The sequence below is a fragment of the Lycium barbarum genome, chromosome 1 (assembly GCF_019175385.1).
Source record: "Lycium barbarum isolate Lr01 chromosome 1, ASM1917538v2, whole genome shotgun sequence".
In the NCBI taxonomy this organism is placed as follows: Eukaryota; Viridiplantae; Streptophyta; class Magnoliopsida; order Solanales; family Solanaceae; genus Lycium; species Lycium barbarum.
In genome coordinates this window covers 171,065,976-171,137,725 of record NC_083337.1, presented here as the reverse complement: position 1 = coordinate 171,137,725, position 71,750 = coordinate 171,065,976, and the positions used below count along the sequence as shown (strand labels likewise).

At 36.1% G+C, this 71,750-nt stretch overlaps 6 protein-coding genes and 2 pseudogenes across 6 annotated transcripts; 7 read left to right on the top strand and 1 right to left on the bottom strand.

Moving 5' to 3' along the window:
* The first annotated feature begins 306 nt into the window (after positions 1-306).
* LOC132618185 (uncharacterized) lies at positions 307-1,492 on the top strand. The gene is made up of 3 exons (XM_060333251.1): positions 307-597; positions 662-835; positions 971-1,492. Exons 1-3 carry the CDS (start codon positions 307-309, stop codon positions 1,490-1,492), a joined length of 987 nt encoding a protein of 328 aa, XP_060189234.1.
* Positions 1,493-20,490: 18,998 nt separating this feature from the next.
* On the top strand, positions 20,491-21,880 carry LOC132608247 (methyl-CpG-binding domain-containing protein 4-like). Its single transcript, XM_060322305.1, has 2 exons — positions 20,491-20,698; positions 21,170-21,880. The coding sequence occupies exons 1-2, from the start codon at positions 20,678-20,680 to the stop codon at positions 21,620-21,622; spliced, it is 474 nt and encodes a 157-aa protein (XP_060178288.1). The 5' UTR covers positions 20,491-20,677; the 3' UTR covers positions 21,623-21,880.
* LOC132618178 (probable LRR receptor-like serine/threonine-protein kinase RKF3) lies at positions 21,762-23,128 on the top strand (annotated as a pseudogene).
* Positions 23,129-35,261: 12,133 nt separating this feature from the next.
* Positions 35,262-36,996, top strand: LOC132626800 (methyl-CpG-binding domain-containing protein 4-like). The gene is made up of 2 exons (XM_060341800.1): positions 35,262-35,626; positions 36,370-36,996. Exons 1-2 carry the CDS (start codon positions 35,597-35,599, stop codon positions 36,820-36,822), a joined length of 483 nt encoding a protein of 160 aa, XP_060197783.1. The 5' UTR covers positions 35,262-35,596; the 3' UTR covers positions 36,823-36,996.
* Positions 36,831-40,213, top strand: LOC132618168 (probable LRR receptor-like serine/threonine-protein kinase RKF3; annotated as a pseudogene).
* Positions 40,214-42,995: 2,782 nt separating this feature from the next.
* On the top strand, positions 42,996-44,247 carry LOC132608237 (methyl-CpG-binding domain-containing protein 4-like). The gene is made up of 2 exons (XM_060322297.1): positions 42,996-43,155; positions 43,619-44,247. The coding sequence occupies exons 1-2, from the start codon at positions 43,126-43,128 to the stop codon at positions 44,069-44,071; spliced, it is 483 nt and encodes a 160-aa protein (XP_060178280.1). The 5' UTR covers positions 42,996-43,125; the 3' UTR covers positions 44,072-44,247.
* A 3,323-nt stretch (positions 44,248-47,570) lies between these two features.
* Positions 47,571-54,592, top strand: LOC132608228 (auxin-binding protein T92). The gene is made up of 5 exons (XM_060322289.1): positions 47,571-47,755; positions 48,310-48,416; positions 48,666-48,869; positions 53,333-53,400; positions 54,149-54,592. Exons 1-5 carry the CDS (start codon positions 47,689-47,691, stop codon positions 54,255-54,257), a joined length of 555 nt encoding a protein of 184 aa, XP_060178272.1. The 5' UTR covers positions 47,571-47,688; the 3' UTR covers positions 54,258-54,592.
* A 1,146-nt stretch (positions 54,593-55,738) lies between these two features.
* LOC132608223 (RNA demethylase ALKBH10B-like) lies at positions 55,739-60,331 on the bottom strand. Its single transcript, XM_060322286.1, has 7 exons — positions 59,647-60,331; positions 58,141-58,268; positions 57,907-58,024; positions 57,332-57,442; positions 57,079-57,194; positions 56,825-56,979; positions 55,739-56,656 (listed from the first exon to the last, which is right to left on the bottom strand). The coding sequence occupies exons 1-7, from the start codon at positions 60,014-60,016 to the stop codon at positions 56,191-56,193; spliced, it is 1,464 nt and encodes a 487-aa protein (XP_060178269.1). The 5' UTR covers positions 60,017-60,331; the 3' UTR covers positions 55,739-56,190.
* Between the last annotated feature and the right edge of the window lie 11,419 nt (positions 60,332-71,750).

Genomic DNA, 71,750 nt, shown 5'->3' with positions numbered 1-71,750 from the left:
AGTAGATATTTCTCCAACATCAAAGGGAAAATGTGGAAGGAAAGGCAAGAAACAGATAGAAGGAAAGAAACCATTAGGTGCAGAGCCACAACAACCTACCAGGGTTGTGCCAAAGAGATCTGCCAGTACTAAGTCAAAGAATTAAATGATGATTAAAACATTCATTTGGAATATTAGATCAGTGTAGACACAACAAGCTTTTCACAGACTTCAAATGTTACATAGACATCATAGGTTTATGTCAGTTGCCTTAATGGAGCCTTTTCAACATGTTAGATAGATACAAAAATTCAAAAGGAGGTTCAGATGTATCAGGTTGGTGCAAACTGTAGTGGAAAGATTTGGTTTTTTGTAGAAGAGAATGTAGATGTGGAAATTATATCTGATACTGCACAACAGATCACCTTGAAACTTTTTCTTCAGGAGCACAATAGATCTCTTATAACAACTTTGGTCTATGCTAAATGTGATGAAGTAGAAAGACTGTCTCTTTGGGATAGTATTTATCAGTTAGCTGGCTCCTATGACATGCCTTGGCTAGTAGGGGGAGATTTTAATGTAGTGATGAATGAAGAGGAGAAAATAGGTGGAGTCCCTGTAGTCCCTCGGGACTATCAGGATTTTACCTTTTGTCTCAACTCATGTGATTTATTTGAAACAGGTTTTAAAGGCAGTCCTTTTACATGGTAGAATGGCAGGGCTGGGGATGATTGTATATTTGAAAGATTGGACAGAATCTTTTTTAACTCACTGTTTCAACAATGGTTTGGTCATATTGAAGTGGAGCATTTATCCAGGACTGGATCTGATCATGCCCCATTTCTTATTACTTTGGGTGAGGAAGTTCAGACTTTCATAAAACCATTGAGGTTTTTGAAATTTTGGAATGAGCATAAAGATTTCTTGGACATAGTAAGGCTGAATTGGTCTGAGGAGAGTATTGGCAATCCTTTTTTTGGTTTTTAAACAGAAGATCAAGAAAGTAAAAGGGGCTCTATCTGCTTGGAGTAGACTGGCTTTTGGAGATATCTTCAAACAACTTATCATCAGGGAAGATATAGTGAGAATTAAGGAACAACTGTTTGAAGATGATCGTTCTGAACAGAATAGAATAATCTTGCAGCTTGCTCAGGCTGAACTGAAGAAATATTTACATTATGAGAAAGAGTTTTGGAGACAAAAAGCAGGATACACTTGGTTCTCTGAAGGTGATAGAAACACCAAGTTTTTTCACAATTTAGTAAATGGAAGGAGAAAAAGGTTACAGGTGAATAGAATTCAAATATATGATGGTGAGTGGATAGAAGATAAGGAGCAGCTTGCAGCAGAAGCAGCTAATTTCATCCAACAACAATTCTCTCAAGAGCAGGGGGCTCTAGATTTTGGCATGCTGAAGCACATTTCTCAGATGGTCTCTTCTGAAAGCAATGATTTGCTTTGTGCACTTCCATCCCAGGAAAAAGTAAAGAATGTTGTTTTTGAACTTAAATGAGAGAGTGCTTGTGGTCCTGATGGACTATCAGGAACTTTCTTTCATTCATGTTGGGACATTGTAGGAATGGATGTATTCAGAATGGTTCAGGCTTTCTGTGAAGGTCATGCTCTCCCAAAATCAGTAACTCATACTAATTTGGTGTTGATCCCAAAGAAATCAGAAGTTCACACTTTTGGGGATCTCAGACCAATAAGCTTGAGTAACTTCATAAACAAGGTCATTTCAAGAGTGGTTCATGGAAGACTGGATAAGATTCTACCAGGTTTGATCTCTAGCAACCAGTCTGGTTTTGTGAAGGGAAGAAGCATTATTGAGAATGTGTTGCTCACTCAAGAAATTATCACAGATATTAGAAAGAGAGGTAAACCTGTAAATGTGGTGATTAAGTTAGATATGGCTAAGGCATATGATAGAGTGTCCTGGTTATATCTAACTAGGGTGCTCAGAAGAATGGGATTTGCAGAAATTTTTGTGGACCAGATATGGAGGCTGTTGGCAAATAACTGGTATTCAGTTTGTTGAATGGCCAATCTTATATTTTTTTCCACTCTATAAGGGGTGTGAAGCAAGGTGATCCATTGTCACCTGCTCTATTTATACTTTCAGCAGAAGTGCTATCTACAACACTTAATTCTTTATTTGGGCATGATCAATATAAGTGCTTTGGTATGCCTAAATGGAGTGCAAACCTTAATCATCTTGCTTATGCTGATGATACCATCATCTTTGCATCAGCTGATAAACTATCATTGGATCTGACTATGAATGTTTTGAGAGATTATGAAAAGTTGTCACGTCAATTGATAAATAGAGAGAAAAGTTTCTTTTACATGCATAAGAAATCAACAGTGCAGTTATGTCAAGAAGTTGAGCAGGTAACTGGTTTTACAAGAGGCATGTTTCCCTTCAAATATCTTGGTTGTCCTATCTTCCACTCTAGAAAAAGGAAAGTTTATTATAATGATCTAATTAAGAGGGTGAAAGATAGGCTACAGAACTGGAAAGGAAGGTTGTTATCATTTAGAGGGAAGGCAGTTCTTATCAACAGTGTCTTACAAAGTATGCCAATGTACCTTCTATCTCAATGGCACCTACTAAGTACACACTAAATGAACTGCATAAAATCTTTACAAGATTTTATTGGAGTAATAAGGAAGAAGGCAAGAGTAGACACTGGTCAGCTTGGCTGAAAGTGTGTGTTCCTAAACAGGAGGGAGGATTGGGATTTAGGTCCCTTTTTTATGTATCAAAAGCTTTATTCACTAAGCTATGGTGGAGATTCAAAACTTCTGGTACCTTGTGGTCAACATTCATGTGGAATAAGTACTGTAAGAAACATATTCCAACCAGGGTTCAATGGAAAGGAGGCTCACAATTATGGAAGAAGATGCTAGAATCAAGAGATGCTATAGAAGGGGAGATCTGGTGGGAACCAAGAAATGGTTCTGCTAACTTTTGGTTTGACAACTAGACTAAACTTGGTCCTCTTGCCCAAATTATGCCAGCTAATTGCCCTATGGATGACAGTATTCAGGAGGTTGCAGATGTGATGGAGAATGGGACTTGGAATTATCAGACATTGCAACAAACTGTGCCAGAAGATATTATTGATCATATAAGAAAGGAAATGCACATTGACACTCCCTCAGAAGATATGGATAAGGCATGGTGGATGCTAACTAGTAGTGGTAAGTACACTGTTAGTAGTTCATGGGAAGTAATAAGACAAAGAGGTACCTCAAACTGGTGTTATAAGCAATTCTGGACAAAAGGTTTGCCTTTCAAGATTGCTTTCTTCTTGTGGAGAGTGTGGAAGGAGAAGTTACCTGTTGATGATGTACTTGTAAAGATGGGGATATCTATTGTGTCTATATGCAGGTGTTGTGCTCAGCCCCACCAAGAAACAATGAACCATATGTTTGTGACAGGTCAATATGCTGCAGATATATGGAAGATGTTCTCGGCAGCAGCAGGTGTGCAAGACCCTTTCATTCAAGTTAATCAAACTATCAAGAAATGGTGGGACACAAAGTGTTCTTCAAAGCTGAAACCTTTATACCAAGCAGCTCTTGTAATCATACTCTGGCAACTTTTGAAAAGAAGAAACACAGTTTTGCATGGTGGCAACATGTCTAGGCATAGGGTCATATATGAGATTAATTTTAATCTCATGCAACTGGCCAAAACTAGATATCCATGGATGACAAATCTGCCAAACTCTTGGCCTCAATTGGTACAACATTTGGAACAATATAAGCCTCACATACAGTACATACTGGTTCAATGGATTATCCCTCATGCAGGATAGTTCAAATGTAATAGTGATGGTGCCTCCAGGGGAAGTCCTGGTCCTAATGCATCTGTATTTTGTGTGAGAAATCATGAAGGAGAGTTTATTCGTGCTACTGCTAGCAGGGTTGCAGATACAACCTGTCTGTGTGCAGAAGCAAAAGCAATGCATGATGGCATTATATTTTGTGTAACACAACAGCATCTACCACTGATATTGGAGACAGATTCACTTGGTTTAATGAAAATAGTAGAAGGGGACTGGAAAGTTCCATGGAGTATTAGTATGGAGGTGCAGAATATTTGTAACACCCCGTACCTTTAACGAAAGTTTTGACCACGATCTTAGACTTAGAAAAATCAGATAAAGAATGTGGGAATTGAAATTTTCCTGTTCAGTTGTGATATGGTGGTTTACGCCCATGAACAGTGATCGTAAACTGAAACCAAGAATTTCTGAACATTCTGGAATTTGACATTTTGAGGTCATATGGTTAAATACGGACCGTATATCACTTTACGGTCCGTATTTCAAAACGTATTTGGAATTTGGGAAAACTTCCTTGATGAAAGTTGTAGAGCTTTGAAATACCTTTCTAACGGTATATTATGGCGGTCAAACGGACATCTGTGCAAAGAGTTATGACCATTTTACCGAAGAGACGCAGTGCAGTCCGTATTGCAAAATACGACCCGTAAACTCAATTTACGACCCGTAAACTCAGTTTACGACCCGTAAACTGAAAATACGACCAGCACTGTTCATAACGTAAACTACAATTTCACAGGGCAGTATATATTCATCCATATCTGTTCAAGTCATTATTTTTCATTCCCTCAAACCCTAGAACGACTTCCTACTCTCCTCCAACATCAAGAACACCAAGGTAAGTCCATTCTAATTATTCCAACTCAATTCTAACATATATCCTTGTAATCTAAACAAGAAATCATCATTCCTAATCTAGGGTTTTCAAGAAAACCCATCTCAAGATTCAAGAATCAAGATTTAGGAAGTCTTCTCCAAAATTCAAGTCTTTAATTCAAGTTTTGGAGAAATTAAGGTATGTAGAACTTCCATCCACATGAGGGAATCTCTATGTTCTTCCCCATGCTTCGTTTCCTTGATATCCATGAAGTTCAAATCTTAGGGCATTAAACCCAACATATTGGTAGCCCGTATTTAAGTATTTATGTACATGAATTTTGTATCTGTATTCGTTGTTGTATTCCTAATCTTCCATTACGGTTATTAGGAACCCTAGCTTAATCCATGAATCATGAATTCTTCCTCATGTGTTCTCATCATGTTCATATGAAACTTTATGATTTTATTTTGTAAGTTACAAGCATGTTTTAAAGTCAATTGCAAATATATGATTATGAACTATTGTATTACTCATAAATCAAGAACATGTTTACAAGCTATTTCATGAAACCATGTTTACAAGTTATTTCGTGAAATCATGATTACAAGACAAGTACAAGTTAATTCACGAAAGTCATGGGCTTCTTAGCCAACTATATTATGTTCATATTTTTGGGAGTTGCACGAATTACCGAGAAGGCTCAGATAGCCTGAAACTATGTAGCCACCATAGGACAAGGATCGCTCCGCCTAGTTAGGACGATACCTTAATTTTACACTGAATGGATCCTCGGTCTTTACATGAGTCCTCATTTCTTGGCACAAGTATACTTGTCTTTGATTTCTTTGTATTGGCGCTCATTTCGTCCATCGTTATTCTTTGTTGACTCTCCGGTGTGGATTCTTTACAAATATGATCGAGCATCGCTCCACATCGATGGTCCATATAATTTTATAGCGTACATCCTCATATTCGGTACAATTAATGGTCCATGAACTATTTTCTAGTACCCAATGAACTCTTTTTATTTCATTCACAGACACTGCGTCCTTCCTTTCCTTCAAAATTTCCAAACTACCATTCTTTTGATGCTTTCGTTATAATAGTCGCTGTCATCCGAAATATCCTTTGAGTCTTATCATTCTCTTCATTATCCTTTGTGAACTTAGCTTGTAGCCTTTTTCTGCTCTTTTATTATTCTTTAAAACATGTCGCCGCATACTTAGGTACGGCGCCAGTTTGCCCGATATGAGGGATTCAAATCACGGTATAAACATATCGTAATTCACGTTGGCAAGAAACATTCTCTCAAGGTATCTTTCATCCTTTCCCTTTATGTCGGCCTCATGGTACACTTTTCTTTTCCAAATATCGTCGTATTAGAATTCACCAATCTTAACCTATAGGGAAAATAACATCAACTTACCTTGTGACACTTGTACCATATATTTTGTTGTCACTCGAACTTCGGTACCCTTGCTCTATTGATTCCTTCTTTACCGTAGCGCCGATTGCTGGAACTCGCATGTCCATCGATACAATCGCATATGAGATATCATACGCATTCATATATATATATATATATATATATATATATATATATATATATATATATATATATATATATATATATATATATATGTAATTACTATCGACTAGCCCATAAAATACTTCCAAACGCTATTCAAGCCTATCCAAATTCCATAGTTGTGACACACTCTCTGTCTCTTCACCAGTCTAGTCTGCCTCGTCCTGTGCGACCTCTTATGGTCTCCAACCGCCCCGTATACTCTAGTTTTCCTTAGGTTACTCTAACTTCTCATTTGTCTCTTATGTCTAGATATATAGAATTCCTTGCATGCTTCCCAGGGGGTCACCCATCCTAAAATTTCTCCCACCTTAGCACGCTTAACCTCAAAACTTTGGTGGGATCCGGTGCCTTAATGCTGATATAATCGCGTCCTCTTCCTCACATGATCTTTATTACGTGATTTAGAGCAAGTCGAAGTCTTATAGATTCCGAGACATTTCGTAACACGTCCTTTCTTTTACAATTACTATTTTACCCTTTTCGATCTTCAATATTCACCTTTTACCTGTGAGTATGGTTATTTTTTATCCTAGATTTCCAGATTCCCGATGGTAGCAAATATACCTTCATCGCCGTTACTTATGAATACTTTAGGTATCAACCTATTCAGATTTCCACTCACCATTCTTACATAATAATCTACAGCAAAACTGCTTGTCAACTTTCTCTGAATCCTTCAACAGACCTGGTTCCTCTTATACCATTCTTTCCTTTCAAAATCTATACATAGCAAATATCAACAATGCCTCACAGAGCATACGACTATTTATCACATTCTAGCCATCCGGAACTGCCAATTTCAGGTAACAGATCAAATATATCAATACTTACCGCAGTGACTTTCCATATCATCACTTACCTCCTTCCGTCGTATGTAAGGCTTATATATGGAATTTCATTTTCCTATGACTTGGCTCTATCGCACGATCTATGACAGAAAGAAGGTCAACAATCCCTAGATGCCCCGTAGCCTCCTGTTTATAAATGTGGCGCGCTTCACACCATAAACAGGACTCTACTGGACACGACTTTGCAGACAATCCCTAGGACAAACCTGGCTCTAATACCACTTTTGTCACACCCTAATCTACCTAGGGTGTGATGGGCACCCGACCCTTACTTAGGGCCGAGCGAACCCTCTGACTCTTATCACATACATACTCTTTTTGTACTTTTAAATCAAATAGAATGAAATACATAGTAATACTTTCAGAATATTCCTTCCGTTATTCTCAAATCAAACCAAAATCCATAATCATATAAAATTTATATCATAACACATGATGACATATCGGCTGATGAAGCCGCTTACAAAACCGACATCCTATACCCACGACTCTGTCTGCAAAGTCTCTACATTCGAACAAAACATCATAGCATAATACTCTGACCCGGCAACACTCCAGAGGCAAATGGAGCTCGCCAACTTCGCTGGAACATCTTCTGTAATGACTTCTACTCATCTGGGAGTACCTGCGCAGCATGAAACGCAGCCCCCGAAGAAAGGGGGTCAGTACGGAATATGTACTGAGTATGTAAGGCATGAAATACAGAAGGCAGAACCATAACTGAAACAACCAGTACCAAAGTAAGTACACTTATCCAGAATACCAAAATGTTTACCTTCCAGGCACAAATCATATACGTCGATGTCGTATGTCAGAAGAAATACAGAAAATAAGTGAATCATCCAGAGTGCCAAAAGAGCTTACTTTCCAAACACGGATCATGCATGTCAGAATCATATACCACATATGCATATAACGTGCCCCGGCCCTCCAGTGAGGGACGCGGTAAATCATATATCTTGTATGCATATAACGTGCCCCGGCCCTCCAGTGAGGGACGCGGTGAATCATACATCATGTATGCCAATGTCATGTATCATATATGCATGTAACGTGCCCCGGCCCTCCAGTGAGGGACGCGGTAAATCATATATCATGTATGCATATAACGTGCCCCGGCCCTCTTTTGCGGGACGCGATGAATGGAATCATCATATGCCATCCTGGCCACCGCCCCATCATCATATCATCATGTCGTCATATCATATGTAACGTGCACCAGCCCGCAAGTGAGAGGGACGCGGTGAATAATGCAGAGAAGTACGCACGAGAACATATCCTGGTCCGGGCTCAGTGAAGGACATACTGAGGCTTGCACGAACAGAGTAGTGCGAAACCATATGCACACAAATCAAGACTCGATAGACAAGTATACTTATCGATACCTGAAGGCTCAGAACAAGTTTCGGATCAATCGGATTTAGTATAAGAAAGTTATGAGCATTTGAAGTACAGAACTTTCTACAAACGTTTCAAAGGCCATTTCTTGGAAAATCAAGTAACAATCATGTTAGGTACCTTTCGAATATCATTATGGATCAAATCAATATGCCGCCATCATATATCATATATACATATAACAGATTCATGCGTGCATACTCATCGAACATCAAACAGTGTATTGCTGCGGAACGTGCAGCCCGATCCATAAATATAATATTTTACTGCCGAGGAACGTTCGGCCCGATCCAAGACTATATGCAAAAGTTAGAAACATTAACACTTACAGAACCATTTTAAAAACATAAACTCTTCTACTTGGCTCATTATCCAATTATGCAATAATCTTAACCATAGTAAGTATACTCATATCAATAGGCCAATAAGAATCGTAGACAAACTCGGAAACTTATTAAATAGAGCTTTGGAATCATGGATACGTATCGAAACCATATGAAGTGGCTTATGGAGATAAAAAATATTAGCCATCCTAGTGGCTCTAAGATTAGGAATATCTTTGGAATCATACATATGCGTCATTTACTTGTTTCATAAAGATCATGCCAAAAGAAAGAAAATAATATATAAGAAAAGGATTAAACCTTACCTTTTCCCTTAACTTCTCACTTGGCTAAGATTTGTAACTTGTAAGAATATGTGTTTTTCTTGCTCCAATGATCACTTCACTTTGCTAAGGACCCTTCAATAGATTGTTTAGCTAGAAGAAAAAAAAATTTGATAAAAATTTTCCAAGGTCCTTGTTGGTTTGGACATGGCCAAATGGCCTTTGGTTTTTTTTTCTCCTTCTCTTTTGTTCTTTAAGGTTCTTGAAATTTCTAAAGATAAAGATGAATAAGATGACTTAGTCATCTTTTTATTTTGTCCATTAAACTTCTAGGTGGGCCTAAGCCCACTCCAATTGGACGGCCCAAATGGCCCCTTTAATTCCAAGCCCATTTTTTTTTGTTTTGTTTTTCACTTCATGAAAATTTAATTTTTTTCAAATTCCAAATTTGCCCTTAGTCTTCCTCTATATTTCCATGAGTCATATTGCGAATTTCCCTTTTTACCCTTAACCTTTCTTAATATTTCCACTTCAAAATTTTCATAAACAACTTGTGTCTTAAACAAAACCAAAATATAGCCTTGTCCTTAACTTCTTGCAATTGTCTTGAATTATCCAAAGGTACAAAATGCGGGATATAACATTTATGATTTTATTTTGCAAGTTACAAGCATGTTTTCAAGTCAATTGCAAATATATGATTATGAACTATTGTATTACTCATAAATCAAGAACATGTTTACAAGCTATTTCATGAAACCATGTTTACAAGTTATTTTGTGAAATCATGATTACAAGACAAGTACAAGTTAATTCACGAAATTCATGGGCTTCTTAGCCAACTATATTATGTTCATGTTTTTGGGAGTTGCACGAATTACCGAGAAGGCTCAGATAGCCTGAAACTATGTAGCCACCATAGGACAAGGATCGCTCCGCCCAGTTAGGACGATACCTTAATTTTACACTGAATGGATCCATCAGGCATGTTACCACCTTATACCCTGGCAAGGTATAGGGGCTCTGCTGGTCCGGCGAGGTACCAGACTCCACGTATCCACGTGGTGATATCATGTGTCGGTTTATGAAATGCTCTCCCTACTTATCATATTTTTACTTATGTTATATATATACGTATGTACACATGCTCATGTTCATGTCAAGGTTTTCAGTTTCAGTTCTTATCATGTTATTCCATGTCCCATGTTGTTTCTTTCGGTTACTTTACATACCGGTACATTCAATGTGCTGACGTCCCCTTTTATTGCCCGAGGGCCTACATTTCACGATGCAGGTACGGATTTACAGGACGACACTTCTGCTCATTAGGATTTGCACGTACCAGCTTATTGGTGAGCCCCATCTCATTCGGGGTTTAGACATTGTATTTCTTTATTTAGTTTTGCATCTAAAGGTATGCTGGGGGCCTTGTCTCAGTAAGTATGTTTTCCAGTCAGACTCATGATAGAGGTTTCATAGACTAGACAAGTCAGTTATGTCATGTTAGACATTTGGAGTCGTATAGCCAATTTGTCTCACTCATGTTTAAACAAGTATTCTATTAAGTATTATGACTTACCATGTTTTATAAAAGCTCATCATGCATTCACGTTATATTCCGCTTATGTTATGTATCATGATGATTCAACAGGCCATGTGGTTCGCTCGGTCACATGTTGTCAGGCACCGAGTGTCGTGTTACGTCCAGGCCATGGTTCGGGGCGTGACAAGATTAGAGAATGGAGGAAGAAGGGACTGATACAAGTTAAACATGTGCTGATTGAGGGCAACCAGCTTGCTGATTTTTTAACTAACTATGTTTTTTATTTTGCAGGTACTCTTAATTTTGAGATATTTACTGATTTACCAGCTGCAGCTAGGAGACTTGTAAACATGGATAAAATGCATCTGCCAAGCTTCAGATTTAAAACAGTAATTTCTAGGGAGCCAAATTAAAGCATGCAACTCAAAAGTTCAAATGCAGCAACTCTAAAAGCTGCAGATCATTATTGACAGGAATATTAAGGTGGAGGTATTTCAAGATCAAGTTTATCTGCACTTGAGTCTGTTACTAAGCAAATTCTATCCAATGTGTGGTATTAACTTCATGTTCAGCCTGTTGGAAGAATCTCCTTAGTGATAGAGGATAAGTACATATAAACTGCCATATTCAAATACTTTCATCTTCAAGGTCAGGAGACTCAGATTATATACAGCTTTGGCTAGCATAAAAGGCTTGATTTTGCACAGTTGCAAGTTGGAAGGATACTTCTGTTGGCATTTGATTACATAGCACCTGGTGAGAGCTTGAGGTGACTGAAACGAAATCAAGCCAAGGCTTGGAATGGTCATGCATACATTAGGCTAGATATAGCTACTTAGGCTGTTTTACCTTTGATTTCTAGGCACTTTTGGCCTTGTAATCTTTTTTGCTTTTTACCTTGTTGCTTTCTTTACTCTTTCTGTACAGAACTTTAATTTTATAAAATTCACAACTATGCCTTGTGCTAGTTGTTTTATTAAAAAAAAAAGTTTATTAAAAAAAGGTATTATGTTATTTGTTTCAATTAGATATTTTTAAAAGATAAAAGCATAAATGCAGCCCACTATTTTATTGAGCTATCACTTGAAACCTAAAATATTATTAAAACTCATCTATGACAAAATAATCTTTATTGTAAATGAAATTACTTTAGTTTTTCAACGAGTGGCGACGAAGTTGTTGGGAAAAAGATAGCTACTAAGAAGTAAGAGATATATCATAATATATGATATAAGCAAATTTTACTGCCCTACATTTTCTCCTACTCCACCTTCTTCCATTATTTCTTCATTGATAGACTGTTTCTAACAAAAGAAAAGGAAAAATTAACAAAATAAAAACGGGGAACGTAAATCTTAAAGATAAGAGTCATCTTTAATTTTTCTTATGTAGATAGATCTGTGAATCTACATAAAGATAAAAACAATATAACAGTCGTCCTAGAATTGTATTATGGACTTTTTGTGATTATAACATTACATCAAGAACCTCAAGAGTTGCCTTATATCTCTTCAATCTTTGAACAATTAAGTACTTTATGTTGGAAATCTTACGGAAAATACTTCATCGCTAACACGTGTAGGGACTTTTCTTCATCACGAATACTTGTAGGGACTTCTCTTCATCACGAACACTTGTAGGAACTTCTTTTAAGCTTGAGGAAAATACTTGATCACGAACACTTGTAGAGAATTCTTCGTAGCTTGAGGCATGCCAATGGCACTGTCCTTAAGGATATTTCACCCGGTATGGGTGTATCCCCCAGGATTCAACAAGCTCTTCTAGTACAAAACTATGAGCCAGAATCTAACAAAGATTCCACAAAGTAGAAAACCCAACACACTATAATCTTTAAGGAAAAATGTGTTTTTGTATATGTCTCTCGTAGAAAACCCAACAGTACAAATGAGAAGTATTTTTCCTATGTTTTTCCCTGTTTAAAGATTAACTCACAAGGTAATATATATAGCAACCATATGGTCTCTTCCAGATTCTAAAAGTTGAAGGTTCAAAACGGATAGTCAAATATAGTAAATGTCTTTAATGGTTATTGAAATGATTAACGTTAGAATGCCAGTAAATGTGATGGCAAATAACAGTTTTATCATCAAGATCACTTAGTCAATTCAAGATATTTAATTCATTAAAACAACCTAATAACTATACAAAGTATCTGTTACTAATGTATAAAATAGATTGTTAGAAATAGTCCTTTTATTTCAAGATATTTAATTCTTTAAAACCACCTAATAACTATACAAAGTATCTGTTACTAATGTATAAAATAGATTGTTAGAAATAATCCTTTTATTTTTGAGATATTAAATAGAAAATAATATTTTTCTAACACTTTATCCTCTTAGAACCCCAAGGTGATCTCGGCCTTCAATTTGAAAATTTGTTAAGGAAAACTTCCACTTTCAAATATCTGGAAGGCCTTTTACTACTCATGAAAAATGAGAAAGAATATATAGAATTTAAAGAATAGATTAGTAACTGAAAATATACTAATGGGATCATTATGGTAATATTTTAATGTATTAAGAAACTAATAAGAATGAATACAATGTAAGTGAAAAGGAAAATAAAGAGAATACCTATGATTTAAACATAAGAATATAAAAGAAAGTCCATGTTCTCTTGTCATGACGCAGCAATGCGTGCATAGATTCCTGCACAAAAACTTAACTCAAACATTGTATTGTTATTTCCTTGACCGGTAATTAGAAAAAATGGGCAGCGAACGTGAGCAGGAAAAGATCATTACACTTTCTGATATATGTTTCTTCAATACCTTCAATAGTGATTTTTTGTGGTTGTGTATATTCTACTCTTGATTGTTTCTTTTGGAAGATTCATCAATCATCTTGTGAGTGGAAGGGAAAAGTATGTCAGGTAAAGATGAAAGGAGAGTTAGAGAAGATGGAAAGATGAAGATTACGTGGTGGGTCAAATAACAGGAGGTTTGACGGGAAGTTTTAATTTAAGAAGTTGGTGAAAGCATTTATCTTTTCGAAAGCGGTGCTTCTTTCCCGTAACGATGTGTTTCCTTTTTACAGGAACAACAGGTTTTTTCTAAAATTCATAAAAGAGGGAAAAAGGCCAAAAAAAAAAAAAGATAAATAGAGTTCCTGAGTTTTCGTTGTGCCACGTCACGGGCCTATGTCTTGCTTTTATATATTTATATAGATACAACAACAACAACCCAGTGAAATCCCACATCGTGGGGTCTGGGGAGGGTAGAGTGTACGCCGACCTTACTCCTACCAAGGTAGGACGACTGTTTCCGAAAGACCCTCGGCTCAAGAAAAACATAAAAGCATAAAAAAAGTCAGATAAGGCTAAGAAATTCAAAGCGACATGGAAAAACAATAATATAAAATAAAATAATGCAATCGACACAGATACCACAGGATAATCAAAGCACAGAAAATAGCAGATAATAGCATAAATCGGAGCACAAGAAATTATATTGCGATACTGCGACTACTAATAAGAACGGATAACGAGACTATCTACTAGCCTTCTACCCTAATTTGGGTCCTCCAAACCCTCCTATCTAAGGTCATGTCCTCGGTAAGCTGTAATTGCGCCATGTCGTGTCTAATTACCTCTCTTGAATACTTCTTTGGCCTACCCCTACCTCGTCTGAAACCATCCATGGCCAACCTCTCACACCTCCGCACTGGGGCATCTGTGTCTCTCCTCTTCACATGACCAAACCATCTCAATCTCGCTTCTTGCATCTTGTCTTCCACAGAGGCCACCCCCACCTTATCCCGAATATCCTCATTCCTAATCCTGTCGCTCCTGGTGTGGCCACACATCCATCTCAACATTCTCATCTCGGAAACTTTCATCTTTTGAACGTGAAAGATCTTAACTGGCCAGCACTCCGCCCCATACAACATAGTCGGTCTAACCACCGCTTTGTAGAACTTGCCCTTAAGTTTTGGTGGCACCTTCTTGTCACATAGCACTCCGGAAGCAAGCCTCCATTTCATCCACCCTGCCCCAATACGATGTGTGACATCATCGTCAATCTCCCCGCTGCCTTGCGCAATAGACCCAAGGTACTTAAAACTACTTTCCTTCTGGATGGCCTGGGTACCAAGCCTCACTTCTACGCCAGCCTCCTGAGGTGCTTCACTAAACTTACACTCCAAGTACTCTGTCTTGGTCCTACTCAGCTTAAACCCTTTAGCCTCTAGAGTATGTCTCTAACCCTCCAGCTTAGCGTTAACTCCGCTATGAGTCTCGTCGATCAGGACTATGTCGTCTGCGAAAAGCATACACCATGGCACCTCACTTTGAATTTGTCATGTCAATCCATCCATCACTAAGGAAAATAGAAACGGACTAAGAGCTGATCCTTGATGCAACCCCATCACAACTGGAAAGTGCTCTGAGTCTCCTCCTACTGTCCTTACTTTGGTTTTGGCTCCCTCATACATGTCCTTGATCACCCTAATATACGCCACAGGTACACTTTTAGCCTTCAAGCATTTCCATAGGATCTCTCTTGGAACTTTGTCATAAGCCTTTTCTAGGTCGATGAATACCATGTGTAAGTCTCTCTTCCTCTCCCTATACTGCTCCACCAATCTTCTCACAAGATAGATGGCTTCTGTAGTTGAGCGTCCCGACATAAATCCGAACTGGTTCTCTGAAATAGATACACCTCTCCTCACCCTCATCTCCACCACCCTTTCCCACACTTTCATAGTATGGCTTAGAAGTTTGATACCTCGATAGTTGTTACAACTCTGGATATCTCCCTTATTCTTGTACAGAGGGATCATTACACTCGCCCTCCATTCTTCGGGCATCAATGCCGTCTTAAAGATGACATTAAACAACCTAGTCAGCCACTCCAAACCTGCCGGCCCCGCGCTCTTCCAAAATTCCCCAAGAATCCCATCGGGTCCGATCGCTCTTCCCCTGTACATCCTACGAACAGCACCCCTAACCTCCAACCTTAATACTCCGACAATACCCAAAATCACGCCGCCTTCCTGTATATTCTAAATCTCCCAACACAATGTCTCTGTCCCCTTCTTCATTCAAGAGTTTGTAGAAGTATAATTGTCATCTCCGTCTAATGAGAGTCTCCTCTACCAATACTTTGCCATGCTCGTCCTTCATGCACTTTACTTGATCCACATCACGTGCCTTTCTCTCCCTCGCCTTGGCTAGCCTGAACAATTTCTGGTCCCCCCCTTTCTCTTCTAGTTCAGCATACATGCGTTCAAAAGCTGCCGCTTTTGCCGTCGAAACCGCCAACTTCGCCTCCTTCCTCGCCATCTTATAAAGCTCCGTGTTTGTCCACTTCTCCACCTCATCCTTGCTTTCTATCAACTTCGCATACGCCACCTTCTTTGCTTCCACTTTCCCTTGAACTTCTCCATTCCACCACCAGTCTCCTTTATGCTGGCCACGACTACCTGTCGAGACCCTTAACACTTCCCTTGCTACCACCCTAATGCAACTAGCCGTCTTATCCCATATACTGGTCGCATCCCCACTACTATCCCAGGCCCCCATATCCTTCAATTTCTCTCCCATCTCCAGTGCACTAATCGTGGTCAAACTACCCCATCTGATCCTAGGTCGGTCATCCATGACCCTCTTCTTCCTCGTCCTCTTGATCCCTAAATCTATCACCAAGAGCTTATGACGGGTCGTAAGATAGTCGCTCGGAATGACCTTACAATCTTTGCACAGACCTTTATCATCCTTCCGAAGGAGTAAAAAGTCTATCTGGGTTTTAGCCACCGAACTACGGAAGGTTATTAAGTGTTCCTCCTTCTTTGGAAAACTCGAATTGGCTATCACCAACCCAAAAGCTCTTGCAAAATCCAAAAGTGAGACTCCTCCTCCATTTCTGCTCCCGAAGCCAAAGCCTCCATGCACATCATCATAGCCTCCCGAAATAGGCCCGATGTGTCCATTGAAATCGCCTCCCACGAATAGCTTCTCAGTAGGCGGTATGCCTCCCACTAACTCGTCCAAATCCTCCCAAAAGCGCCTCTTCTCCTCCTCGCCTAAGCCCGCTTGCGGCGCATAGGCACTAATAATGTTCAAAGTGAGTCCTTCAACGACCACCTTAATCGACATCATCCTATCAGTGGCCCTCCTAACCTCTACCACCTGATCCCTTAATTCACTATCCACTAAAATGCCCACCCCATTTCTATACTTCGACCTACCAGAGAACCACAGCTTATACCCGTCTACCTCCTTAGCTTTAGGACCTACCCATTTGGTCTCTTGGATACAAGCTATATTAATTTTCCTCTTCTTAAGAATCTTATGGACTTCCCCATTAACATCCCAATGTTCCAAGAACCTACTCTCAACCTAGACGCTCCTTTAACCCATTTACCCCTCCTAACCCTCGCCCCCGTCCCCGAACGAGAACATGACCCTAGTCTACCATCACTAAGCGAAGCCACAACAAAGAGTATGAACTAATAAATTCAAAAGTCTAAAGTTAGCAAAATGTTACTACAAATGTATGGACAAATAATGGATATAGCAACCGGAGGTACCAACTCCAGTTGAACTGAACCTGGTCGCAGCCGGAAAACACTGTTCAACGTCCGAGTTACTGTTCACTGTTGAAATTATTTTCCCAAATACCTGAAACAGGAGGAGAGAAGAGGGGGCGAAAGAAAAAAAGGACCAGGAAAAGAAAAAGGGAAAAAAAAGACCAGGAAAAGAAAAAGGGAAAAAAAGAAAACAGTAGGGAAAAAGAGGGGGCTGCCGGAAAATGGTGCCGGAAAATTCTCCGGCGATGGCGCGACTAAGTTCTTGCAGCGCCAACAGCAGCTAGGAAAGAAAACAAAAGAAGAGAAAAGGGAAAAAAAAGGAGAAGAGAAGAAGAATAGGAGATGAAGAAAAGGGAAGGAGAAAAAGTAAATCTGGCCGGAAAAGTGGCAGGCGTTACCTGATCGCCGGAGTTACCTGGTCGCCGGACGCGGTCTGGTCGCCGGACGTGGTGGCAGGTAGGGTGGGGGGGAGAGGCAATGTTACCGTTGAGGGTAAAGGGGGAGAGAAGAGAGGAGAGAGAATACCTATGATTTAAACATAAGAATCTAAAAGAAAGTCCATGTTCTCTTGTCATGACGCAGCAATGCGTGCATAGATTCCTGCACAAAAACTTAACTCAACATTGTATTGTTATTTCCTTGACCGGTAATTAGAAAAAATGGGCAGCGAACGTGAGCAGGAAAAGATCATTACACTTTCTGATATATGTTTCTTCAATACCTTCAATAGTGATTTTTTGTGGTTGTGTATATTCTACTCTTGATTGTTTCTTTTGGAAGATTCATCAATCATCTTGTGAGTGGAAGGGAAAAGTATGTCAGGTAAAGATGAAAGGAGAGTTAGAGAAGATGGAAAGATGAAGATTACGTGGTGGGTCAAATAACAGGAGGTTTGACGGGAAGTTTTAATATAAGAAGTTGGTGAAAGCATTTATCTTTTCGAAAGCGGTGCTTCTTTTCCGTAACGATGTGTTTCCTTTTTACAGGAACAACAGGTTTTTTCTAAAATCCATAAAAGGGGGAAAAAGGCCAAAAAAAAAAAGATAAATAGAGTTCCTGAGTTTTGGTTATGCCACGTCACCGGGCCTATGTCCTGCTTTTATATATTTATATAGATAAAACATAAAAATGATTTTGTACATAAACGAAAGCAACAAATTATAAGTGGGAAAAGGGGAAAGTAGCCGCGATTAGAAAACCCTCATTGGAAAGTGAAGAACCAATGTTCTTAGTTAAGATCATAGGATCTTCTTTCTCGCGCCGTTGACTCCAATTGATGGTGTTCCATTTGAGCTCCGAGTCTCACTTTCAAGCTGAATATTCCAGCTTTTACATATCCCTTGCATGACTTCTTTCTCAAATAAGGCACTAGCAGCTTATCATTGTTGATTAATCTTCTCCCCTCCACCTCCAAATGTTGAAAATAATTAATGCATACTCTTCCATGATCTAAAGCTATATTGACAAGATAATCAACCACTTTATTTCCTTCCTTAAGAGTGTAAATAACAGTGACATTAATATCCCTTATTATCTCCCAAATCTCATTCATCAATGCCACTATCTGTCATGGTTCTTCCCAAGTCCTATGAATCACCATTTCCAATACCAGTGATTGTATGCTTCTTAAATATACCGCGCTTTTAGAATAGCCATTGCTTTTGCTTGGATATTTGTGCATTGATCATCAATCATCTCTTCTGCCTGAGCATGAATAATATTTCCTGTTTCATCTTTTATAAAAAAACCTCATGCACTTCTTCCTAGATTACCCCTTGAAGCACCATCAGTATTACCTTTTTATCCATCCCTTATCAGGAGTTGCCACATCACTTGCCTTATCCTGAATTTAGGGGTATAATATTGTAGCACTGGTACCAAATCTCTCCACCTATAAGGGGCATACTTAAAATTGCTGCTCCTTACCTTCATGAATAGAACAAAATTATGCATGATTTGGTATATGAGTTGAACATGAGATATCTTCCCGCCATGTTTGATAGCATTCCTCATCTTTCATAATTCCTATAAAATAATAGCATGAATAGCTTTATAAAATATACATGAGGATTCATTGGAGCTTCCCACCATGAATTAATCAACAGAATAATCTGCAATCCCTGAATGTTTATACCCACTGGTGCAGAAAACTGTTTCCACACAAACTGTGCTACTAGAGACTTTAAAAACACATGATGGAAGTTTTCCACCTCTGGAACTTGGCAACAGAAACATCTAGATGGCAATTGAAAATCCCATTTTTTTCACCACATCATCTAAAGGTAGCATATACTTTTAGAACCTCCATAGGAAGAATAAATTTTTGCTAGACAACTAATTAATAAAATTAAACTATAAGATAAAGGCAAAATTTGAAAATAAAGATACACAGAGATGCTGACCTAGGAAAGTGCCACATCACCGGGTCAATTTAATAAGTTGAATTAGGATATTTTACCAGAATTTAGAGTTTTTGGGTTCAAAACTTGTGACCAAATACATAATCATTATATACTGAGTTTGCAATTAAATATTTACATATACTCAATGGATTTTTAATACGAATATATGATCTTAACAAAAGTAATTGGATTTTCCCAAACCCATAACTAATACTCTCCCGTCGCCCTTGATCTTAGTATATTTCACAAGAATGTTCATATCAACATTCTTCAGCCTTTTAAAGTTTTTTCTTAATTATTGAATTGAAATAAAAAAGAATCTGGCAAAGCATCTGTTAACATAAGCTGTTATAATTTTGGTACTTGCAAGAATTTTTTCTCCAGATCGGGTTGGTATTCAGTGTACGGTTTGTCTAGCCCATGCTTTGCATAAATATCTCTATTTCCAAAATACAACGAACACAGGAAAGAATCGACGAGACGCGTATTTTCGAAGAGAAAATCATAATGGAAAAAGCGCAAGGTAGAATTCTGAACTCAAAATGTTAAAAGATGCATGAGTTACTACAATCACTTCAGTAGGAGCTGCTGTTAGTCTTGAAAAGAGGCGCGAAATCCATGTTGGCAAAATAATTATAACTTCCCGATAGAATTTATGTGGATCAAATACTTTTGAGACAATTCTAGTAATACAATCAATATACGCATAATTTACAGCAATTACTTCAACAGAAGTTATTGCCGGTTCTGAAAGATGGCGCGAAATCCATCATCGGCAAAACAATCGTAACCTCCAAATAAAATTTCTTTCAGTAATAGAACAACAGCTATATTTACTACAATAACAATCTTTTGCTAAGTTATATATCAAGCATTGAAGTAGGATTCAAAAAATGGGATTAGATTACATAATCCTAAACTATTAAAGACCCTACTGTGTAATTTCCATACGTGTGTCCTTTGTTGGAGCACTATATAAATCAGAGCAAGTCTCCATTTTGGAAGTAACACAGTCGACTCTCTCACCAAAAGATTAAAAATAACACAGTGGGCTAGCCGTTTTGATTACACTCAGAATTCAGAAATGGCTCCAAAAACTTCCAAGGTAATTTTTCTTGAAATTTCTAACGAATAAATCCTCTTTATAGTTCTCTGTCGATTTACTGATTTGAAATAATTGAAATGACATGAGTACTTCTGAGTTTTGCTGAATCTTGAAAAAATTAATAATTAGAAACAGAGATCTGGGATGTCACGTCACATCCTCAATGGTTTTTTGGTAGAAATAGTGTTAATTTTTCATTTCTAGAATGATTTGCTACTCTTTTGTTCTTTAAATAAAATTGGACGTTCTAGCTTTTTATTTTGTGGCAGACGTTATATCTATATATTTACTGTTATGAAATAATAGAAAACACACCGGTGCCTCTGGTTTTAACTGGATTTTTTCAGAAACAGAGATCTCGAGTGTCACCAGTATCTTTGATTTTTTGGTAGTAGTGTTTTTTTATTTTCCTTTTAGAATGACTGCAATTTCTGAACTTATGTTAAATTAGTCGATTTTGTTTTGTGACAGGCATCATCGAGGCGGGCAGGTAAATCATCGATAAGTATATGGGCAGCCCAATGTGGGAAATGCTACAAATGGAGGAAAATTTCAACACAAGAAGAGTATGAGGAAATTAGGTCCAAGTTTAATGAAGAACCGTTTCACTGCGAAAACAAATCCAATGTTTCTTGTGAGGATCCAGCAGACCTTGAGTACGATTCTTCACGAACTTGGGTCATTGACAAGCCCAATGAGCCTAAAACCCCAACAGGGTTTAAGAGAGAATTGCGTCTTAGGAGGGATAACTCAAAAATGGATGCTTATTATTTCACTCCTTCGGGAAAGACACTTAGATCTACTACAGACGTGAGTACTTTTCTTCAGCAAAATCCTGAGTTCAGTGAGCTGTCAACCAAAGACTTCAGCTTTACGACCCCTCACATTATGGATGATACTATACCCTCCACAAGCACTAAATGAGGGAGTCGATGGAGCTGAAATTTTAGGTTTATTTGCTCTGTAGACACTGTTTTTAGACTGCGGGTATGCTTAAATGCTCAACTTATTCGCCATGTATTGTTCTTTTTCATCTTTTGTTGATATAAAAAATCTCTTATATATGCAAAAATCATCTTTTTTGTTGGTATAAGTGAAGAAAGGAAAATATCTTGGCCTTCTTTTCTTTGATTTAGCTGATAACTTGATTTCTCATTTCTTAAGGAGAAAAACTTAGAAATTTTCCTTCTTTCCTTTCTACTTGAGAGGCTATTGCACTGCTACATCCCCTTTAGAGGGTAACCAGAGGATTATTGTTTGTGATTTGGTGAAAAATGGGAGTCTATATAATCATTTATTTGGGTTGAGTTGGCCTATTAGGCAGAAATTTGCAGTTGGCACGGCTAGAGGCTCAGCTTACTTGCACAACCAGCTATCGTTCATAGGGATATAAAGGCTAGTATTATACTACTTTTAGATGAGAATTTTGAGCCTAAGGTTGCAGATTTTTGATTGGCAAAGTTTAACCCCTAGGGAATGACCCACCTGAGCACTCGTGTTGCTGGGACAACGGGTTACATAGCACCTGAATATGCATTGTATGGTCAATTGACAGAAAGGAGCTACGTTTACAGCTTTGGAGTCGTACTTCTTGAGCTTTTTAGTGGGAAGAAGGCGGTCATAGCAATTAATGATGGAAAGCCGACACTTGTTACTGATTAGGCGTGGTCATTGGTTAGAGAAGGGAGACCATTAGATGTTATTGAGGACAATATTCCAGATTTGGGTCATCAAGAAATTCAGGAAAAGTATGTTATGGTAGCTGTTCTTTGTTCTCACCCGCAATTGTATGCGAGGCCAACAATGGGTCAAGTCGTAAAGATGTTGGAGGCTGACACTCCAGTTCCATTTATACCAGAGAGACCAATTTCTTTAATTGCAGATCTTGATGATATCGAGAGGTCGGTTAATAGCAGTAGTGGCTCGGGTTATATGTCCACATCTACAGGCTATCAGCTGTACACATCTGAGCATAATGGAACCCCTGGAAGATAATTGTGATTCAGTCTATAACATAAATTGAGCTGCATTGAATTATTTTGAAGCACAAGATTAAGATTTTTTTTTTTTTTTTGTGGTCCCAAGCATAAGATTAAGATATGTTACCCAGAAAATGTACTGGTTAGATCCTTTTTTGGTTCATTTGCAGTTGATTTGTTAGGAACAAATGAATTAGAACATCCACACAAATTGTAGGGTGAAATCTCATGTCTGGTAAGTACTCAATTTATTGGGATACATATTATAGGATTGTCACGTGCTTATTTTACGAAAATATATATGAGTTTTTCATTAAATGGAGAAGCTGCTCTCTATCGGGACTTTTACCATGCCCATGGATCGAATTTGAAACCTCGTTAAGGATAGAAGTTATCTTATACATTGGATCGTATGCAAATGTGCTTGGAGTTTGTAATTGGCAGCCAAACTATTTCCAGGCATGCAAATTGCGTGTAGTAACACATTGTTTATCAAGTTACTGTATTAAAGATGTTAAGTTTCTAGATAACTCGAAAACAAAGTTTTCCAGAAGCGTACAATTATGAAATACCTCGGGTAAACAAATTTAAAATAAGATTCCAAAACAAGATGCTCAACTACGTTTGAGCTGGAAGTTAATTATTAAATTCATATTCAGAATTTCCCAAAGGGCAAAGGTTCAAATATACCCCTCAACTTTGAGGGGTATATTTTCCCAGAAGGAACATAGTCTTTTTAATACTTAGCCATTTTTTATGGGATAAATTAGTCCCAAGATTATAATCGTAGAATTATAATATCGGGATAATTTTGTCCACGTATCAAACGACCATTAATAGGATCTAGGTTACAATTTTCCTAGCCATAAGGTAATTAATTGATAGAATTTTATTCCTTATGCAGCGTAAAATCAATAAATAAATGATATATTTTTTTATTAGTTAAAATTTTGCTGTCCACTAGGTAATCAATTGGTAAAAGTTTTTCCTTACGCAGCGTAAAACTAAAAAATACATGATATATTTTATTACTCTTTAGACTTGTATAAAGTAAGTGTCAAGTTCCTAATAAAATAATTGTTCTTCGTTTACATTATCCTACCAAGGAAACTATAGATCATATTTAGGATTCTCAATTCATTCAAAATGATTCCCCTATTTAATTTTTGGATATCATAGTGGGAAAAGGATATCCTCCTGTATAATTATGCCTTGAGAAGTAATAATGGATTTAAGTCACGAGCATAGGTGCAACATTAAAATTTGGATTATTTTTCTGGTACTTTATTCAAAATTTACTTCTATTTCTCTAAATAATACTTGTGGAACTCAAGGTATATTTGTACAAAGTACTCCGTCCAGTCCATTTTATTGGTCTGCTCACTAAAAATAGATGATTCAAAATAGTTGTCATTTTAAAAAATCAAGATATAATTAATTTTTAGTTTCAAGCTTCCCTCTTAATCAATAAATATGGAGAGGGGATTAATATGGTGAAAAAGAGAATAGTATTAAATTGAGATTTAAGAATAATGAGAATTAGTTAAGTTAATGTTTTCTTAAGGGGCGTGCAAACAAAAAAACATGAGAAGTAAAAAAGGACCGGCAGGATAGTAAAGATGAATATCAAACTAGTATAGTGACTTTTGAATTCCTATCTTTTGAACTTTGAATTGGGATATGTTAGCTCGAATATATAATCATCGTATACTGAGTTTGGAATTACATATTTAATGATTTTTTAATACGAATATATGATCTTAATAAAAGTTACAAGGTTTGTCCAAACCCGTAACTAATACCCTCTCGTCGCCCTCCCCGATCTTAGTATATTTCACGAGAACGTTCATAACAACATTCTTCAGCCTTTTGAAGTTTTTTCTTAATTATTGAATCGAAGTAATATTAAAAAAAAATAACTAACAAAGCATATGTTAACCGAAGGTGTTATAGTTTTTGTACCAGCAAGAATTTTTTTTCTCACTATCGGGTGGTGTTCAATGTACCAATTGTCTAGCCTATGCTTTGCCGTAATGGAAAAAGCGTGAGGTAGAATTCTAAACTTGAAACGTTAAAAGGTGCAACTCAATAGGTGCATGAGTTACTACAATTAATTTAGCGGGAGCTGCCGTCGGTTTTGAAAAGTGGTGTGAAATTCATCGGCAAAACAAGTATAACCTCCAAATAGAATTTGTGTGGATCAAATACTTTTGAGACACTTCGAGTAATGTGAGCAATATGTGCATGAGTTACTACAATTACGCCAGCGGGAGTTGCTGTCAATTTTGAAAAGTGGCGCGAAATACATCATTGACAAAACAATCAAAACCTCCAAATAGAATTCTGTAGATCAAAGACCTCTGAGACACTTTTAATTATACAATCAATAGGTGCATGAATTAGTACAATTACTTCAACGAAAGCTACTATCGATTTTGAAATGTGGTACAAAATTCATCACTGGCAGAACAATCATAACCTCCGAATAGAATTTGTGTGGATCAAATACTTCTGAGACACTTTTAATAATACGACCAATTAGGGGCGGAGCTAGCCTTTCGGTGTGGGTTCGACCGAACCCAGTAGCTTTGGTTCGAACCATATATTTGTATTAAATTTTTTGTCAAATATGTACAAATTATTAATTTAGAACCCAGTAACTTTAAAGAATTAGAACCCTGAACCCACAAATTTCAAATCCTGACTCCGCCTCTGCGACCAGTAGCTGCACGTGTTACTGCAATTACGTCAATAAAGTTGTTGTCGGTTCTGAAAAGTGATGCGAAATTCATCGTTGGCAAAACAATCATACTCCGAATAGAATTTCTTCTAGTAATACAAGAACAACTAAATTTACTGCAATAATAATCATTTGCTAAGTTATATATCATGCATTGAACTAGGATTCAAAAAAACAACATTAAATTACATAATCCTAAACTATTAAAGACCCTACTGTGATGACCCACCATGCCATCATGCCACATAGGTGCCACTTGGTACATATATTTGCCTTGTGGAATAGTAACATAACAGGAAGACTAGATAATGAGCCCGTTTGGATTGGCTTATAAGCTGTTTTAAGCTTTTTTGAGTGTTTGGCTGGCCAGCTTAAAGTCATTTTGTGCATAAAATAAGCCCCAAAAAATAATTGAACCTGTTTGACTTAGCTTATTTAAAGCAGCTTATAAGCTGAAAGCCAAAAAAAATAAGTTAGCCTACCCCAACTTATTTTTTTTGGCTTATAAGCTGTTTCCAACTTATAAGCTGCTTATTTTAAGCCCATCCAAACAGGCTCAATATGGGAAGATTTTAGAGACATATGGAGAATTCCCTTGGAAGACCCTAGAATTCCATGAATTTGCATGGAAAGTCCTTAGAACACTCTAGTTGCGTAGAGATTTCTAGAATAGAGGCTTATTTGTGAACTTGTACAATAATTATTATTTTCATATTAGTCCCTAGTTGAGTAGTATAAATAGAGGGCCATTCATTGTAAAACCATCAATCAAAATCAATCAAGTTCTCTCTAATACAAAATAGTTCCTTTAGCAAATTTCTCTTGTCTTCCTTATTACAATTGTCTTAGCAATCTTAGGTATAATGATCTAGGCTAACTTAGCATAGCAAAATCGTGAGCAAGTTGTCAACTGCCGCACGTGCGCTTAGTTAAAGACTAAGGACGTGACAACGTAGTATCAGAGCAAAGGTTGTGACAAAGGGAATAGGAAACGACGGATAAATCAACGTTGCTAAAATCCAAGCCAATGTCACCCAGGATGCCACTAGCAAGAAAGGCCTTAACAAAAAGAGGGATGCCGCCAACAAGAGCTAGGAGGTGCCACCAGAGGTTGTGTCAAACGTAGGGCTTACATCCCAAGAGCCATCTACCACTAAGGCGAGCGAGGATGACGTGGAGGTCCTATTCGAGGATGTATCGCTTGATAAGGAGTGGGTTATGTAGGTTAATGTGAAAACGGACGTCATCGAAATATTTAGCCAACGTCTAGGGAAAATGGAGGGCACCATTAGTGTTCTTGAAGGTTGTGTAGTACATATCAGAGACTGCCATGCTATGGTGGAGAATAAAGGTCGTCGATGCTGAGAGAGTTTATGCACAATCAACACGTGGGATCAGTTCAAGAACGTGTTCAAGCGACAATTCTTCCCAAATAATTTCTTGTACGAGGCAAGGTGCAAACTTAGAAAGTTGAAGCGGACATGGAGCATACGTGACTATGTCAAGGAGTCCACCACTAGGGGTGGGCATGGTATGGTAGATACCGAATACCATACCGAAGTATATAATAACATATACAATTCATATATCTTAGTATTATAATACTAACAAATATATAAACTAGTATTGTTAGAAAACTAATTGTTTAAACGTTGGAACTTTGACTACTCTATCTTGATTTAAATGTCTTTTTTGTGTAGTTGATTTACGAAGGGGATTGCTTGTACTCTTTTTGAATATTTTTACATGTGTAAGATGTTTAGTACATAATAATTGAGACGGTTCTTAGGTAGCGAAAGTTATAATTCTCCACGATATGAGTATATGTAAGTCGAAGTCGGACAAACTATGGTACCAATTTACTGTACCGTAAAATACCCAAACCGAACTTTAAAATACCGAACCATACCGAGTTAATTTGGTACGGTAATGGTATAGTATTTTTAGAAAACGAAAACCGAAATTACCGTACTGAAGTTTCAAATACCGTACCATAACGTACCGTGCCCACCCCTATCCACCACTCTTATGCTACAAATACCTAACCTCGCCAGCGATGACTTATTGTTTCACTTCATGAACGGGTTGTAAAACTGGGCTAAGCAGGAGTTGCAATGTCGGCAAGTCAGGGATATAAACCAGGCCATAGTGGAGGCCAAGTCTTTGATGGACTTCAGGCATAACAAGCACGACAAAGGCAAAGGTAATGAGTCAAGAGGTAGCAATTCTAAAAGTGGGGACGACTGTGACAAAAGCAAGGAGTCACAACAACAATACTCCAAGACTTAAAATGCCAGCAAGTTTAACGGCAAAAATTCAAGTGGTCATTAGGGCTATGCCGAAAAGAAGGTGCAAAACGAGAAAAGAGGTATGCGGAGAGCCGCATAGCTTCAAAAATCACCCCGACCTAAAGAGCCTTCACGCTATGGTACTGAAAAGAAGGAGCAGACACAAGGACAGAGTTCGGAACTGCACAGTTGGGATCAGACTATATGGCGCTGTCACGAAGCAAAGATCGCCAAACCACGGAGAATAAAAACCAGTACGTGGACCTCACCATCAACTACTAGGCCGCTCATGCACTAGTGGACACTGGAGCGACTCACAATTTTGTGACAGAGGCCGTAGTGAGGAGACTAGAGTTGAAGCTCGCTCCAATTAATATTGGAAATCTTATGGAAAATACTCGATCACGAACACTTTAGAGAATTCACATAGCTTGAGGCATGTCAATTAAGACGTCCTCAAGGATATTTCACTCAGTATGGGTGTAACCCAGGATTCAACAAACTCTTCTAGTACAAAACTAGAAACCGGAATCTAGCAAAGATTTCACAAAAGTAGATAACCCAACAAAAGAAAATGAGAAGGAATTTGATCTTAGTTTTTTCTATGTTTTTCATTGTAACAAATAGGGCTACTTGTCGGGCGGATATTTACGCTTAACGGTTTGGCTATCGGTTATTGGATTTTAAATGTCTTAATCCGCTAGCCAACCGATAAGATCCCGGTTGGTTCGATATCAGATTAGCAATTATCCAACGGTGTATCGGCTAAATCTAAAATTATAGTCACAACATGCACTCGACTAGAATTATAAAGTACTAGTAGGGCAGAAGGTGGTTATTTTCAGTAATATGCCACATTTGGTTATTTTCAAGAATCCATTTTCGAGGAAATCAAACCCACACGTTACAAGTTGTTGGATATGGAGTGCTAAGACATTCTGAAGGTGTGACATGTATTTTAAGTCTTTTAAAGCGTTATATTTCCTCTCAAGTGTATATCTGTTTATTAGTAAATTTTGCATATACAAGAGTTATAACCAGAAGCTCTAATTACGTGGTTCTCTGCAAAATTCATCCAATCATCTATACTTAAGGGTAAAAATGTAAATATAATCATTCTTAACGGGTTAACGGTTTACCCGATAAGGAAATTGAATAATTCGCCTCCCGCACCGTTAATTCGTTAATTATAAAATTTTGATCCGTTCACCAACCATTAATACAATAACCCAATATCAATAAGCTAATTTTGCGGTTGGGTTATCGGTTATGGTTCTGTTTTGAACCGCCCTAGTACCAAATATGAGCACACAAAAAAGCATATATAGGCAAAGCATGGAATGAGGTCTGACGTTCTAATGATGGATGAGAACAACTCAATATTGAACTAATAATAAAGCCATTAAGGCTATTAAAGGAGTATCAATTGGTAAAAGACGTTTAGAAATGATTTGAATGGAAAACGTATTCAAAGGCTAAAACGGGCCGTTACAAAAAGTCCTTTTATTTTTGAGATATTAAAAAGAGAAATATTATTTTTCTAACAATCCCCCATATATCTAAAAAATAATAAAAGAAATAAATAAGAAGTTTTGTTGGGTTTCCACATATGAGTACAATGCGTTGAATCAGATATCTCGTAGACAAAATAAGATTAAACTTGCAGAACAATTGGTGAAATTTAGAACTTTTATGAACCAAGAATTCTTTTGCAAGCCTAGGGTCTTATTCTATCACATTATACTCGCACAATCTTTGTCGTTATTGCGGTTTTGGGCTAAGAGGCCATGCGAGTATCCTGATATTCATGAGTGCTCTAGAAATCTGTCACAATTCTATAAGAGCGGCACCACTCCACACTCATATAGGTCCACTCATCAAGTGTATTCTGTAGAGCAATACACCATCTATAAAGGATATGGTAATGAATTAAGAGTTTATAACTCAACCTCACTTTGTCTCGCAGTAATTGCACTATATTCACACACCATAGGAGGGGACATGATTTAATAGTGCACTTTGATCAACTAATGACTTGTTATTACCCATATGAACCTAATTCATGGAATCTCCAATCACATAGGTTGGGCTACCATAATTGTTAATCTTCTCAAATTGACAAAAAAGTCTCATTCCCTCTATGTTTCTTATAGTCTATGAATCGTCCAAATTCACCTCAGACATCACATAATTCATAAAAATAATTCCATCTTACAATCACTTTATGTCTCAAACGGATATGTTTTATTGTCATCAAAAATCTATTTATTCACTATAGCTAACGCTGCTTGGCAACCACAATATATATACACATTGATTTTATCTCAACCTCAATACTCACTAAGACATATCTTAGCCTCATTACGAGCCAACTCCAAACCATAAACTCATATTCATTATGGTCTACTTGACTGATTTTTATAGTATTACACCTCCACAAAGGTGAACACATAGTTTCTAGTGGACTTTGTCTCATTTGAATTGAAAATTCAGGTATCATCACCGTAACTCTCTAATACAACCTAAAATCCATTTAACTGATTCATGATACCTCTCAAATCATTATTTTTCAAAATTAGAATTGATATCATTATCAACAGCTTCTTTCCAAAACTTTATTTTCAAAAACATTTTGAATAACAAGACCAAATAAAATATTATCTCTTTTTGAAAAAAAATTCTCGATCTAACTCTAGTAAGATACCATGACCCCCACATTTTCAAAAATTTAAGATAGGGATTAATATTTTCATAACTCACAAGAAGTATTACTAATTTCTCATAAGACATTTATATAAAAATATAACAAGCTAATAATATAACCTCACCCAAATAGTTATGTAAAATTTACTCACATTATGTCATCATCAACAAATATCTTAAGAGAGTAACAATTTTATCAAACAACACGCATAAGATGAGAAAAGTATATACAAATACTAGCATTTTCATCATTTATTTAAAAATAGCAAATATAATTAAACCATGATTGTGATACCAATTGCGCTCACAAAAGTATTATTTTGGTTGATGTAACCTTATCATACTCCATCCAACTCTTTCTAATAATTCCACAAGAACCAAATATGCTCAAACATTAGAAACATAATTACCCCGGCTAATGCCAACAGTTTTTCAAAAGTGATTTTAAGAGGAACTTTTTCATTCTAAGACCTTGAATAGTTTTTCTTTGACTTGGGTGTAAAACACAAAATTAAATTTGTTAGCAAAAATATGCTTAGTAGCAGCATAGTCTAACACCCATTTATCATATTAGCCACAAGATTCGCTTGAGAAATGAACACAACAATTATATCATCCGCTAAACAAATTTATTTTTACTTAGCGGGATTATCATTTCTCTGAATCTTCTCTACATTTTGAGAGTATTGATGACTTAATTAGCCATGACGGATTATTACATGGAAACAAAATATATATACCTGGTAAAAAGATCGGGTAAGTCACGGGTCACCTCTTAATTGACTACACATTTTGGTCCAAGAATGAATCACTTTCTTACCCATCCTTGTGACTTATTTCTAATTCAACTTTAATTATGCTTGACTATCAAAATCACAGTGAAAGCATACAGGAATGCTGTCTAACGGTTATAAATGATAATCAAAAGTTAATTACAATACTTTCTTGTGCCACTAACTAGATCTATACATATTTAGAATACTCCAATGTCAACAAATAATTATAGGCCATAATAAATTAATCATTCTTCCACCTCAAAGGATCAAAAGTCACATTTAGTGATACACAAATCCACACACTAAAATTTGTTTAGAATTGAAGACAACTTAAATTCATTAACCAAAAAGATTAACATAGTTTAGAGGCTTAATTTCCAAATAAAAGTCTTGAATTTGTAAGAAAAGAAACCAATTATAATTCAAGTTTTCAACATTTGTTGACCCAAATGACCAAGACAGAAGCAATGATTAATTTTAGAGTCTAAAGTAATTTAGTACATTATCCAATATAAAAATTATCACCACAAAATCTCAAACTTGCAAAACATCGTAACAAACCCACTTATAATTTTTACTATCCAAGCAAAACCTAATAGACTCAAATAAAAGTATAAATTAATCATATCAAAATCACTACTACTTTCCTTTTGGATAGTTATACATATATTTTCCATCATAATATAATACAGAAACATATATGGAACCTAGACAAATTGTACTAAGTTATTCTCTTTTTATTTTCCCTAAGAATAGAGCAAGAAATATCCTTAAAATTATTGAAAATTTTACGAAAGATACTCGATCACGAACACTTTAGCGAATTCACATAGCTTGAGACATGTTAATTAAGACACTGTCCTTAAGGATATTTCACCAAGTATGGGTATATCCCCCATGATTCAACAAGCTCTTCTAGTACAAAACTAAGAGCCATAATCTAACAAATATTTCACAAAAGTAAATAACCCAGCAAAGAAAATGAGAAGGAATTTGATTCTTGGTTTTTTCTATGTTTTTCACTGTACCAAACATGAGCACACAAAAGAGTATATACCGGCAAAGCATGGAATGAGGTCTAACGTTCTGATGATGGATGAGAACATCTCAATATTGTAGTAATAATAAAGCCATTAAGGCTATTAAAGGAGTATCAATTGGTAAAAGACGTTTAGGAAATGGTTTGAATGGAAAACGTATTCAAAGGCTAAAAATTAAGGGACGTTACAAAAAGTCCTTTTATTTTTGAGATATTAAAAAGAAAAATATTATTTTTCTAACAATTAACACCTACATCAAGATCGCGAATGCTGGCCGGAAAATGCTCGTGATGTAGTCAATGGTGTTGGTTTCAAATTGGGCAATTGGGAAGGTACGAGAAACTTTACTGCCACAACTATGGATATCTTTGACATTATTCTGGGGCAAGAGGTCTTTAGACACTGGCACACAATGATCGGCTCCTACATCCAACGTCTCTTGATCTTGGAGGGAGAAGGAGCTTGCATGGTGCCTACAATGACTATGCCGCATGGACAGGGCCAAGCACAACTTTCAACTATGCAGCTTATTAAAGAGCTCAAGAAAGGGGAGCCAACATTCATGGCAACCATTACAAGTTTGGAGGAAGACAATGGTACCCAAGAGACATTGCAACCTTGTATAAAGAAGTTGCTCAAGGAAAACAAAGATGATATGCCCCACGAGCAAACTAAACACTTCCCACCTAGGCGTGAGGTGGATCATAAGATTGAGTTGGAGTATAAACGGAGAAAGGGCAACGACACGGCCGATACGTTGAGTCAAAAGGTTGAGCTTACTGTCATCACCTCAGCAAGTTGTGACATTCGAGAGGCTATAAAAGAGGGCATGCAACATGATCCAGCAGCTAAGCAGCGTATGGAGTTAGCCACCCAAGGGAAGATGACGAGGCCAGTGTGTATAGGTTTTTCTGCTCGTACTTTGTCAAATTATAGTAAGTTTAAGATATCGTCTCACAAAGATTGGAACGACATATGCTACGGATTTGTATTATCTTTGTTACTACTTTAGAGAATCAGACTGATGAAAGGTGAGTTTGGAATTATAAATGACTTAATTAAATAGCCACTTTCGGAAGAATTGTATCTAAAAAAAGAGTTGGGAATCGTTGAATTCACTTGATAAAATTAATACAATAAAATCTCAGTGTTCACATGTATTTCTCTAAAGAATAATTATTTATTGCTAATTCAATTATATTTTGCTCACTAAGAAATAAAGAATTAATTAACATTTTGTAAGGTTATGTCAACTAATTGATTTATTACTAGTGACGATTAAACCAAAATACTTTTCTTACTTGAATTGTGCTACATGAGTAAAGTCCGCTTGTGATTAGCCTTTAAATAAATAACTTATCTGAGTCAATCCCTTCATGAGAATTAGGATTGAAAGAAATAAAATAAAGATCATTTAAATCAATAAACTTATTTGAGTCAATCCCTCCGTGAGAATTAGGACTGAAAGAAATAAGATAAGGATTTGGAATAATAATAACTAAAAATTATTCTCACTCTAGTATTTTACTCATTGGTTATTATATGTTAATTTTACTCCGTGAGAATTACAAAATTAATATAAAAATTACTTAGAGATAAAATATGTAGATGTGATAATAATTAATTGAAATTATCATTCCAACACAGTTTGAAATATAAATAGAAAATTTCAAGCCAAGAATGTATTAAACTGAGATAGCATCAACTATCCCAACAGAAAGAGATTACTTCATTATGGAGTAAGAAAAACTAAATAGAAATTTAAAAGACTAAGAAAATATATTTATTACAAGTAAGAGAACAATAATAGTTCTTGTGTCTACTTAAAAATTGGATACAAAGTGGATTATTTGGCTTACAAACATGTGCATATTTATAGGAAAATTCCTAGGGATGTCTAACATGTTCCAAAATGGTTTTCAACATGTTCCAAGATGGTTTTCAACATATTCCAAAATGGATTTCAATATGCTCCAAGACGGTTTTCAACATGTTCCAAAACGGTTTTCAATTTATCATTATGAATTCAGTATATCATGAGGCTTTGGTGACAATTTGACATGACAAATTTATCATTTAAGCTTGGTAAGAAATTTCACGATTTTGTCTTTATTTCCCTTATATAGTCTTCAATGAATTTGTAGTGGATGCATCTTTCTTCCTTGTCTTTTAGCATCTTTCTCTGTTTTTCTCGTTTTTCATGCATTCTTCTTCTTGCAAGATTTGTTAGAAAATATAGGAGGATTGAATATACTTATTCGTGTATTAAGAATAATGATTTTTATATATGAAAAATACATGAATAATTTGTATTCATCAGAAGACGAAGAGGTTTTAGGTGGAAGATGCTTTATTGCTCACCACGGGTCGAAAGGTCTACCTGCCGAAGTTCGGAGATATTAGGCGGCGTATTATCAAGAAGATTCATGACACCATCTAGGCCGGTCATCTAGGCCAACGTTACACTAAGGCCATAGTTGAGTTACACTAGGGCCTTAGTTGAGTCAGTTTATTATTGGTTGCGTATATGAGAGGACATAGAGTGTTATGTGCAGACTTGTCTTGTGCGCCAATAGGACAAGGTTGAGCAGAGGCGATCACCAGAGGAGGCCACATGAGAGCGATATGAAGACTTGTGGCAGTTGAGCAGAGGCGATCACCGGAGAAGGCCACATAGGAGCGATATGAAGACTTGTGGTAGCAGTTCGCGCCGGTTGTCGCGCCATCAGGTGGAAGAGAGTGTGATGACGCACCATATCATCATGCTATATAGGTGACACTTGGCACATATATTTTCCATGTGGAATGGTTACATAAGAGGAAGACTAGAAATTATGAGAAGATTCTAGAGACATATGGAGAATTCCTTTGGATTTGCATGGAAAAAGGAACACTCTAGTTGTGTAGAGATTTCTAGAATAGGGGATTATTTATAAATATGTAGGGACTTGTAAAATAATTATTATTTGCATATTAGTCCCAAGGTGAATAGTATAAATAGAGGGACATTCATTGTAAAATCGTCAAGCAAAATCAATCAAGTTCTCTCTAATACAAAAAGTTTCCTTTAGCAAATTTCTCGTCTTCCTTATTTACCATTCTCTTAGCGATCTTAAGTATAGTAATCTAGGCTAACTTGGCATAGCAAGATCGTGAGCAAGTTTTCAAGTGCCGCATGTGCGCTTAGCTAAAGACTAAGCACGTGACACTACATTGTAATTCCCATACGTTTGTTTTTGTTTGGAGAACTATATATTTCAGAGCAGGTCTCCATTTTGGGAAGTAACATAGTGGACTCCCTCAGCAAAAAAAAAAAAAAAAAGTAAAAAATAAACACTGTGGGCTCGCCTTTTTGATTACACGAACTCAGAAATGGCAAAAGATTCTCCGAAAACTCCCAAGGTAAGTTTTCTTGTTTATAGTTCTCTGTCGATTTACTGATTTGAAATAATAGAAAAGACACAGGCACTTCTGGTTTCTGTCGAAAATTGGAAAAAAAATTAATTAGAAACAAAGATCTGGGGTGTCACGTCACCATCCTTAATTAATTTTTGGTAGAAATAGAGTTGATTTTTCATAAGAATGATGTGCAGCTTTTTTGTTTATTCAAATCAAATCGATGTTCTGCCATTTGGTTACAGTATAACGGAACTAGAGCCTGTTTGGATGGGATTCAGCTTATAAGCTGTTTAAGCTGCAAACAGCTTATAAGCTAAAAAAAAATAAGTTGGGTAGTCTAACTTATTTTTTTTGGCTTATAAGTTGAATTATAAGCTGTTTTCAACTTATAAGCTGCTTTAGATAAGCTAAGTCAAATGAGCTCAATTATTTTTTTGAGCTTATTTTAAGCACAAAATAACTTTAAGCTAGTCAGTCAAACACTCAAAAAAACTGAAAACAACTTATAAGCAACTTCTAAGCCAATCCAAACGGGCTCCTACTTTATTTTGTGACAGACGTTATCTCTATATTTTTATATTTATTGTTATAAAAATATAGAAAACACACGGATGTTTCTGGGTTTTACTGGATTTTTTCCCAGAAACAATTATCATTGAATTTTTGGTAGCAGTGCTTTTCTTCCTTTTTAGAATGTGTGCAATAGCTAAATTTATGTTAAATTAGTCGATTTTGTTTTGTGACAGACGTCATCGAGATCTGCAGGCAATCTATCGATAAGTATATGGGCAGCCCAATGTGGGAAATGCTACAAATGGAGGAAAATTTCAACACAAGAAGAGTATGAGGAAATTAGGTCTAAGTTTAATGAAGAACCGTTTCACTGCGAAAACAAACCCAATGTTTCTTGTGATGATCCAACAGAGATCGAGTACGATTCTTTGCGAACTTGGGTCATTGACAAGCCCAATGAGCCTAAAACCCCAATTGGGTTTAAGAGAGAATTGTGCCTTAGGGGTGATTACTCAGAAATGGATGTTTATTATATCACTCCTTCGGGGAAGAAACTTAGATCTACTGAAGAAGTGCGTACTTTTCTTCAGAAAAATCCCGAGTTTAGTGACCTATCAACTGAAGACTTCAGCTTTACAACCCCCCACATTATGGATGATACCATACCCTTCCCTAGCACTAAATGAGGGAGTCGATGGAGCTGAATTTTAGGTTTATTTTCTTTGTAGATGCTGTTATTAGACTGCTGGCATGCTTAAATGCTCAACTTATTCTACATGTATTGTTCTTTTTCATCTTTTGTTGAAAATCTCTTATTATGCAAAAATCTATATAAAGAGAATAGAGGAGCTTCCTATCAACGTGAATTGACGGAAAACCCGGACTCTCAATGGTATTTTCGGTATTACTTATGTTAGCCAAAAACCTATGCTTGAGCTCTTTTATGCTTGTGGGCCCTATTTACTTTTCCCTGCATTTGTTTGGATTTTTTTAAAACACTCGTCGACCCAATCTTTTGTTTTGCCTGACAATTCATTTTGCTCTTTTCGTGTTTTGATTTCATTTCAGTTATAGAAATTCTATAGGATTAATTTTGTATATCAGACTCTGTAGCTCCCTCGAAAATATTTTATCTCTTGACTATTCTACCTTTTGCTTAAAAGTACTTCGCGCGGACCTCACTTGCCCATCGTTTTTTTTTTTTTCTCCACAGCCCATGGTTTTACACTTTTACTTCCTTCTTTAACATCACTTAAGCAATATTTGTACTTTTTTCTCTGCATAAATTTTTGTGTGATGCATCTCTATATGGCTTTTACTACCTTTATGATAAAAAGGAACAATGAACATTCGTTCTATCTTAGACTATGACAATTTTTAATATTTAATATTTTAAAAATATTTAGATTAGTTTTAAAGTTTCACAGAACTGGTGCATTAATCTTTTAACTAAAAATATCAAATAACTAAAATATATTAATGAAAACTTATGATTGTGAAATTATAAATTGAGGATAGAATGATTATTTTGTACTACATCTTTCCCATAGTATATGTCACAATTGCCATACGGAGATTCTAACAAGAATTTCACCATGAATTTTAAATTTATTTCATTATTTTTCATCAAAAAGTTATGGAATTTGAAGTCGAAAGTCAAAATAAAAATTAAATAGCTTGACCCAACGGGAGGCGATAGTACTTTTATAATTTGTGTTGAATTTAATTACTTGTCACACAAATTATCCATCGTTTAGTCTTAAACTCATAAAATAATAATTAATCTCTAAATATTTTATTATTTTGTAAAAGATTATTTAGAGATATTTTATTCTTTCTAATAGCATCACTTTTGAATTTCATCCTAATTTTACATCCTTTAAATATTTTGTTACACTGCATAATCATGAAAAAATTACCTTTAAAAAGAATTATAGGCACCCATCTTATCAGAATGCTTACTTTGTATATTAGTCATGTTTTGAACATGCAAATTTGTAGGCGTTTGGCCATAGAAACAAAAAAAAAATCGTTTTTTTTGGAATTCTAGAGTTGGAGTTGGAGTTGTGTTTGACCATAGTTTTTGAAATTGTAGTTTTTGGTTGAAAGTAGTTGTTTTAATTGTGAAAATTTTGAAAAACAAGTTTTTCTTGTTTTTGGAATTCCAGAATACAACTTCAAGTTGTATTTGGAATTCTTATGGTCAAACGCTGATTCCGAAAAAAAGTGAAAAAAAATTCCCGAAAAAAGTGAATAATTCTTATGGCCAAACGGGCCCCAGTATTCGAGTACTTGCCATTAGAAAAGCTGATTTTTTTTAAAAAGGTTGAGCAGTTAGTATGTTCACAATCGTATCAACTGTAGCCGAGAAATGATAGGATTAAATTACTTATTACTTCTAACTATTCATGTGGGCGTGAAGAAAGGAAAATTTCTTGGCCTTCTTTACTTCGATTTAGCTGATAACTTGACTTTTCATTTCTTAAGGAAATTTTTCGAAGTTTTCCTTCTTTCCTTTCTATTTGAGAGGCTATTGCACTGCTACATCCCCTTAGAGGGTTACCAGAGGATTATTGTTTGTGATTTGGTGAAAAATGGGAGTCTATATAATCATTTATTTGGGTTGAGATGCAACAAATTGAGTTGGCCTATTAGGCAGAAATTTGCAGTTGGCACGGCTAGCGGCTTACCTTACTTGCATTACGGAGCACAACCGGTTAACATTCATAGGGATATAACGTCGAGTAATATACTTTCAGAGGAGAATTTTGAGCCTAAGGTTGCGGATTTTGGATTGGTGATGTTTAACCCCGAGGGGATGACCCACCTAAGCACTCGTGTTGCTGGGGCAATGGGTTACGTAGCACCTGAATATGTATTGTATGGTCAATTGACAGAAAGGAGTGATGTTTACAGCTTTGGAGTCGTGTTTCTTGAGCTTTTGAGTGGGAAGAAGGCGGTCATAGCAATTAATGATGGAAAGCCGACACTTGTTACTGATTAGGCGTGGTCATTGGTTAGAGAAGGGAGACCATTAGATGTTATTGAGGACAATATTCCAGATTTGGTGTCATCAAGAAATTCAGGAAAAGTATGTTATGGTAGCTGTTCTTTGTTCTCACCCGCAATTGTATGCGAGGCCAACAATGGATCAAGTCGTAGAGCTTTTGGAGGCTGACATTCGAGTTCCAATTATACCAGAGAGACCAATTTCTTTAATTGCAGACTTGATGATATCGAGAGATCGGTTAATAGCAGTAGTGGCTCGGGTTATATGTCCCCATCTACAGGCTATCAGCTATACACATTTGAGCATAATGGAACTCCTGGAAGATGAATTGTTCTGTTTAGCATAATTGAGCTGCACTGAATATTTTTGAAGCATCGGATTAGATACGTTATCCAGGAAATGTATCGGTTAGATCCGTTTTTGGTTCATTTGCTGTAGATTTGTTAGGAACAAATGAATTATAACATCCACACAAATTGTACAAGGAATACGTATATAAGTAAGTGCTCAATTACATGATTGTCACGTGCATAGAGAAGCACTCTCTATCAGGATTTTCACCATACCTAATGATCGAATCCGAAACCTCGATAAGGATGGAAGTATATTACATATTCGATTGCACGCAAAACGTGTTTGGAGTTTGTAATTGGCAGCCAAACTATTTCCCGGCATGCAAAATGCGTGTAGTAACACATTGTTTATCAAGTTATTAAAGAAAGTAGGGCAAATGGGAAAATATATCTCTCAACTTTGTGATTTAGAGCAGATTTACCCTCGTTAAAAATGTGGTGTATATATCCCTTGCCGTTACAAAATGGTGCAAATATACCCCTGCCCTTACACAAATAATACAAATATACCCTTTTCGCTAACGAGTTTTTTTTTTTTTTTTAAATCAGGTAGCTTATTTTTTAGTTAAAAAAATGTCATGCGGCTTTAAAAAAATAGTCTACCCATTTTTTTAGTAGACATATTTTTCTAACGCCACATGGTAATTTTTTTTCTGGTGGGTCAGGTTGGGTTTGTTTAAAAATATATCTCTGCCATTTTAAAAAAAATAAGCTTACCCATTTTTTTAAACGAACCAGACCCGACCAGAAAAAATTATCATGTGGCTTTAGAAAAATATGTCTACTAAAAAAAATGGGTAGACTTTTTTTTTCTTTCTTTTCAGGCCACGTGGTATCTTTTAATTTAAAAATAAACTAAATAATTTTTTTAAAAAATTGTTAACAAAAAGAGTATATTTGCACCATTTTGTAACGCAGGGGTATATTTACACCACTTTTATAACGGGAGGTATATCTGCTAAATCGCAAAGTTGAGGGGTATATCTGCACTTTTTTCCAATATAGTACTATTAAGTTTCAAGATAACTCGACAACAAAGTTTTCCAGAAGCGAAGAAAGACCTCGTGTAAACGAATTTAAGTAGGCGTATGGCCATGTGAACCAATGTTTTTCACTTTCTTTGAAATTTTGAAGTTGATGTTACGTTGAAGAGTTTGAATGTACTGAAAGTGAAAATAGGGCTCTAGGTGTTTTTCACATTCCAAGAAATTGGCCAAACGCTAATTTCAAATAAACTGAAAGTTTTCCGGAAAAATTCTCATACACTAAGGAATAAGACTTGTTGCCCAAACTTGCTAGGAGTGCTATACTACTCCTTCCATTCCAATTTTTATAATATAGTTTGATTATGCACAGAGTTTAAGAAAGAAATGAATACTTTTGAAACCTTTGATCTAAAACAAGATAAAAATATGTGTGTGACCTTAAATCATTTCATTAAGGGTAGAAACGGAAGTTTTAAGTTATTTTTTTTTTAAATATATAAATTTATCATTATTTTTAGTAGAAACTAAAAAGGAAATTGATCACATAAATTGGGATAAGGGATATTTTAGCATAAGGGGCAGCTGCCTTGTCAGAGGACTGAGAAGAGACAACTAAGGTTGAACAATACGTTAACAAGATCCTGGTTAAAATTTTGCTATCCGTAAGGTAATCAATTGGCAAAAATATTATTCCTTACGCAGCGTAAAAATCAATAAATACATGACATTTTTCTTACTCTTTAAGACCTGTATAAATTAAGTGTCAAGTTCCTTATAAAATATTTGTTCTTCTTTTCCATTATCCTACCATGGAAACTATATTTCATATCTGGGATTTCCCAATTCATTCTAAATAATTCCTTTTATATGATAAACGTAAAACCTGCATAAAAGAAATCTTTATCTAATTTTGGATATCAACGTGGGAAAAAGAATCCCTCCAGTATTATTATGTCTCGAGGAGTAGGGGATATAAACCACGTGTATAAGTGCAACATTAAAAGTTTGGATTATTTTTATGGTACTTTTTCACATTTTGCCTTCTATTTCAATGCTCAATCATATTTTCGGAGAACTCAAGATACAAGGTATGAAGATGAATATCCAACTAGTACTGACTTTGAATTCCTATCATTTGAACTTTGAATTGTGATATCTCAGTTAGAGGCAGAGTCAGAATTAGAGTTTCTAGGTTATGAACTTTATATCATCGCATACAAAATCATAATATACTGAATTTGCAATTAAATATTTATAAACATATTTTAAATACGAATAAAGGATCTTAATAAATCTTATTCGGTTCGTCCGAGCTCGTAACTAATACCTTCCCTTCGCCCTTGATCATAGTAGAATTCACGAGAATGTTCATAACAGTATCCTTCAGCCGTTTAAATTTCTTATCTTAATTATTGAATTAAAGTTATATGAAAATGAAATGACAAAGCATCTGTTAAAAAAAACTGTTGTAGTTCTCATACCTGCAAAAAAAAAAAAATCATGATTGGGTTGGTGTTCAATGTACCGCTATGCGTTGCATGGACTTCTCATTGTCTAAGATGAAAAGAGTGTGTGTGTGGGGGGGGGGGGGGGGGGGGATTGACGAGGTGAGTGTTCTGAAAGAGTAAAATTGTGATGGAAATAGCACGAGGATAATTCTAAACTCGAGATGTTTGAAAGTGTGAAATCAATAGGTGCAGGAGCTACTACAATTGGTTTAGAGGAAGTTGTTGTCAGTATTGAAAATTGCGAAACCCCTCGTTGGCAAAACAATCATAACCTCCAAAAAGAATTTGTGTGCATCAGATAATATTGGACACTTTTAATAATATAATAAATAGATGCATGAGTTGCTGCAATTACTTCAACCTGAGCTGCTGTCGGTTTTGAAAAGTGGCGCAAAATCCATCATTGGCAAAACAATCAGAACCTTCGAATAGAATTTGTGTAGATAAAATACTTTTGCGACACTTCTAGTAATGTGATCAATAGGTGCATGAGTTACTACAATTATGTCAGCGGGAGCTGCTGTCAATTTCATAAAGTGGCGCGAAATCCATCGTTGGCAAAACAATTAGAAACTCTAAATAGAATTTGTGTGGATCAAATGCTTTTGAGACACTTCTAGTAATGCGATCAATAGGTGCATGAGTTACTACAACTACGTCAGCGAGAGTTGCTATTGGTTTTAAAAAGTTGCGCAAAATTCATCGTTGACAAAACAATCAGAACCTCCAAATAAAACTTGTGTGGATCAAGTACTTTTGAGACATCACAGTAATAGAGTGAATATGTGCATGAGTTACTGCAATTACTTCAGCGGAAATTATTGCCGGTTCTTAAAAGTGGCGCGAAACTCATCGGTGGCAAAACAATCATAACCTCAAAATAGAATTTCTTTTAGTAATACAACAACTAAATTTACTACAATAATAATCATTTGCTAAGCTAAAAAAGGGGATCAAATTACACAATCCTAAATATTAAAGACCCTACTCTCTAATTTCCATACGACTGTGCTCTGTTGGAGCACTATATAAATTAAAGCAGGTCTCCATTTCTGGAAGTCACACAGTCGGCTCTCTCACCAGAACTTAAAAAACAACCCCCCCACAGTGGGCTTTTTGATTACATTAAAAAATGGCGAAAGATTCTCCAAAAACGCCCAAGGTAAGTTTCTTGAAATTTCGAACTATTAATTCCTCTTTATAGTTCTCTGTCGATTCACTGATTTTGATTTTGCTGAAAATTGGAAAAAAAAAAAAAATAGAAACAGAGATCTGGTATGTCACGTCACCATCCTCAATGAAATTTTTGGTAAAACTAGTGTTAATTTTTGTTTCTTCATATAAAATTGGACGTTCTACCTTTTTGATTACAGTATAACAGAGCTATTTTATTTTGTGACTGACGTTATCTCTATATATTTATATTTCTCTGTCGATTTAATAAAAAAAATACTGTAGAAAAGACACAGGTTTTTCTAGGTTGTATTGTATTTTTTTTTTCAGGAACAGAGATCTGTAGTGTCACCAATATCTTTGAATTTTTGGCAGTAGTGTTTTTTTTGCCTTTTTAGAATGACTACAATTGCTAAATTTATGTTAAATTAATCGATTTTGTTTTGCAACAGACGTCATCGAGGGGGTCAGGTAATCCATCGATAAGTATATGGGCAGTCCAATGTGGGAAATGTTTCAAATGGAGGAAAGTTTCAACACAGGAAGAATTTGAGGAGATTAGGTCTAAGTTTAATGAAGAACCGTTTCACTGCGAGAACAAACCCAATGTTACTTGTGATGACCCAGCAGAGATTGAGTACGATTCTTCGCGAACTTGGGCCATTGACAAGCCTAATGAGCCTAAAACCCCAATTGGGTTTAAGAGAGAATTGTGTCTTAGGAGTGATTACTCAAAAATGGATGTTTATTATATCACTCCTTCGGGGAAGAAACTTAGATCTACTAATGAAGTAGGTACTTTTCTTCAGCAAAATCCTGAGTTTAGTGACCTGTCAACCAAAAATTTCAGCTTCAAGAGCCCCAAAATTATGGATGATACTATACCATTCAGTAGCACTAAATGAGGGAGTCGATGTAGCTGAAATTTTAGGTTTATTTGCTCTGTAGATGCTATTTTAGACTGCTGGAATGCTTGAATGCTCAACTTATTCGCTTCTTGGCCTTCTTTACTTTGATTTAGCTGATAACTTGACTTTTCATTTCTTAAGGAGAAAAACTTTGAAGTTTATCATCCTTTCTATATATGCTTGGTCCGTATTAAAAGTATATCTTCGCCTGCCAGAAAGAGAATGCGCATTCATTTGATCTTGATCCTTGTGGATCAAAAGGTAAACCAGACTGGACCTGCATGGCCGGCGTGTATGCCAAAGTACCAGAGAAATAGTGTCCAATCATATGAAATGCCTCATATGATGTGCGAACAGAAACTGTGCATATGCTTGTTTAGTTGATCATACTGATGTAAAGGGAGAAGGGACAACTTAGATGGTTTAGAAGTTAGAACCTCTTTCATGCAATGTGATTTCAGATTTTGTACAGAGTTGTGGTTGTTTCATTACACCTCCCCTAATATTTGTCAGTATTTCTACCGTTTAGGTAGCTGTTCGGGGTCAGGAGTCAGTATGAATGATCCTTCCCTGATTCAAGCTTAAAAAACCATGGCAATGTTTGGCATGGTCGGTTACCAGAACTGAAACCGAATAATGATTTCATAAAAATACTGAAGCAAAATGTAACTTCGTGTATAGAATATATGAACACCCAAAAGGCCAAAAGATGTAACTTGTCCATGTACTTGAAGATTCTCCCAATCTGCAAATCTGCAGTTTCGGTCGTTCTACTCTTGTAAGTTTGGAAAAACAACAATTCAGATGAGTGTGCCTGGCATTCCATTCCCACTCCTCAGCAGATGAGGACTACTAGAATGGGATCATCTTGGATGATGTTCAAAAAGCTCACTATCTTGTTTATAGCCTGTTCTCTGAAGACTCTAGTTGAGAAACACCATCATTATGCCCTTGTCTCTATAATCGAGAAATTCCTGAGGTCAAGTGGCACTTGGTTCAAACTCGGTGGATGATGAGCCTGGCTTTACCCTTCTTCACTTGTACCACAGGATGTTGTTTGCGTCAGGGTTGAACCCGTCATATATGCCTAACCCACACATAACGCTATGCTCTTACTGCTAGACTAAAGCCCTGGGTGTTAACTAATGGGTTTTTCCATAGGTAATCCTGTTTATCTGACATTTATCTTGGAACCTGGTGTCTAAATTGCGGAGTAAATGGGCTTCTAAATGCGGTATTAGGGGAAAGCACAAAGGAAAGAGCGATGCCTACATTGAATCGATTGATCCGCTGAAGTTATAGACACTCTTCCATACATTGTATCTGGAGTACTTCATTTAAATGATGTATCTTTTCAAAGGAAAAAAGGTCTCTGAGAGTTGTTTCCTAACAATATACTTTATTAGTATCAAATAGAAATCTAAATGGGGTGAACAAATATCAAAGGGGCTTCTTATTTCCCAGACTGCCCTTTATTGTATTGTCCTAAATTCAAATGGAACGAAAAGAGATAGAATCAGGCTGATAACAAGAGCATCTCTCAATACTCAAAGTTCCATAGCTGAAGCGAGTTTTGAAGAAACTGTTCGAGTTTTAGTTTCCAATTCAAAAATTTCTTAGAATTGATCAAACTTTTCGATCGTTGTTGGACTTGATTAATTGTATTTTGTTGTTAATTGTTTCATTTTTGTAATTTTCTAATTGTTCTTTTTTTTCCCAGTCATCCCTCCGCTTGGAAATTTAGTTTCATGATTGAGTTTCCCCTTTCTTCTTCTGGTGCTGGAATTTAGTTTCATGATTGGAAATTGTCTATCAGATCAAATTCCATCAGTTGTTTAGCCTTCTATTTTCTTCTGTTTGAAAGAATCATCACCACGATAGAAAGAAATGGGAGACGTTTGGATGGTGTATCAACTCCAATCCACTCTATGAAGGCTTGGTGTTATTGTATCTTTTCAGTTGGCACAATTTGTCACCTGTAAACACTCCTGATAATTTTTTGAACTTTATCAGCTCCTTGGTCATAGTTCAGCCTTCTTTTTGTCTTAGATCCGACTCAGTTTTTGTTGTATTTTCTTTTATTTTACTGCATCTTCTTGTTGCCATAAAAAATTATTTCAGACAAAAAAAGAATCTTCACCTACATCTTCTTCATTTTCTGTTATCTAGTTAAGCTCACTAGGAGGGAAATGTCAGCTCAAGTAGCAGCAATGGTCATAGTATAAACCACATTCTTGCAAGTTTAGCATCTCATTCTTCATCTTCTTCACTTCCAAATTTACTTGTTTAAATCTATAAATATGCTGTCATGTCAAATCTTCCCTGCCCATTTCTCGCATTGGAGGAACATCACCAGTTGTTCTGCCTCAGATAATGAATGAAAGCATGTAAAGATTGCAGAAGTACTAGTACAAATTAGGATTTCAACCAAAGCTAATCCCAATATGCGTAATGAGAAAGCCATTGTCATATGTATACGTTCAAATCATCTTATGAATGTCATTGTTTCGAATATCCCCGCGGGTTGAAATCACCAAGTAGAGTGATATGCCAAAGGGAGAACCACAACAGCAGAACTGCATATGCGAAAGAAGCTCGGGGTAATCAGGATGTTTAGTTCTTGTTCTTCTATGCTTTCCCTCTTAGTGCTGGAGCCAGAATTTTCAGTAAAAGAATATATATATATATATATATATATACACACACATAAAAATAATTTTAACCTTGTATATATAATGTAATTTCCAAGCGAAGGAGGATTCATATAAACCCCTTTGTGTCCCCTTAGCTCCGCCATGTACCCTCTTACTGCATTTGTAATTATTGGAAATTTCATGTTCAGTAAATCAAAAGGAGGACGGTTGTTCTTGATTAGATTTTCCTTTTCAAATCTTCGAGTGTGGCATCGGGAACCTCTGAATCCGCCTTTGCACCTAAGCAAAAACTTTCAAAAAATTCCTGTTATATCATCTTGCTATGTCAATAACATTTTATGGTACTTTCTTAATTAGTATGGCTGCTTGAGTTCGTAATCTGCGCACTTATCAATTTATTCAATAAAAATAATTTACTCGTGATCCTCTAAAATTTATTTTATCATTTAAGTCAATGAATCAATTTAAATCCCTGATAAATGACTATATATATCCATCTTATAAAGTTACTTAAAAAAATAAGGGAATCAATGTCTTATTATTATGCATCCACCTTCATATTCCAAAATAATTTTATTTTTCTGTTGGGACAACTGTTTAGTAAATGACTCTCTTTTTATTTTTCTTGCAATTTATGAACTTTTAAATTACAGCCTAAGGTTCTCTTTTCAACAAACTGAAAATTTTATAAAAAGCATTAGACCTCTTTCTAAAAAGTTGTAAATGTTAGGCAATAGTCTAATTTTTTATCTGTTCCAAGAATTATATTTGCACAATTTTCAAAAATAGGGATAAAACTTACACGATGGGCGAAAAATGGATATTTGTGTAAATCAGAGCACTATTTTACAGAACTAGTTCTAAAAGGCCCAGTGTGTGGCCCATTTCGCACCGATCTTTCTCGACGTTTTCTCCAAACGACGTTAAGAATCTGGGAGTTTGCAGATTGATACTGCCAAAATGGTTGTCATGCTAGTTGTTATTCTGTGGTTCGCAGTTGCCGAAGCTTCTCAGTGCTCAATTAATGGTAAGTCTTCTCATCATTTCATCTCTGTGTGTATCACAAATTCTTTTAAAATGTATAGTTACAGTTACAGTTATATTCTAAGTTAAAAGAATATAGAAGGAGGATTTGGGGAGTTAAAAGCTGGTTGGAATTAGTTGTTGCCCTTTGATTTGATGAAGAAATAAGTTTTTAGTAGGCATTTGGCCATATATTCCAAATATTTTTCAGTTTAGGTGGAATGTATGGTGTTGGAGAGTTGGAGTTGAAGAAGGCGTTGTGTTTGGTTATACCTTTTGCAATAATAACTTCAAAAGTGAAAAGTGAGTTGGAAAACTAAGTTATAAGCTGTTTTTCAAATTTGAAATACAACTTCAAGTTGGAGTTGTAATTTTCATGGCAATTATTCCTCAAAAAAGTGAATAATTTTTATGGTCAAACGAGTCCTTAGAATGCTTGGGAATTTAGAACTGTAAAGCAATGAATGGAGTATGAGAAGTCTCCATTTGGTTGTTGTTATGAACAAAATTTCCTATCCTGATTAAAATTTAGAATCCAAAATTTTCCTTGTTATGCAGGATTACCACTCGTGAAGAATATAAGCGAGCTTCCACAACACAATTACGGGAGTTCTGGTTTATCTCACACTACAATTGCAGGTTCAGTCTTGCACGGCATGAAAGAGGTGCTGTTTTGCTTGCAGTTTCTTAATTTTGACTTGTTGACGATATTGGCTGACCTGAATAGGATGTAGATAGAAAAGATTCATATGCCAATTCTATCTAATTTGAGATTGAACAAAGTTGATTGATTATGAAATTGACTATTTCGTTTCGAACTTCGTCTTCTTTTTTTTTTTCTTTTTTTTTTGAGATAAGTACTATTTGGTTTCAACCTGCTGCTATTTATTTCGTCGCTATGGTGTCATGTATAGATAGAGGTGTGGCTTCAAACATTTGCACCTGGATCTCGCACACCAATCCACAGGCACTCATGTGAAGAAGTTTGTATCGTCTTGAAGGGTGAAGGCACTCTCTATCTTGCTCCTAGTTCACATTCAAAGTACCCAGGGAATCCGCAGGAGTTCCATATATTCCCTAATAGCACTTTCCATATCCCTGTTAATGATGTTCACCAGGTAGATTCTCTGCCCTGTACTCTATTTTCTCTATCTTATCTGAGCTTAGAATTATTCCTGCAAGATGTAAATAGAGTTAGTTCTGGCACACCCCTTTTTTTTCCGTAAATAAATTTTAAATTAGTTTAAATTTACTCAAAAGGATTTTTCCACTTAGAGTGACGTTTTGAAAAGGGATTATTTTATTTATTCAGATTCGCCACTTGGAATTGAGTTTTGTTGTTCCAAGTCACCTTATTGAATCCCTAAAAAGGAAATGACTATATTTATTGGTTTGCGAAAACAAAAGATCGGTTAAGGAATTCTATTGACCGGGGAGAAGGTATTAGGCATTCCCCGAGTCCTGTGGTTCTAGCACGGTCGCTTTTATTGACTAATATTTGGCTTAAATTATTTTGGATAGTGTATTTATTAGTTATGCCTATGATTCTCTTAAATATTGTTGACCTTTTACTAGTCTTGGCTAAGACACGTAGTTTCAGCCTCGACATATACCAGCTGAGACGTGTAAACGCGACCTTAACTTGCGTATCGCACCTAGAATTTTGAGCCTACTCGCCTTACTTAAACAATGAGGATTATCTTTATTTAAATTCTTAATTCAAAACGTGTAACTAATCCAAGACAATTATTTTGTCCCTTTTTTCACTCTTTGATAATGGGTTTTGAAGTGAATTCGCAACCCATCTCGCCTCTTTACTAATGTTTTTTCCATTCTTTTCTTTTATCATTTGCAATGGGTCATGAATAAATTTGTAACCCATCACTCTCAAATTCACAATTAATTATTGGTAAATTAAAAAAAAAAAAGCATTAACATTGTCTAAACCCATAAAAATATTGTCTTATCCGAAAATTTTAAAAAAACAAACTAATTCTTGGCCTCGTTATAACGTCCAAAGTTAAAAAAAATAATAATAAAAAATTTAATCATATATCCAGTAGGCATTAAGCAATTTAATTCAATGTTTAAGAAACAGAATGAACCCAACCCCCCACATAATTAAATGAACTCATTTGAACATGTTTACCAAGTAATGATAAAATGGATTTGGCAAACTAAAACATAAAAGATATTTTCACGTCAAACTTTAAATCTCATGGCCAGCATACTCGATGCAAAATTTTAATAACTCGAATTTGAAATAAACAAAGTGACAAACAGATAACAGGCTGAAACATATATTTTTTTTTATGACATGGGAACCCGCAGCCTAGGAGCTGGGGGAGCGGTTGAGGGCGTTGGGAGCGTGGTGGAGTAGTGGGGATGCGAGTAATATGTGGACTACGACGGCTGCTAACATCAGGGAAGCGGCAAGAGAGGTGCTAGGGGTCTCAAAGGGTTACTCTGGCAGACACAAAGGGGACTGGTGGTGGAACGGAGAGGTACAAGGTAAAGTGGAAGCTAAGAAAGCAGCGTATCTAAAGCTAGTAGAGAGCATAGACGAGGAAGAGAAGAGGACTAACAGGGAGCTGTATAAGAAGGCGAGGAAGGAGGCAAAGTTAGCGGTTACGGTGGCTAAGACGGCTGCTTTTGGACGCTTGTATGAAGATTTTGGGGGAAAAAGGCAGGGACAAGAAGTTGTACAGGCTAGCCAAAGTGAGGGAGAGGAAGGCTCGGGACCTGGATCAAGTGAAGTGTATCAAAGACAAGGAAGGGGAAGTTTTGGTGGAGGATGCCCTTATTAGACGAAGATGGCAGCCCTACTTTCATAAACTCTTGAACGAAGAAGGGGACCAGAACATCGTTTTAGGCGAATTGGAGCTCTCTGAGAGCCGCCGCGATTTTGGATACTGCAGGCGGGCCAAGGTTGAAGAGGTCGAGGGGGTTATGCGGAAGATGAGTAGGGGGAGAGCGACCGGGCCAGATGAAATACCGGTAGAATTTTGGAAGAATGCGGGTAGGGGAGTCTTGGAGTGTCTTACGCGGTTGTTGAATGTTATTTTTAGGACGGCGGAGATGCCTGAAGAGTGGAGATGGAGCACCATGATCCCGTTGTATAAAAACAAAGGGGATATCCAGAACTGTAATAACTATAGGGGTATCAAGCTGTTGAGCCATACGATGAAAGTTTGGGAGAGAGTGGTGGAAGCAAGGATGGGGAAGTTAGTTTCAATTTCGGAGAATGAGTTCGGATTCATGCCGGGGCGTTCGACTACAGAAGCCATTCACCTTGTGAGGAGGTTGGTGGAGAAGTATAGGGATAAGAAGAGACTGACTTGCACATGGTGTTTGTTGACCTTGAGAAGGCCGAAGTCCCAAGAGAGGTGTTGTGGAGATGTCTGGAAGTTAGAGGTGTTCCTGTAGCATACATTAGAGTGATTAAGGACATGTATGATGGAGCCAAGACCCGGGTGAGGACGGTTGGAGGTGACTCGGAACACTTTCCAGTCACGATGGGCCTGCATCGGGGGTCCGTGCTTAGCCCGTTTCTGTTTGCTGTGGCAATGGACGCTCTAACAAGTCATATTCAAGGAGAGGTTCCGTGGTGCATGTTGTTTGCAGATGACATTGTGCTTATTGACGAGTTGCGGAGTGGTGTTAACGCGAGACTGGAGATTTGGTGACAGACTCTGGAGTGCAAGTTCAGTGATGGGAGTCAAGTAGAGGACGAGAATGTGAAGCTGGATACTCAGGTCATTCTGAAGAAAGAAAGTTTCAAGTACCTGGGGTCGATCATCCAAGGGACTGGCGAGATTGACGACGATGTCACACATCGTATTGGAGCGGGATGGATGAAATGGAAGTTCGCATCGGTGGTGTTGTGCGATAAGAAGGTGCCGCCTATTCTAAAGGGAAAGTTCTACAAAACAGTGGTTAGACCGGCTATGTTGTATGGGACGGAATCCTGGCCAATTAAGAAAGCTCATGTCCAGAAGATGAAGGTAGCTGAGATGCAGATGCTGAGATGGATATGCGGGCATACCAGGAAAGATAGGATTCGGAATAAAGTGATTCGGGATAAGGTGGGTGTGGCCGCTGTGGTGGATAAGATATGGGAAGGGAGGTTGAAGTTGTTCGGCCATGTGCAGTGGAGATGCGCTGATGCGCCAGTGAGGAGTTGTGAGAGGATGACAGTGGTGGGCCTGAAGAGAGGGAGGGTAGGCCAAAGAAGGCCTGGGAGAGGTGATTCGGCAGGACATGGCGCTACTTCAGCTTACCGAGGACATGATCGGTGATAGGAGAGGGTGGAGGTCGAGTATCAGGGTAGAGGGCTAGTGGAGGGCCGCGAGGTTTCCTTTCTCGTATTAGGAGTATTTTTATCCTACTTCTATGTGTTGGGTCTTGTCTATCTTTGCTATTTTATCATGACTTCGTTGCTCTTGCTATTTCTCATTTTCGCATTGTTTTGATTTGCTTGTTCGTATCTGACTCTTTTCCCTTGTTTTGGTTGTTTTCTTTTGAGCCGAGGGTCTTTCGGAAACAACCTCCCTATCTTCCAAGGTGAGGGTAAGGTCTGCGTATACTTTACCCTCCCCAGACCCCACATTGTGGGATTCAACTGGGTATGTTGTTGTTGTTGTTGTACATGGGAACCCGCAGTTGCTACCTTTCGGGTGCGCACAGGGTAAAACCCAAGGCTGAAACATATATATTCTTTAAACAAACAACATTCTATACTTAACATGATTATGCATCTAAAATGGATCGTCAATAAACAGTTGATTTCAACATGATAACAAAACTACAATTATAAAATTGGACCTTTGAGCATTACACAAGTTAAAAATAGGCATGTGAACAGGGATATACAATATCCATGAAATAACTAAAAGGGACGATATATTGGAAACAAGAACACCAAATAACCACAAGAAAAGATTCAGTTGTTACCTCTTGCGAAGATTAATTCACAACTAGAAAACGGCTACAATCTACTGATTTTCAAAGTTAACAAAAGCTAACTTTCAGGTCCACGAACATGAAACCGCGAACGATAACTCAAACTTAATTTTCAACACACAAAAAAAAAAAAAAAAAAATTTTTTTTTTTTTTTTTGGTTTGCTGTTTTTTTCTCTACTGTTTCTATGCAATTTTTGTGTACTGTGCATTGTGTGTGTGTATATTGGTGTGTGGGGTAATTAGGAAGGATAAGTCTTTTGTTGAGAGTTTGTAGGGTAAGAGGTTTAAGGGAGTTTGAAGGTGATTAGGATTGGGTTTAAAGAGGTATGGGGGTGAGGAATTTGTGGGTGTACCGTGTAATGGGGAATGGGGGAATGGGATGAGTGACGTGAATTATGGGAATTTGGTTTGGGATGTTTGGGTTTGCAGATTATTGTTAGTTTTTTATGGAAATCTTCTTTTGACTTCTTCTGTGCACATATGACTGCAGATCGCAAGTCCCAGAAAGATCACAAACCCCAAAGAGCCCATAATCAAATTACAACTTATTTTCTTAGGTTAAGGTTCGATCTTTTTGCACATGTGGCTGGAAGTATGCTTTTACTTTTGTGATTACAGGTAGGGAACACTGGCGAACATGAAGATCTACAAGTTTTAGTTGTTATATCTCGTCCCCCAGTGAAAGTGTAAGTAACCTATGTTGAACAATAACTTCCAGTCCAACATTGCACAAATTATCATATTACGTCAGTTTGTCCATGCTTAATATTTTTTGCTTTCATATTTTTGTTTCTAGTCTTTCCCCATGGTGAAAGACTCCATATCAATTCATCGCCTGATAAGGACTAGTACTCGGACTACATTAGAGTTGTGTCAGGAGTTGTTCTGGTGCAATTACCCTTATGTTGCATGCTGTGTTTCTTATGTTTTACCATAACTCTTAAACTTAGATGTTCATTCTTGTCAACAGGTACCCCGTTGTAAACCCTCTTCCAGGAAAACTATAAACAAGAGATTCATTGGAGATAAAATGACTTTCTGACAGCATTCTTGTTAATTTAGCAACAGCTGTTTATCAGAATAAAGAATATCTCGACTTCTTTTTTCTTCTTCTCCCAAAACATTTAAGGATGGTTCATCATGGACCAAAATAACTACTACTAATTTTAAATTGGCCATTTGAAAGACTTGGGATCAGCCTTTGTTGTGCATTCTGAAGCAGCTTGTGCTTCTAAGTTCATGATAATACTAGATGCGTAAATGCCTGCAAGAGCTTTTTGAAAATACAAACACGTCTAGGATTGTTGTTATTCATCTTTCCGCACTGTGGTTAGCCTGTGATGATTGACTGATGAATTTTCTACTAGTCCACATTGTGTGTGCACGCTCTGGTTGTTACTTAACTGAGATTTGCTTTCTCGCACTTGTTTTCAGGTTTACATACGATGACTGGTCGATGCCACACACAGCTTCCAAATTGAAGTTCCCGTATTACTGGGATGAGGAATGTTATCAGACAACAACAAGGAAAGATGAGCTTTAGCCAGAAATGTAGACAATTGCAGTTAACCACATAAGCATGGCGTTTGATATGTTTCAGTGTACATGGTACAAATGTATTATCCAGTCGCCGCATCGAAATAGCTTAATTTTTATTAGCCATTAGTACATTATTTCTTACACGTATGATAGATTAATTCAGAAACATGATTACATGTGGTTTCCCGGTTGCTGTTATTGCATTTTGAGTCTGGTGGGAGATCATTCTTAGACTCTGTAATGACGGTCACTGCTCTATACTCCATCATCCTGTGAATATCAGATTATCCATCGACTTTGAATAAGTAGACCATCCATAATGTGTTCTTTTTGTCTTTCCATTTGGTTATTGCATTGTGTAAATACGTTAGTACAAGTGTGCGTGTGAAAATTAAAAAATTCGACCTTGTGTATACTACATTCGGTCAAGTGGTACTCTGTCCTGCTCCTTTTTGTTTTCTTTTTATTTTTCATTATGCTTGCTTGTACGCTACTATTGTTACAATTTAACAGTTTTGTGATTCAGAAACCATGCTTTAGTGTTGACAGACTAATTAATGCCTTTTCCGTAGGTTTTCTTTTCCTATGAATACACCTACTACTTCTTTTCCATAGGTATTCTTTTTCATTTTTTAGTTTTACTTGTTTAAATCTGGTGGTGTTGCTGGCTTCATCGATCTCCTCTCTACAATGAATGAGCACTACTCCCTCCGCTCACTTTTACTTGTTCACTTTTGACTTTGCACATCCCTTAATCAATATACCCATATTAATTGGTGCATATTTTTATTGGATTTAAAAAATGACTTGAAGTGAGTAATTAATATTATGTGTAAAACAGGAAAAAAAATTATTTTTTTTTGATATGCTAAAAGGGATAAATAAAAGTGAGAATTTATTTTTAGAATACTAGACAAGTAAAAGTAAACGGAGGGAGTATATAGTTACAGGAATCATGTCCATTATTTACCACTATCCGCACGATGAAAAAGGTAAAAGAGATGATGAAGAGTTTCAGACTTCACTGTCTTCAAGAGTGTAAATCAATTTACATTATGTCTGGCAATGACTGAAATCCACAATTTAAAGCAGCGATCTCTATTCTCGTCAGTTAGTTTAGCTAATAAATTTTTGGACATAATCTCTGCAGAAAATTGTTTATGGTTAGCAAGTGCAGCCTTTATTCGCATTAACCTTTAGCTAATGAAAATAAGGCAGATGCACTGCATGTCTGCATCCTGACAATATATAGAGATCATTACTAGTTCACTAAAATTGTAGGCTGTAGCTACAATAATCATCGTCAGATGAATAATTAGCTCCAATTCCTGTAATTAAAATAATTGTAATGTCTATAAATGGAACTTGAGAGGATTTAAAACCGAACATCCCTGGTCATTTTCGGAAAAGTGTCCTTTCTGTATCGACCAAATAATTAAGGATTTCAAGGTATGCATGCCTGCTATTTCACTGAAGATGGAAAAAGATAAAAGTGAATTCATTGGCTCAACTACTAGTGAATAACAAACGAATAAAAGCATCTGATAGCTGTAAACACTCAACCCTGAAAAAAGTGTAATAAAGAAGAGAAACAGCATGTAATTACACCAAAATAAACCTCTAGTAACCTAGAAGAGATTGATAGAAAAAGAAAAAACTCAAATGAAAAATTCAGCATTCTGTAAAGGATAATACACTCAATTGACTGAGCTCAAAATCTCTAAAGCCTCTAATGGTTAGCATAAGTAGAAAGATATATCAGCCAACACCTAAGTAAAAGATGGAAAAATCTTTGGAGGAAGTAGAAGAACACAGAATGTTCATACTTAGCGACTGAGCTCATCGTGGTAGAGAAGAAGCCCCACACAGGGGATGCTGGATAACTCTTGAATGCAGCACTAATGGTGTTTTAGGGAGTGTGTGTGATCATACTCGGTCTAAACTTCCATACTTGCTTCTGAACTGCTCACTGATTTAGGTGAGTTACCAGGGGAAGGTAGCTCAAGAAACCGTCTTTTCTGGGCACGTGGCGGGAGATGTTTTGCAGGTTTTCTGGATAATGGAAGAAAAACACCAGTACCACCATTTGGAATCCTTCGGGGGCTTAAAACCATTGGATGCACAGGAGCTAGCATAACTTCTGGAGCTCTAAGGAAACTCCATTTAGGTGTCACGTTCATTATCTTATAACCATTAGCTGCTCCATTTGGAGTCGAATATCGTGTTGGGACACCGGGTTGCCATAAGGTCATTGCTTTAGTCAGAGGAGGGATTTGATCTGAGACGGAGCTATTCATCTCTGTTCTTACTTTGAAGAATGTAATAGCAACTCTTTTGCTAGCTGATGAGCACAGTGCATGTCTGGCCATATCAGCACTGTTTCCTCTCATGACTAAAAGAGACCTGCCAAATATAGAACGAAATGTAGAATGTCACCATAAGAAGAATCGCTGTTTGATAAAGACTAGCATGGCCTTTCTTTCATCATGGAATTGGAAGAATGACAAATCTCCCATGTTAACGAGAAAGACTTACTACAGGAGGATAATCAGAATTTGTGAATACACATACCCTTCTTTAAGAGAAAGCATGAATGATCCTTTGTATTTCCCATCACTGTCACTTACAAGGGCTCTACCAAATGCCATCATTGATTCAGAGAGGAGAAGGGTAGACACTGGCTGGTCCAAATGAGGTGGTTTTAGGAAAGGCTGTGAATACTCCCCCTACATAAGCCAGCAAGAAAACTTTTACGCTCCACCTTTTACCAATCAAAATGAATAGAGGCCAACATGAATCTGGCATAAATATATATTAATATAAACCTCATCAAAGTAGGTGATGATGCAGCTGTTAGGTCTTCTACTTTCTGATATTAGATTCCACTGAACCAGGTGGTCTATGACACCTTGTAGAAGAGCTGGAATTGGTTCAATGTTACCTGAAGGTTGATATTTCCCAGTTAAGCTTTAAGATAAGTGTAAAAGGTGATAAACGATAAAGAAATATTCAGAAACTTTTATGAACCCAAGTGTTGCAACAAACATAGATATGCAAAGAGGCACAGCTTTTCCTTACTCTTAAGACATGTGGCCTCCTCTTTTATTTGTCCGAAAATTGGGGTCCCAAGTTGAATCATCTCTCTTTTGTTACCCTTCACTTGCTGGTTGAATAAAATAAAAGTTTCACCTAAAAGGCAGTCACAGGCAATTCAGGGTCGATATCGAAGATAAAGAGGTCATTCTGAAGAACACTGATAGAAAGAATTAGACAGTAGTAAAGAGTTTCTTTCACTTCCACTTAAGAAGTATGATGTCTTATAAATGAGAGGAGTACGCAACTTATCAAAAAAAAAAAAAAACTACGTAATAGAAATTGTATCGAGCTTTTGGTGATTATATAGTTCACAATAGAAGGAAAAGAGAGGTAATCAGCATAGACCTAAGCACCAAGGATAAAACAATAGTTTTCTGCCTACATGTGTAAAAAAAATTCACTGAGAAGAAAGTATTCATGGAAAAGCCTATCATAGTAAGCTAAGACTGCTATAATGACTCACAAAGCAAATCAATTCCCAGACCTGCTCGAGCAAACCTTCGCCTCAAAAAGGAAACAACACTAAGTATAAAAGTGCCACGAATCACAGGATCCACCTTTGAGATCACCATTCTGGCCAGCAACACGAAGTTCATTCACAAGGTCATAGAGTTTAGAGATTTCATTTGGAGTAAATACGTCTTCGAATAACTTCAGACCTCGTACTACATTCACCTGCCAGTCAAGATTATGGAATCTTAAGACCTTCACAACATGGATCGAAATTGGATTTAAAACTGAGTGCCACCCTTCACATAAAGCATGCAAAATAACTTCGATTAAGGACTCACCATATGCCCTTTGACTGGCTCCTTTGACACAAAGCCCTTTGTCATCTTGATTTGGGCATGCCTTGCCTCACAGTTCTCATGGTTTGAGCAGAATTCAACACTTTCTAGCAACGGCTGTATTTGGGATCCTGTAAAATGGAAGAAAGCATTCAAGTACTTGCATTCAGAATGATTGTTGTCCTTGTAAAACACAACATAACCTACGATGAGCTCAATCAAATTTCTTGGCAATAATATGAAGCCTTTACACAGACAAGCAATACCTCTTTCATTTGCAATTACTACCATTAGAAAGTCGCCCTTATCTCTAACGGACTTATTCTACTCTATACTTTCCCCTATTAACAAAGTTCAGGAAAACAGAGAGGACAGTAACAGCTCAGATGAATTTGACTAGCTTCACTTGACCAATCCGCCTTCATTTTAAAAGCGAAAACGATTTGAGAAAACTAAGAACTTTAATCAATCAGTCCACTTTGTTTGGCACGATTATTTATTAAAGTAGACAAATTTTAGCTGACGATCAACTTATAATAGTACCCCTTTTTCTTAATCCACACCTACAATGAATCATATCTTATTTTGTGAAAAGCAGATTATAACAGAGTCAAACGTGGCTTTAATAGTAGTATGAGTAATTAAGCGTGACTATATTAAAGTGTGATGGGATAAACAACACCACAGCAATTAATCATCATCGGATGCGAAAGGAATTTTTCATTGCTCCAATTTCGAAATTTGGAGGCGCAAAATTTTGTTTGAAATCTCTAAACTTGGAAGAATGAATCAGATGTTAATTAAGCACTAAACTCTTTCATCGAAATATTAGATTCTGTACGGAATTTAAGCGGTTAATAGCAGTGGCGGACCTAGTAAGAGCCCATGGGTTCATTCGAACCCCCTTCGGCGAAAAATTACACTGGTGAAAATTATTTTTTATGTATATATAGTAGACGTTGAACCCCTTAACTTCTTCATTTATGGCTTCTTTATATTTTTGAACTCCCTTGGCATAAATCCTGACTCCGCCACTGATTAATAATAGTACTCTTATCTCCCAATTTATATGGCACTGTTCAGAGAAAGAGAAAAATTCGAACATAGAAGCTTCATGTTTTTTGAAATAATAATTGGAAACAAGGTAAAAAGTTCTATAAAATCAGTATAATTAACAACTCGAAATATTTAAAAGGCACATGAAAAAATTACGATCAAACAGAAATCAGAAAGGATAAAATGGGACGGAGAGTATAATTTACTATATATGTCTAATTTATGTGACATTTTTCGCTTTTCGAGATTTAAATTACATGAACTTTGACTAACAATTTAAGATGTATTTTTTCATCAAATTGACATGAGAAAAGTAACTTTTCTGGTAATTTTCAAATATATTATAAGTTTGAATATTAAAATATTGAGTTAATCTAATCTAATTTAGTTTGGAAAAGCAAAAATCATCACTAATTCCATTACTAGTATAGTCAATGATTTAATGCAACTTACCTGTATCAGTGATGTCACTCTCAGGAGAATCGTGTCCATTTTCAGAGAACTCCAGGGAATTACTGCTTGCCACATCAGCATTCACTTCCGTAGCAAACTCCTCTTCTCTGTCCTTCATCTTTTTCTGGGCAACTTTGCGTAAATCAAGAGTAACCTCAGCGATAGAACAGTACTTTTGCATCTGAAGAATTGGGATCCAATTCAGTCTCCTTCTATGTATGCTCGCAAATACCGATTCATACTCCGATGATGTCCCTCCTTCAAGCTGTGTTATATGGTTACATAACGCATCTATTATCGCATTTGCAGCTGCAAACTCTCCCCTAAACCACGCTAATATTGCATCCTTAGCAAATGTCTCCGATACCATTGCTCGTTGCACTACCGGAAGAGAGTAATAATGATAATAATAATAATAATAATAATAATAATAATAATAATAATAATAATAATAATAATAATAATAATAATGTGTCAAATAAAAGAAATTCAAAAAGTTTTTGGCTAGTCGTTGGAATATTTAGTTTGAATGTTTCGAATAGGTGAGTTAGAAGAATAGGAGAGATTGTTAAGTGTCGGCCGATATTTCAGGCGATATTTTTCTGGTTTAGCAAAGAGGAAAATGTACTAAAACAGAATGATGATTTAGAAAGAGAGAGGGAGTTGTTGGGAGGATTTTGTGGGAAGGGGTTTTGAGTATTTAAAGGAACGTTCATGGGTGACTTTTACAATGCTGACACACCGTACAGCGTGCGCCAGGTGTCATGAATTATACTCGAATATCTTGATAGTGAAAAAAAAAAAATGGTGTAATTTTATTGCTAGGGTCAAAATTAAGAAATTTAACTCTTGAAATTTTAATTGTGCTACATAAATTGAAAGTGAAAAAGTAAATTTTTTAAAGAAAAATGCAAATGACAATGACAAAATTTTGAAGTAGGAAGATTGATCACAGTTACAGGGTTCTTTTGTTTGACTAAACTTACATTTCAATCAACGTAATCAATCATAATTTTCTATGAATAAAAGTATTTTAAGCAATAAAATAATTGGTTGACTTTAGATTAAAAAAAGTATACTACTACCATATTTTTAAGAGAGTGAAAGTATAGATAGCAATACTAATTAAAGCAACAGTAGTTTGGTGTTTGCACACAAATAGTTACAATTAGTTATTAATTCGTTCTAAATCATTTAAGTAGTTTTCCTCTTTCCCTGTTCACCAGCCCATAAGAAAAAAAGCAAGGTTGGCTGGCCGCATCATTTAAAGACTGAAAAGATGATTATTTATTTAAAATGGTGTCATTATGGAGAAACTAATAAAAATGTAAAAATAATAATGTTTAGTTACTGTTTTATATATTGCACATGAAACACCTGGTTAATTGGGATTTGGAAGCTAATGCCGCCGTGGGCCAAAACCCACATGCGAGGAAACGCAAGGAATAATCATTGATTTTTCCTGTTTTATTTGGAAAAGTAAAAACTTTTGGTTGGTAAGAAGCAAAAGAAGGAGAAAGGAAAGAATGTCATTAGTAAAAGTACGAGATTGTTGATTGAGTTTATTAAGGGAAGATAATTAATCCTGATAGAGGAAAAGTAAGATGATACTATATCTTAAGTAGGCAATTGATTGACAAAATGGGCAATTGAAAATTTTTAAATTGGATCACTGGTCAATCCTGGGCCTTTTTATGATGTCAAAATTATACCGCTTTGATTTAATTATTTAGTAGTTTTAATTTAGAGCAAATTGTGCCAATATTTTGTGTAAGTTGCTAATGCTAGCAGTAGTAGTTAACACCACTACTATTCTAAATATGTTCAATAAGGATTTTAAGTTAAAAGACTGAACAATCTAATGAACATTTTGACTTATTCTTGCAATTTAACTTGTTATAACATATTACTTATTACTTAATTTAAGTTATTGATTAATATTTAAATAGTGACCTACAATTACCTGCTTGTGTGAATATCTATACTCTTCGAGTGCATATTATCTTGATCTCATGTATAATATTAATGTTTTCATGGAACTCAAATTTATTGCGACTTCAGGAAAGAGATATATATGCTCCTTTATATGACTTGGCCAACGAATATCCTAGAAGCAGAAATGTTCTCTTTCAATAATTGAATTATTTATTATTCTCAGCATTAATCTGACCATTAGAGAAAATTAAAGTACTCGTTAGGTGTGAAGAAGAAGTTTAAGTTTCTTGAAAAAAGTTTGTAAATGGTCGGTTCACAAAGGGAGTAGTTGGTTAAGAGTTAAGACAATTAACAGCTATTTAATTAAGTTTTAAATGAGTAGCGTATCTTTCATCATATCCATTTGTATGATTAAATAATTCTACCATGTGTTTGAAAGGATCCTAAGTGGCATCGTGTCCCCTTAATTACAAATGTGAATTATGTTTATACATGTTATTATGTTGAAGACTGCCAACTAATGTAGCTGTTTCTATTATATGTATATGTCTATGTATATATACACTCAATTCCTTTAGGACAAAACCTAAAGACAATTATCTTGTGCATATGGGTGAAAATCATTTTCACCCTCCAACTTTGCTTTAAAAATCAAACTCCCCCCTCAACTTTGAATAATAATCATTCTCCCCCCTTTATCTTAGCAATGTTTATTTTACCCTTGACATTTTCAATCTTCTATCTATGTAATACGTTTTTATATTATATAAAAAAAATTGCAAATTCATATTATAAGTAGAATAATCCTTTTATGAATTTATCACAAAATCTAATGTTACTTTTTGTGATTGATATTTTAATACACACACACAAAATCTATTGTCAATATATAAATGAGTTTGGTTGTCCCTAATGAAATGTTTTAAATTATAATTTAAAATTCATTTATAATATAAATAGATGATCTTTAGGAATTTATTATAGAATATACCTCTATTTTTATTAATTATTTTGTATTATCTACATTGAAAGATATTTATAAAGTTATTATTACCGGTTATTTTTACTTGTATAAATAGATATCAGAGTTTTGATTATTATTAATAAAAGAAATTATTTTTCTTCTCATTATTTCATTATAAAATGGCATTAAGTTATATACTCAACTAGTATTTCTCACCTTTCTTTTTCCGTCTCAAAAGTAATATTTTTTTATAGGAAATCTTTTACATAGATTAAAGAGATAAAAAGAATCATGATTTTAAAGAAGTAAAAGTAAAAAAGACAAGTTGATAATGTAAGGATAAAATAAGAATTCAAAAAAGTTAATTAGAATAAAGGGGGGAGAATGACTATTATTCAAAGTTGAGAGGGGAGTTTGATTTGTAAAGTAAAGTTTGGGGGTGAAAATGAATTTTACCCTAAATACGTTGATAAAGAAGATAAGAGTATCTTTCTCTTTTTGTTAGGAGTAAAGACTGACTAGGAGAGCCTTGTGATTTTTGGCTGAAAATAAAAGGGTCAGAATCAGATGCAGAGTAAGAGATAGAAGAGGAAATGATCAACAGCATAAAATAGTGAATAAAGGACACTATCAAGTGACCAAATAACCATTGGACACTCCCACTTTGCAACTCCAAAGGACACTATTACTCTCATAAACTCCAAGAGACCCCAAATAATGTGTAAGCAATACTTGGCTTCCAGATTTCAATAATTGATTATTCAGCTTAGCTAGTTACTCCCCCGTCCCATTTTAATTGTCTTTTTGGCAACAAAAAAAAATGTTGTTCCAAAATAATTGTCGCTTTAGGAATTTAATAATTGTTTTCAACTATAATGCTCAATTCTCAAGAAACAGCTAATAAATAGGGGTAACTTAATAAACTCTATCTTATATTTATTGTTTTTTTAATGCGTGTCAAAAAGCTAAAACCACAATTCAAACGGAACAGAAGGAGTACAAATTCAAAGGACTTAAGGAGCAGGGGTAAAGCTACCGCGGATATTGACGATGATGATCAGTTGAACAGTCTTCATTAGCAAATTATGAAGTGTATGGTAAGGCTGGAGCTTTGGTTGATTGACGACAAAACTAATAGCTTGTTTGGCCAAGCTTCTAAAATCGTCTTATTTTGAAAAGTGTTTTTTTCAAAAGTGCTTTTCAAAAAAATAGTTTTGGCGAAAAGCAGTTTATGTTTGGCCAATTAATTTTAAAAGTACTTTTGAGCAACGATTAGTGATTGGCCAAGCTTTTAAAAGTGCTTTTAGGTGTATTTTTCTCAAAATTACTTTTCAAAAAAGTGCTTTTAAGCAAAAACTATTTTTTTAGCTTCTGAAAAATCATTTTTGCTACTCCCCATGAGCACTTTCTTTCTCCCAAAAGATTGGCCAAACTTCACTTTTTTAAAATAAACACTATTGAAAAAAAAAAAAAACTTGGTCAAGCAGGCTATAAATCACGAACGACAAGAATGAGCCGAATAAAATTAAATGAAGGAAGCATAACATGGCATTTTCTTTTCGGAAAAGGGTCAAAATTACCCCTGAACTTTCATAAATAGTTTATTTATACCCTTCGTTATATTATTGGGTCAACTGTGCCCTTACCGTTATACTATGGGCGAAATATACCCCTGAACTTTCAGAAATAATTTATTTATACCCTTCGTTATACTATTGGGTCAATTGTGCCCTTACCGTTATACTATGGGCCAAATATACTCTTGAGTTACACAGTCTGCCACGTGTCACAATCACAATGGCCCAACCCACTTTCTCCTATAATTACACCCAAATTAAATTAATCACCGGATCTGACCCGTCACTTTATTTCACCCAACCCATTTTGTTTATTTCAAACCCAAATAAAATACTCGTACCCGTTTTGTTTATTAAATTACAGGTTTCGTTTCTGTAAAACATGGTAGTATACAAAATGAAAACCCAAATAAAAAACTTCATCCCGTTAATAGGATCGTTACAGTAACAAGAGCAAATTTATCCTTTCTTTATAGAAATGAAAACAATGCAAAGAACTCATGCAGAGGAAAAGAGAAAAGAAACAGAAAAACCATTCTATCCCAGGAAATCCATCATGGAATAGTCGAGCCTATTCCTCTCGACTTAATTCATCAATGGACCACCAACCAAGTAGCCTGCTTATTGAAAATACCAACACATACTAGCCATCACTTAATTGCAGTTTCATGAATCACCATTCATGTGACAATTAAAACCAAAAAGTCATCATGTTATCCATAATTTTATGATCCTTCATTTTGGGTTTTCATTTTGTATACTACCATGTTTACAGAAACGAAACCTATAATGAAATAAACAAAACGGGTACGAGTACTTTATTTGGGTTTGAAATAAACAAAACAGGTTGGGTGAAATAAAGTGACTGGTCGGATCCGGTGATTAATTTAATCTGGGTGTAATTATAGAGGGAAATGGGTTAAGCCATTGTGATTGTGACACGTGGCAGACCATGTAACTTAAGAGTATATTTGGCCCATAGTATAATGATAAGGGCACAATTGGTCTAATAGTATAACGAAGGGTATAAATAAACTATTGCTGAAAGTTCAGGGGTGTATTTGGCCCATAATATAGCGGTAAGGGCACAATTGGCCCAATAGTATAACGAAGGGTATAAATAAACTATTTCTGAAAGTTCAGGAGTAATTTTGACCCTTTTTCGTTTTCTTTTTATATGGCACTTTATGATGTCAACTCTTTTCTTTAACTACGCATGTTTTAAGCAATTTAACACTCCCTATGTCCCAATTATTTGATATAATTTTATTTTTAGTATGTCCCAAAAAGAACTATTCATTTTATATTTAAAAATAATTTAATGAAATAGTTTACAACCACACAAATATCTTTGGATTGTTTTAGACCACAAGTTTCAAAAATCTTTCTTTATTTCTTAAACTTTGTGCCTAATTAAACTACGTCATATAAATTGGAATAGACGGAGTATTACATTTTATGAAAGTCGTTATTAATTTTACTTTTCTATACTCCGTAAATTTTATTAAAAGAGAATTTGGTAATCACAAAAGAATATTTTCTTGAATCTTTTGCCTCTCATTTACTTGGGGCGTATATAACGATACGATAAATAATGATGGGGGAGGACCGAAGGGTTAATGACCGACCTTTCCTAATCCTAATTATGTTTCTTTTTAATGGCATCGATAATTCTTAATGTGTGCTTTTCAAATAATGTAACGACTGGTATTGACATTTTGAGAAAGTAAAATTGTGAGTCGTTGGCTCCTAGCATGACTCCATGGTTGCAAAATGAGTCAACTGTAGCCTCATACTTCAACGCATACGAGAAGCCACATAAATAAAAACAGAGAAGTACAGACTTGAGGTTGTGTTTTCAAATTTTCCCTTTTAATAAGTAGCGGAAATAAATAATAAGAATAATAAGCTTCATGAACTATTTAAAAAATTGTTTCTTATGGATTCACATGGATTGACCTTGCTACGACGCTGTGCTACTTAATGCTGCTAATATGTTCAAATAATATGAGCTTTCCAGATCTCCTGCCTCAAATAGTTTCAAATTAATTTCCCATCAATCAAGATAGATATTTGTGTCAGTAGAGCTTTTTTTTTATACACTTCTTGTTTGACTCGGTGCTAATTCTACAAGTAAAATTAAGATTGTATGATTACTTGGACAGAAGTATTTAATCCTAAATATTAGTGTAGGAACTTATAGGTTTCTCCTTTTTGAAAGTAAATCTGCATAACCACGACTTAATTCACCGATCATCGGGAATCCTTACGATACAGACAAATTTCCTTTGTCCGCGTCCTAGAAGGCGGGGTGATTTTTTTGTACTAAAAAGTCCTAGCCGATTCTATTATGACGAAATGAACTTACGTTTCAATATCCATAACGGTGTTTATAGGTTGGTAATAGGGCTTCAAGAGATGATTAATTAATGAACATAAGGTTAACTACCACCTCTTGTAATGGATTTTCTAACATAGGCCCTTCTCCTGATATGATCTGAAATAGAATCTGGAGAATAAAAGTTGGGAACATCCCAAATATCACAAAACTCAAAAGGTCAAACATAGTCGTCTTCACGAAAGCAAACGGACAGATGGGGATTCTGTATATATGTTGCTTGCTTGATTCTTTTATTCCTCAAGTTGTACGTGCTAGTGCTCTCTCTCTCATTCTTTATCTTGTACCTAACTACAATCACTATAAGACAATATACTTTTGAAAGATTCAAACGCCATCATTCCTAAAAACAATTGATGTAATTATTAATCAGATAAGGGACTAAGGGTGATCGGGAGATTTAAGACAAGCAGTTCCAAATTAAATATGTATACATGTACGTAAATAACTTATATAGGGGAAATTTCATTATAAACAATTTATGGGTCAAAATTACATATTCATAGCCCATATTTTAAATTACAAACCTACAGCCCAACTTGAATATTCACCTCTATACAACAATATACAACTTTATACACCTAGTGTAGGCAATGTATACACCTTGTATAAAAGTATATAATAATATATGAGACTAGTATACAATATTATAAAACGGGTAAATATTTTGCCATAATTGGCATACAGTATAAAATTCCCTAATATATATATATATATGTTATAAAATAATAACTATAAAGTAAATATACGGAAGAAATATGTAGAGAGAATATGTAGAGAGATATCAGTTTATATTACTTCTGCTCTTTCAACATTGCATTTGTGCATCCTATTTATAGAGAAACAGGACATGAGATATTTTGAGATATTTTGAGATATTTTGGGATATTTTGGATATCCACTATTTGGGATATTTTTGACACTCCCCCTTGGATATCCATTAATAGATGATGTGTCTCGTTAAAACCTTATTAGAAAAAACCCTGTGGGAAAAAGTCCTAATGAAGGAAAAAGAGTGCGCATATCTAATAATACGCTTTGAGAGTTGCCTCATTAAAAACCTTACCAAGAAAACCCAATGGGACAAAACTTGGTTAAGGGAAAAAGAGTACAACACGTATTTCACTCCCCCTGACGAAGACCAAGATTTAGATGTCGGAGTCTTCGCATTCCAATCTTGAATATCATCTTCTCAAGAGTTGAAGTTGGCAAAGATTTAGTGAACAAATCTGCAGGATTGTCACTTGAACGGATTTGTTGCACATCAATATCACCATTCTTCTGGAGATCATGTGTGAAAAATAACTTTGGTGAAATGTGCTTTGTTCTATCTCCTTTTATGAAACCTCCTTTTAATTGAGCTATGCATGCAACATTATCTTCATATAATACTGTGGGTATTTTTGTATCACACTTCAAGCCACATCTTTCTCTGATGAAATGTATTACTGATCTCAACCACACACATTCTCTACTTGCTTCATGAATAGCGATTATCTCAGCATGATTTGAAGAAGTAGCAACAATGGACTGCTTGGTCGATCGCCATGATATAGCAGTACCTCCGCATGTAAACAGATAGCCCGTTTGAGATCGAGCTTTATGTGGATCAGATAAATAACCTGCATCTGCATAACCAACAAGATCTGTACTACCTTTGTTAGTATAAAACAGACCCATATCGCTAGTTCCCTTCAGATATCGCAATATATGCTTAATCCCGTTCCAATGCCTCCGTGTAGGAGAAGAGCTATATCTTGCTAGCAAATTAACAGAAAATGCTATGTCAGGTCTTGTAGCATTAGCAAGATACATAAGTGCACCTATTGCACTAAGATATGGTACTTCAGGACCAAGTAGCTCTTCGTTTTCTTCCTGAGGTCGGAACGGATCTTTGCTCACTTCAAGTGAGCGAACAACCATAGGAGTACTTAAAGGATGCGAATTGTCCATGTAAAACCGATTTAAAACTTTCTCAGTATAGGCAGATTGATGGATAAAGATCCCTTTTGCGAAATGTTCAATTTGCAGACCAAGACAGAGTTTTGTCTTTCCGAGATCTTTCATCTCAAATTCTTTCTTCAAATATTCAATCGCCTTTTGGAGCTCTTCTGGAGTTCCAATGAGGTTTATGTCATCAACATAAACAGCAAGTATAATGAACCCTGATTTTGTTTTCTTAATAAAAACACATGGACAAATGGCATCATTTATATATCCTTCATTTATCAAGTATTCACTTAGGCGATTATACCACATACGCCCTGATTGTTTTAAACCATATAATGATCTTTGTAATCTGATTGAATACATTTCCCGAGACTTTAAACCAAATGCTTCAGGCATTTTATATCCTTCAGGAATTTTCATATAAATTTCATTATCAAGTGAACCATAAAGATAAGCTGTAACCACATCCATAAGATGTATTTCAAGGGTTTCATAGACAGCTAAACCCATGAGGTATCGAAATGTTATAGCATCCATAACTGGTGAATATGTTTCTTCATAGTCGACGCCGGGTCTTTGAGAGAATCCTTGTGCAACAAGGCGTGCTTTGTATCGCACAATTTCATTTCTCTCATTTCTTTTCCGTACAAAGACCCATTTGTGACCAACTGGTTTTACACCATTAGGCGTTTGGACTACAGGTCCAAAAACCTCACGTTTAGCAAGTGAATTCAATTCTGATTGAATTGCTTCTTGCCATTTTGGCCAATCATATCTTCGTCGACATTCTCCGACAGATTGAGGTTCCTGATCCTCACTGCCCTTTATAATATTTAGTGCAACATTATATGCAAAAACACTATTCACCACAATTTTCGAACGATATAGTTCTTCACTCACTGAAGTCTCGGGGTTTGCTGATTTCTTCAGGAATATCAGAATTAATCAGATCTTGAATCTCTTCATGAGATCCTTTCATAGTGTCATTCTGATCATTGTTTGTATTTCTTTTTCTTGGATTTTTATCCTTGGAGCCCAATGGCCTACCACGCTTCAGGCGTGGATGAGATTCAGAGGCTATGACACTAGTAGATTGTCCCTTTGGAACATCAATTCGAATAGGCACATTCTCTGCAGGGATATGCGACTTAGTTATTCTTTTCAAATCAGTAAATCCGTCTGGCATTTGATTTGCTATTTTCTGTAAGTGGATGATCTTCTGGATCTCCTGCTCACATATAGGGGTACGTGGATCAAAATGAGATAGTGATGGAACTCTCCACGCAATTTCTCTTTTGATTTCTTTTCTCTCTCCCCCCTAATTGTGGAAAATTTGTTTCATCAAATCGACAATCTGCAAATCGGGCAGTGAATAAATCTCCCGTCAATGGCTCAAGATAGCGAATAATGGAGGGTGATTCAAACCCAACATATATTCCTAACCTTCTTTGGGGGCCCATCTTAGTGCGTTGTGGTGGTGCTACAGGCACATATACAGCACAGCCAAAGATTCGGAAATGAGCAATATTTGGTTCATGACCAAACACTAATTGTGACGGGGAGTATTTATTATAATGAGTCGGTCTAAGACGAACAAGAGATGCTGCATGTAAAATAGCATGACCCCAGACGGTTGTAGGCAACCGTGTTTTCATAAGTAATGGTCTTGCTATCAATTGCACACGCTTAATAAATGACTCAGCAAGGCCATTTTGGGTATGAACATGTGCTACAGGATGTTCAACCTTTATCCCAACTGATAAACAATAATCATCAAAAACTTGGGATGTAAATTCTCGAGCATTATCAAGACGTATAGCCTTTATAGGATAATCTGGGAAGTGTGCCCTTAAGCGTATTATTTGTGCCAATAATTTCGCAAACGCCAGGTTGCGAGACGATATGAGGCACACATGAGACCATCTCGAAGACGCATCTATTATAACCATAAAATATCTGAATGACCCACAAGATGGGTGAATAGGTCCACATATATCCCCATGTATACGATCTAGAAAAGCAGGGGATTCAATGTCAACTTTCATTGGTGATGGCCTGGTTATCAATTTGCCCTGATGACAAGCGACACATGAAAACTCACTACTTTCAAGAATCTTCAGGTTCTTAAGTGGATGCCCTTTTGAATTTTCAATAATTCGTCTCATCATTATTGATCCAGGATGACCCATTCGGTCATGCCAAAGCACAAAAGTTCCTGAATCGTTAAACTTCTGGTTTACGATTGAGTGTGCTTCCATTGTACTAATTTCTGCATAGTACAGGCCAGAAGACAAAGTTGGTAATTTCTCCAAAACACATTTCTGGCCGGAGACATTCTTTGTAATGATAAGATATTCATCATTTGTTTCATTTAATGTCTCAACGTGATACCCATTACGGCGGATATCTTTGAAACTCAACAAGTTTCTTGGGGATCTAGAAGAGAATAGTGCATCTTCTATAACAAGTTTCGTCCCCTTAGGTAGAAATATAGTAGCTCTTCCGGAGCCTTCAATTAATTTCGAATTGCCAGAAATTGTATTAATATTTCCCCTTTTTCTACGCAATTGAGAAAAGTATTTCTCATCTTTGAATATAGCATGCGTTGTTCCACTATCAATCACACAAATATCTTCATGATTTGTCATTGATCCAAATAATATTTGAGGATTTTCCATATATTCTTCAAAACGAAAAAATAGGCAAAGTAAACATCGAAGTAGATATTTTAATTAGACAAAGTATTACACACACTTTATTACTTATATATGGAAACATAACCACATTAGCTAATACAAATGACATGTATGAAATATCTAAGTTAATACAGATCCATCACCGATCAGATGATCTATTTTTCCTTCAGGGATTTCAAAGAAATCTGCCACATCTAAATGCATAGGCTCAACATTATCTTCAGAAATAAAATTTGCTTCGGCATCATTTTCTGCCCTTTTGAGGGAGGCTTGATATAGATCAACAAGGTGCTTTGGCGTACGACAGGTACGTGCCCAGTGCCCTTTTCCTCCACATCGAAAGCAATTATTTTCTGAATTTTTCTTTTGCACAACATCATGCTTTTCATCCTTCCTTTTACACTGCTGGTGGTGAAGGGTATTATATGGTGCATAACGAGAATCATGATTAAAATTCCTTCCTCGACCACGACCATGACCACGACTGGGGCCACGACCTCTTCCACGCCTAGAATGGCGAAAATTTGCCTCATTCACTTCAGGGAATGGGGCAGTACCAGTGGGTCGGCTTTCATGATTTTTCA

What these genes read in the sequence shown, in the direction of transcription:
- LOC132618185 (XM_060333251.1), top strand. Translation starts at nt 307, where the DNA reads ATGTATCAGGTTGGTGCAAACTGTAGTGGAAAGATTTGGTTTTTTGTA. An exon ending in AGAAAATAGGTGGAGTCCCT is followed by an intron (nt 598 to 661) that starts GTAGTCCCTCGG and finishes TATTTGAAACAG; the next exon opens with GTTTTAAAGGCAGTCCTTTT. An exon ending in CCCATTTCTTATTACTTTGG is followed by an intron (nt 836 to 970) that starts GTGAGGAAGTTC and finishes GTTTTTAAACAG; the next exon opens with AAGATCAAGAAAGTAAAAGG.
- LOC132608247 (XM_060322305.1), top strand. Translation starts at nt 20,678, where the DNA reads ATGGCTCCAAAAACTTCCAAG. An exon ending in TGGCTCCAAAAACTTCCAAG is followed by an intron (nt 20,699 to 21,169) that starts GTAATTTTTCTT and finishes GTTTTGTGACAG; the next exon opens with GCATCATCGAGGCGGGCAGG.
- LOC132626800 (XM_060341800.1), top strand. Translation starts at nt 35,597, where the DNA reads ATGGCAAAAGATTCTCCGAAAACTCCCAAG. An exon ending in ATTCTCCGAAAACTCCCAAG is followed by an intron (nt 35,627 to 36,369) that starts GTAAGTTTTCTT and finishes GTTTTGTGACAG; the next exon opens with ACGTCATCGAGATCTGCAGG.
- LOC132608237 (XM_060322297.1), top strand. Translation starts at nt 43,126, where the DNA reads ATGGCGAAAGATTCTCCAAAAACGCCCAAG. An exon ending in ATTCTCCAAAAACGCCCAAG is followed by an intron (nt 43,156 to 43,618) that starts GTAAGTTTCTTG and finishes GTTTTGCAACAG; the next exon opens with ACGTCATCGAGGGGGTCAGG.
- LOC132608228 (XM_060322289.1), top strand. Translation starts at nt 47,689, where the DNA reads ATGGTTGTCATGCTAGTTGTTATTCTGTGGTTCGCAGTTGCCGAAGCT. An exon ending in TTCTCAGTGCTCAATTAATG is followed by an intron (nt 47,756 to 48,309) that starts GTAAGTCTTCTC and finishes CTTGTTATGCAG; the next exon opens with GATTACCACTCGTGAAGAAT. An exon ending in CTGTTAATGATGTTCACCAG is followed by an intron (nt 48,870 to 53,332) that starts GTAGATTCTCTG and finishes TTGTGATTACAG; the next exon opens with GTAGGGAACACTGGCGAACA.
- LOC132608223 (XM_060322286.1), bottom strand. Translation starts at nt 60,016, where the DNA reads ATGGTATCGGAGACATTTGCTAAGGATGCAATATTAGCGTGGTTTAGG. An exon ending in GAGTGACATCACTGATACAG is followed by an intron (nt 58,269 to 59,646) that starts GTAAGTTGCATT and finishes TCCATTTTACAG; the next exon opens with GATCCCAAATACAGCCGTTG. An exon ending in ATGCTTTCTCTTAAAGAAGG is followed by an intron (nt 56,657 to 56,824) that starts GTATGTGTATTC and finishes TATATTTGGCAG; the next exon opens with GTCTCTTTTAGTCATGAGAG.